Genomic DNA, 71,789 nt, shown 5'->3' with positions numbered 1-71,789 from the left:
TACTGGACATGTATTAATCGCTCTATGTAACAGGCTTGATGCTGGGTGCTTAGGATACAAAGACAGAAGCAGAAACAGTCTTTGTTCACAAGGAGCTTGCAGTCTATGAATTTTGGTGAATGTTCTGTACCTTGCCGTGTCAGGGTATAAGTTTATCTGTTATGATTCATTTGAAGACTTCATAAACATTAGGGCAAAAGCACCTTCTTTGAGAACTTTTTTTAATGAGACTTTTTCTTTTCTTTCTTTTTTAATATAAGAAAGTTGGCCCTAAAATGTTAGACCATGAAGGGAAAGAGGTTCCAGGAAATCGAGGTTACAAATACTTTGGAGCAGCTAAAGACCTACCAGGTGTCAGAGAGCTTTTTGAAAAAGAGCGTAAGTAACTTCATACATACTTTGTACAATTTTATTGCAAACTCAGGTTTCAGTATTCGGGGCTCTTTAGTTCCAGTATAGGACTTACAGTCTGCGTTTCTTTTCACTTCTGAGCATTATGTATGTAACTTCTGTAGTTTGTACTTCAGTTTTCACAGTTATGTGAGTTTAAAGGAAAAAGTAAGGAAAAAAGCATAATTACATCTTATTGCTAGTTGTTTGCAAGTTGTGAATTGAAATAAGAAGGCAGCCTGCTGTACTGGGAAGAGCTTGAGAAGCAGACTTGGAGTCAGGCTTAGGACCTAAAAGCCCTAAGGTCTGGATCTTCCATCTCTCTCGGCAAAAGTTTCCCTCATCTGAAAAATAATGGAGTCCAGACTCAACGATTAAAGCCCTTCTGGCTTTAAAATGCTGTAATTTTATAATTCATGTGGTTACTCATTTCCTAAATTCTCTCTTATAGATTTGAAATTTTTTTTCTATAGGGCATGGTGTGGGGGGGGAGGGGAGACAGAGAGAGAGAAACAGTGAGAGGATAATTATGATTTGGTATAATTCATATTCCATTAGATTGTAAGCAGCTCCTTTTCTTGTCTCCTCAGTGCTTACCTAGTACCTGGCACATAGTAGGTGATATATAAATACTTATTGATTGACAATGCCTCAAATAGTTTATGGGTCTGGGTATGCCCATAAAATGTTCCATAATTTAATAGATGACTTCACAAGTTGTAACTAATAAAATTTATCCCCCTTTTGCTTGATCTAGTGCTGAGATTTTCCAAGTTAAGCTTCTCTCTGATTTTTTTATATGTATGTATATGTACATACACACATATCTGTATCTCTGTCTATCTGTATACATGTGTGTGTGTACACACATATGTATATATAGTCTGTCCCTAGCTCTGCATTTGCCTTTCCAGCTTTGGTAAAATTATCTGAATATAAGCTTCATTGGCCTAGCTTTTAAGAACCCAATTATTCTTCCCCCCTGTGCTGTGGTATTGGAGGAAGCCTTGAGGGCTGGAATATTATTAAGCTGTTGTAGAAACCAGGCATGTCAGAGGAAAGGCAAGGTCCTGACTCTTAGTTTGATGGTAAATATTTGAGTTCTATATTGTAATATAGGATTAAAAGTTGGAAAGGACCTTAAATCTTATCCAGCTCAAGTTCTCATGTATCAAATGAGGAGACTTCATCCCAGAAAGATTAAAGGACTTGTCAGATTTTGGGATTTCCACTACAGTGTCTGCTTTGATTGAAGAGAAGTACAAAATTAATCAGTAGACATTGATTAAGTGCCTACTATGGGTAGCATCCATCTATATCTCTCTGAAGTTACCTAAGGATTAGTTAGAAAGGCAGAGACTGTAAGACCAAGTTTATATTACATTACATTCTAGAAATTTAGTGTGAACAAAATGTTGATATTTCTTAGCAGTTAAAGGTTTTGTTTGTATATAACTAGGTGACTTTGTTGCTCTTGGTTCTTTTAGCCCTTCCTCCTCCAAGGAAAACTCGAGCTGAACTCATGAAGGCTATTGATGCTGAATACTATGGTTACCGAGATGAAGATGATGGCATTTTGGAACCTTTAGAGCAGGAGCATGAAAAGAAAGGTATACGGGCAGATGACCATTTGAACAGCATCTTTCTATTCTTTTTCTAACACTTATTTTACTTAGTATTTTTAAAAATGTTAGTTCCAAATTTTCTCCCCCAATCATTGAGAAGGCAAGCATTGTAATATCAGCTCTGCATGTGAAGTCATGCAGAATACATTTCCAGGGGGATGTGAAGGATTTTAGGATCTTGCAAGTCAGATGAGGAGGTTGAGAACAGATAGAACATTTATCTATAAAGTCATAATCAGATACCTCCTGAATTGTTTTAAGGATAAAAGTAAAGGAAAGTGAAAAACAATGAAAACTGCACAGGTATATAGGACAGTAAACAGTTATCATTATTTTAGTTGTGCATCTTCCCGGCTTCTTGCCTGGCCAGTGCCAGGCATCCTGTGACCTTAGGTTATTCTTTCAAGTGAGTGTCAAAGAGCCTCAAAGAGAGAGGTTCTTATAACTTTTCCCCTTGGAGTTCCACATCTGAATGTTAACTCATATTCAGTCAGGGATGGAGAGAGAACTTTTTAATGTACAAAGATCCTAATGAGTAGAAAGACCTCAATCCTCAGTGATTAATATCGCTGTGTATAAATGCTTATGCATATTTATCAGTTCTTGAGCAAATTATATAAATTCATTTGCATTCCCAGAAGGGAATTATCCAGTTCTAAAATTCCAAAAAGCTAACATAGACTGATATACTTTATAAGAAAGATCATAAAGGGGCAGCCAGGTGGCTCAGTGAGTAAGAGCACTGGCTCCAGTGTCGGGATGACCTGGGGATTGAATCCGGGCTCTTAGCACCACACCCAGAAATAACTGACCGTGTAACCTTGAGCAAGTTACTTAACCCTGATTGCTCAAAAAAAAAAAAAAAAAGATCAAACCCAAAAAGTAGCCATGTGACCTTGGGTAAGTCACTTAAACCCCATTGCCCTACCTTCTCTCCTCCAAAAAAAGCAAAAAAAAAAAAACCACAAAAAAAGAAAGATCATAGAAACTACAAACCAGACACTGGAATCAGTCTTGCCACTCCTAGTTAAACAGATGCTATGACAACATGGTGCTTCTGTTAATGCCTCCTATGATCGTATTTGGGTTTTTTAATCTCTTGATCTTTAGAATAAGCCTGTAAATTAGCTAGCATGATCCCCATTTTACAGATAAGGAAGTGAATAGGCTAAATCAGGACTGGGGAATCTGGAGTCTGGAGGCCTCATGGGGCTCTCTAGGGCCTCAAGTGCAGCCCTTTGACTGACAACCCAAACTTTGTGAAGTCAGAGGGCTGCACTTGAGGCCCTAGAGGGCTGCAGGTTCCCCGCCCCTGGGCTAAGCCGTTATCCTGCATTGTCAGTACTCTGTGCTTCTTAAAGTTCTTTCACATCCATTATCTTGTGTTCCCATTTGATCCTCATAGGAATAATGTTTCCCATTGCATTGATAAAGAAATTGAGGTGCAGAGGTGTTTGTTTAAAATAAGGGAAGGGAAACAAGCATTTATTAGGTGCCTCATCTTTGGCAGGCTTGGCGCTCAGCTCTTTACAAATATCATCTCAATTCTTTGAGGCCTTTTGCTTTACATCATAGCCATTTCCAAAAATAGCTCTCCACCCAGGAGTTATAAGTGATTTGCCTGATTCATTAAGTTAGGATTAGAATTCTAATAATGATTGATTGTAACATTAATAACTGATACTTATATAGTATCTTAAAATTTGTAAAACACTTCAGAGGAAGAAAATAAGCATTTTTTCTCAATTATATGCAGACATGTAAGCAAACGTTTACAGTTACACGTAAAGAAACATTTTTTACATTCTTTTAAACAAATTTCAAGTTCATATTCTTTCTCTTCCTTTCTCCCCTTCCCCCCCTTGAGAATTTGATATAGATTATACATGTGTAGTCATGCAAAAAGGTTCCCTATTAGCCATGTTGCAAAAGAAAATGCAGACCAAAAAATACAAGAATAATAAAGCTGAAAAAGTATGTTTCAATCTGCATTCAGACTTCATGAGTTCTTTTGGAACAAGCATTTATTAAGCACTAACTGTGTGCCAGGCACTCTGCTGAGTGCTTCACAATTATTTTGTTTGACCTTACTTTAATACAAGTCCCGTGAGCTCTCATCCTTGTCCTTTAAATGACAGAAAAGACATTTCACAGAGAAGTTAGATGTCTTGTTCAGAATCACACGGCTGCCATCAGAGGCAGGAGTAGACTGACCCCCATCCCCCCCAGCTCTGGGTGAAACCTTTTCATTGGACAGCTCGGTCACTTACAGCCCTGTTTGTAGGCACCAGAAGGTGAGAGTGAAGGGAATTTGAGTCCATTATCCTTTAGAGAGTTTTTCCCCAGATGGTCGTGTGGAACTCTGGGGGTTTGTATACATTCAGCAACACAGATCCTTCAGCTTCTGCATTAACGGTCTCCATTGAATGGTCGCTGCTTATCTGAACTGCTACCTTTGGTCAGGACTCCACCTCCAACCCACCCTGCCAAGCCTGCCCGTGCACAGTCTATTTGTGGTGTTTGAAGAGCCCCCCTTCTCCCTCATGGCAGAGCCAGTCCTCCCCTCACAGCTGTACTCTACACTCATGTCTCTGATGGTGGCTTCTTCCTTAGACCATTCACTCCAACTGAGCTTTCTTAGGCTTGGAAGACTGATTTCCTCATGTAACAAGTTACTCATAAGTGCGTGTGAAAAATCAGCCTTGTTTCTGAGTTTCTTTCTGTCTAATTCTGTGGAGATCTGCTTTTTCCTATGCTCACGTCTTTTCTTGAAATTTATGCATTTATTCTTGTCTTTCTCTCACTTTTTTAGCACCCCCTTCCCCATTTTATGTATGATGTAAATACCTTGATGTCATGGCTGTACCGCTTGGTCCTTTTCCCTAGCTCGTTGCACTTTCCGCATCACCCACTTAGCACTTACTACAAGACTTCAAACATAAATTAAATACAGTTGTTAACTCTTTGAGAATAACCTTTGTTCATTCTCTTCTTAAGCAGACCTTAGATCACAGACTCATGCTGTGCTAGAACTGGGAGGGACCTTCAAGAGCATCTCACCTCCCACCTCCTTTGGCAGGGGGGGAGGCCAAGGCCAGAGAAGGGGGACTAACTTCCCATGGCCGCATGGTATGTGAGTGTCAGGGCGAGGGCAAGAACAGTCTCTCACAGGCTGGACTCCAGAATGCTTGTCCCCTTCTCTATCTGGTCCCTCACCTCTGTATCAGGAGGTGGGGAGCACAGCTCATTATTGGTCTCTGGAGTTAGTCTTGGCTATCGAAGTCATTGAAGTGCTTCAGTCCCTCAAAGCTGTTTGTCTTTACCATGTTGTTACTTCTACTTCTCCTTTCAAATACCTCTTCACTTCTGCTACCCAGATCACTCTTTCTGCCCCATGCATAGGTGGGGTGACCCACTAGTACTTAGCTCTCCTTTTTTGCCCCCATCAGAAATTTACCCTATGCAGAACATTTACTAATTTTGCCAAATTCACTTGGAAGTCTTGGATTTGAAGTCAAAGGGATCTGGGTTTGCATCCCAGATCCAACCTTGAACAAGTCACCAAATATTTCTAGGCTTCATTTTGTCCATCTATAAAACATAAAATGAAAAAACTTGGACTAGATGACCTCCCTTTATAGCTCTAAAAAATCTGATCCTATAATTAGATAAAGGAAAAAGAAATTGAACTCTGTGGTGACTGTACCTTTTTTCATTCTACATTTAATTATTTTGAGAGTACAAAAAGATAATCAGTTGCTTAACTTCCAGATCTGTTTATATGTCAAATTGTTAATATAAAAGGGCGAATCAAGAAAAAGGTAAACTTAAGCATATCTTAAAAATTTTTATCTCAGAAACATAAGCATTTGAAGTGTTACAAAAACTGAGAGCTCTGTTTACATTCAGCAGACATTCAGGATCTATAGTAATGCATACATCATGGGTAAGTAATGGGCATGGAAGAAAAATGCCAGTTCACTTCGTGATTTGTGCCCCCTTATATACTTTTTCATGACTGTTTTCCCACAAGCAAGGTTACAGATACTGAATCATTGAACTGGGAAGAAATAGCACATCCTGAGTAGAGAATTGTTTGGGGATGTTTTTGTGGTCAGGAAGTTCGGAACAAAGGTGGGCATCAGCCTGGGTGGTTATTCATTCACTCTTTCCCTTTCCTCCCAGTAGCACAACTGGAGAAGGTCATTCTTTTGATTTTGAATAAATGTAGACTAGAATGGGGAGTGAATAACACTTGTTCTTGTTGTGTTCAATCAGTCATAGCAGAAGCAGTAGAGAAGTGGAAAGCTGAGAGAGAGGCCCGGCTTGCACGAGGTGACAAAGAAGAGGAGGAGGAAGAAATAAATATCTATGCTGTGAATGATGATGAGGTATCCTGGCGAGGGGATGAACCAGATCACCTTCACTTTCTCTTTGGTCCCTTTGAGTCCACTATCCTTGGTTGTAGAAGAACTGTATTTTTTTATTCTTTGCATGGAAACATTTGGGACCTGCACAACATGAAGCCTTTTCATTAAATCAGGCTCAGCCCATCACCAGAGATGTTGATATGATTCAAAATTTCAAACTGGAAGAAACCTTGGAAATTATTTAGTCCATCTTTCTCATTTCATAGATGGGAAACTCAGGCCCAGCCCAGAGGAGTAAAAAGATTTCTCCAAATAAGGGGGATGAGATCATATAAAGTTGTTTAGGAATACTATATGTGTGTTATTCAGGATGGATAGAAACTGAAAGCAGAGACCCAGATTCAGTGATGGTAGGAATCAGCAGACAGTAACAGAATATAACAAGCAAACCAACTTCTGCTCTGACTCGAGCTTGGTTTATGGAAGGAAGCTTGTTCTTGTTCCCATTGGCTGACTTGATGCAGGGGAAGTAGAAAGCATCAGAAGGCCCAGGAAAACTGAAATTTAGTCCTCCTGCTAGAGAAGGAATCGAATCAGAAATGCAGATCCTGATGGTGAGCAAAGCTCAGGCTTCTGGAGCTCTAGGCATGGCATTTGAAAAAAACAGGGACATCATTTTTCTGGCACATTTAGTACTTGTAAGGTGAGACAGTAATTGGGGTTAATCCATACTGTGTGCTCACCTACCAGGGAGTTGTGTTGGGTGGTTTGTGAATTTTGCTTTCCATTTTCTAGTCTGATGAGGAGAGTGCCAAAGAGAAAGAAGGAGAAGAAGGGCAGCAGAAATTTATTGCTCACGTCCCAGTGCCCTCTCAGCAAGAGGTAAGGAGCAGACCTGTGCAGCTGTGGCCTCAGAGGGAAGAGTTTCCTTTAAAAATATTGTCACCAAATCCCTTGAGCCATGTTTGTCACCCAGAGTACACACAGATCACTCTTTGTTTTCCTTTCCCTCATGCTCCAAGAACCTGATTTTTCCCCCTTTTTCACCAGCTACTTTCTAAAAATAATGATAGCATCTGTTTTTACTTTCCTTCCAATGGCCTTCTCCAAAAGGAGGTTGGCTAAGTCGTGGCTTAGGCAGAGGGGTTTCTTTCTTGCTTTGGTGATTACTTACTTACTAAATATGTTTCAGAATATGTTTTATTTCAAATGATAGTGCTGACAAATGATTGTGTTATGTAGTGGGAGGAGATTTTGGTGTAGGTCCCAGTTCTGACGCTCACTAGCTTTGTGACTCATGGGCAAGTCACTGCCCTCCTCTGAGCCTCAGTTTCCTCAGCTGTAAAATCATAATATTTCTGCTGTCTTCCTTATAGGGTGAAGCAGCGGCAGCAGCAACAGCAGCACTAGCAGCAGCAGTAGTGGTGGCAGTAGTAGTGACAGTGGTGGTAGTAGTGGCATCAGCAGCAGCAGTAGTAACATCAGCATCAGTAGCAGCAACAACAGCAGCAGTCGTAGCAGCAGCAGGAACAGTAGTAGTAGCAGTAGCGTCAGCAGCAGTAGCAGCAGCAGGAACAGTAGTAGTAGCAGTAGCGTCAGCAGTAGCAGGAACAGTAGTAGCAGCAGTAGCGTCAACAGCAGTAGCAGCAGCAGGAACAGTAGTAGTAGCAGTAGCGTTAGCAGCAGCAGCAGTAGTGGTGGTGGTAGTCCTAGCAGCAACGGCAGTGGCAGTAGTAGTCCTAGCAGCAGCGGCAGTGGCGGTAGTAGTCCTAGCAGCAGCAGCAGTGGCGGTAGTAGTCCTAGCAGCAGCAGCAGTTGTAATAGTAGTAGCAGTAGCAGCAGCAGCAGCAATAGCAACAGTAGCAGCAGCAACAGCAGCAGTAGTAGCAGCAGCACAAGTAGTAGCAGCAGAAGCAGTAGGAACAGCAACAGCAGCAGTAGCAGTAGTTGTAGTAGTAATAGCAGCAGCAGTAGCAGTGGTAGTGGTGGTAGTAGCAGCAGTAGCAGTGATAGTGGTGGTAGTAGTAGCAGCAGCAGTAGCAGTGATAGTGGTGGTAGTAGTAGCAGTAGCAGTAGTAGTAGCAGTAGTAGCAGCAGCAGTAGCAGTGATAGTGGTGGTAGTAGTAGCAGTAGCAGTAGTAGTAGCAGTAGTAGCAGCAGCAGTAGCAGTGATAGTGGTGGTAGTAGTAGCAGTAGCAGTAGTAGTAGCAGCAGCAGCAGCAGTAGTAGTAGTAGTGCTAGTAACAGTCACAGCACCAGCTGGCATTTATATAGTGCTTACCATGTGCTAGACACTGTTCCTCAAAACAACCCTAGGAAGTAGGTGCTGTTATCACTCCCAAGTTACAGGTGAGGAAATGGAGGCAGCTTCACCCCTGTGTCAAATGACTTGTCCAGGGCTACACAGCTGATTAGTGTCTGAGGCTAGATTTGAACTTGGGTGTTCCTGACTCCAAGCCCCGCTGCCATCAGAACAAGGAAGATGTTTCTTGCTTTTCACCATCGTTTTTGCCAACCTTCCTATGAAGACAGTTTGCCTTGGTTCTGGTGTAAGTGTTTGTATTCTCAGTAAGGGTTGCTTAAGTGACTCCTAAGTGTTTTGATTAGGTTGAATATGTGAGGGCCCATGCTTCCCCACAGCCCTCTCCTGACCTTTCTTAGGGTACCTTTCTGTACAGAAGTGTCCAGGTTTTCCTTTTTCATTCTGCTCATCTAGTCTTCATTTTCTTCCTGTAGTGCAGGGTGTTTGTTTTCTTGACAGAATTGCATTTTATCTTGTGAAATATTAGGAAGTAACCAAGAAATTATTCTGAAAGAAAAAAACAATCTTTTTTTTCATTCTGATGAGCATAATCTAACATACTCTAGTTCCACTCAAGTAAGTAAAACTTTATTAAAGGCTTTCTTTGTGCTAGCACCAGCACTGGACTACAAAGCCAGAGAAGAAGCCTGACCCTTCCTCCAAGGACCTTGTTCCTCATGGGGCTGGAGAGTGCAGGAGGCTGACTGAATGCAAGAGGCAAAGGATATTCTTACAAAGTTTTTCCTTTGTCCTGAAGCAGTGAGGAGTTACACGACCCTACCTGTGCCTCATGAAGGCTATTGTGGTTGCCCTGTGCAGGATGAAACCAAGAGGGTATAGACTACCAGAGGTGGGGAACCTGTGGCCTCGAGGCCACATGTGGCCTTCTAGGCCCTCAAGTGTGCCCTTTGACTGAACCTAGTCTTCACAGAAAAAATCCCCTTAAAGGATTTGTTCTAAAATTTAGACTCAATCAGAAGATCAAACTCAAGGTCCTAGAGGGCTACATATGGTCTTGAGGCTGCAGATTCCCCACCTCTGGACTAGACCATTTAGGAGGCTGTTACTTTGTCCAGATGAGGAAGAAGGGCTTAAAATACTTTGAGGACTGTGTGACTGAAGAGGAAGGGAGAGGAGCAGGAGAGATGGCAAAGATAAGATCACAAGATTTGGTGACCAGTTGTGAAAGTAGGGTATGAGAGAGAGGAAAAGTCCCTTTTTGCCTCCTGACCCCGATCTGTGCCAACACCTCTAGATGAGCCCAAACCCAAAGGCAGGTGTCTGAGATAGCTGGAGTCATGGGGAAGGAACCAGTTTCTGGTAGAAATGGCAGTGAAGTAGAATTGGACACTAAAAGAGGGTTCTTTTTCCATGGGAAAGAAGAGCACTGAGAGAGGAGGTCATTATTTCTGAGTAAGAATCGATGAGAATACAAGGACTTAGGTAGAACATCTCAGATGAAAGTATCTCCCTCTGAGGCAAGTACTGACCTGGGCAAGGACCCACTCCCAGTCCTTGGGGTTCCATGGGACATGGTTGACATTTTAGTTCTTTTTCAGACTAAAGAAGTGTGTCTCGGTCATTCTAGGCATTTGGCGGGGTTGTGGGTTGGGCAGGGAAATTGGCTTCTATCAGACCCTAAAATTATGAATGAAGATTGGCATTTACTAGTTCACATATTTTTCAGGCAGCTAGGCAGTGCAGTGGATAGACCACTGGCCTTGTCAGGAAGGTCTGAGTTACCTACTAGTGAGTGATGCTGGGCGAGTCGCTTGACCTTTGTCTGCCTCAGTTTCCTCTAAAATGGTGATGATAATAACATCTGCCTCCCAGGGTGGTCATGAAGATCAAGTGAGATGATATTTGTAAAGTACTTTGCAAACCTTAAAATGCTGCATAAGTGCTAGCTCTTATTCTTATTAAGTAGAGATAATGGTTCCAAGAATTTCAGAGCTGGAAGGGACCTTAGAGATTTTCCAGGACCTCATTTTACAGATGAGGAAATTGAGCCAGAAAGGTGACGTAAGTGGGCCGTTTTGACCATTGATGACATTTCTACTTTTCACTTGGATGTTCACTAGATAGTGTTTTTAGCACTGGGCTCTTACGCAGAAGAGACTTGAGATGTTCGTTGGACACAGAGTGAGACTCTTCATTATTTGTATGTTTAGATCGAGGAAGCTCTTGTACGAAGAAAGAAGATGGAGCTCCTGCAGAAGTACGCCAGTGAGACCCTCTTGGCCCAGAGCGAGGAGGCAAAAAGGCTTCTTGGCTTTTAGGGTTTTGGTGTCGCCTGGACTGGAGCTCGTCAGTGGGCCTACACGCACTCGCCGTCCACCCAGTGTTATTCATTAACAGATACTAACTGTCACAACAGGTGAAAGGTGGTCCTTCTCCAATAACTTTCCTGTTAGCTTTGGAGATTGCTTGATAGTAATATTTTTCCTTTAGTTCCATCCTTAAGTCATAAAAATCCATTTTTTTTAGTCCAAAAGACGGTCTACCACTTTTGGTATGCTGTCCCTAATTGTCCCTGGTTGGGTTGTTCACATGCTGAACATTTCAGCAATTTATTTTGTATAAAAATGTTATTACTGTATAAATAATTTTGCTTTTGAAGTTTGTAATATCTAATCATTGTTGAGATATTTTTATTAAATACTTTTTTAGGAAAGAAAATTTGCCATGTTTTCATTGGTCTGATTTTATTGAAGTTCTGTATCTTGACATTGGTATCTCTTGATTCGCATCCTATCTATTCCCTTTCAGTCTCCTCTGCCGGACCCTTTTCTTTTCTCTCCACACTCTCATTTGGTGACCTTCCTCAAGGCCCGTGGGCTCTGTCGTCATCTCTATGTAGTTGACTCTCATATCTGCGTATCCATCTCCAGACCCCAAGTCCTGTATCACCAGCTGCTTATTGGACATCCCACACTGGTCATCATGGAAGCATCTACAACTCAGCACTCCAAGTCAGAACTCATTCTCCTTCCCTCCAAACGGACCCCTCCTCTTACTTTCCCCATTACTGTTGAGGGCATCACCATCCTTCTAGTCACTCAGCTCTTTTTTCACTCATCCCACACATCCACTCAGTCCCCACTCCCATCCATCTTCTGCAAAGCTTCCAGTGATTTCTTCCCTAAAGTATAGATCTAACCATGTCGTTTTCTATTCAGTAAACTGAAGTGGTTTCTTATTTCCTCCAGCAGAAACCGTTGGCATCTAAAGCTCTTTTTAGTCTGACCCATTCCTACCTTTCTAGTCTTCTTACTACTCCCACCCATACCCTCTGTGGGTCCAGCCATGCCAGCTTATCTGCTTTTCTTCACACAGGATGTTCCATCTCTAATTTCCTTACCTTTGCACCTGCTTCCCCCATGCCTTTCTCTTCACATCTGCTTTCTTAGAATCTCTAGTTTCCTTTAAAATTCTACCCAGCTGCAACCTTCAATGTGAAGTGTTTCCCAATGCCCCCCATCTGCTGGTGCCCTTCCTCTTAAAGCTGCCTTGTTTTCATTTTCCTATATTGTATATACTTAACATATGTACATCCTCTCTCCACCATTAGAATTTAAGTTCCTTGAGGACAAGGGCTGGTTCACGTTTGTCTTCCTAGAGCTAAGCATAGTATCTGTTAGGTGGCAAGCATTTTATAAATTCTTACCAGTTTTAATTAAGATAAAAACCAGGAATATTAACTCATTAATCTGACTAAGTATAAATTTTCCAATTTTAAATCCAAATTCACTTAAATATAGAAACATTCTTTAAAATTGAAACATAATGAAACACTGTTATGACACAATAGATACTGCCTGACAAATCCCCTTATAAAATACATTCCTGGAAAACCAATAGCTTGCTTATTTTTTATATATTTATATATTTGTTAATATATTTAAATATTTCCCAATTATTCATAAAATAATTTTAACAATCATTTTAAAGTTCCTTAAGTTTTTGAGTTCCAAATTCTGTCCCTCCTTCCTGTCCTTGAGAAGGCAAGCAATTCGATATCTATTGTACATGTGCAGTCATGCAAAATGTTTCCAAACTTAGCTTGTTTATTATTAACAGAAAGGTATAATGTGCCCTTTAATTTTGGCAGCATGGTCATCAACTCTTGAATTTGACCAGAGTTTTGTTCCCTCCTTGTAGTGAGTTTATTTAAAATGTGGGCACATTTAAGAACAAACCCTGAGAAAATCAACAAAGGAGCTTGTTAGACCGACTGGTTGACATATTAATGTGGATCTCTGAGTCAATTTGGGGATTATATGATTGAAAGTGATGACTATTTGTATTGTTAAGATTGTGTCACAAGCAATCAGTTGAGAGCATGGGAGAATTGTATATTTGCCTTTTGTGGAATTACATAAACAAGTTTAGCCATTTTATCTACCTCATTAGCCCTTCCTGCCCCTATCCTGTAAGGTCTCCTGTAAGGAGTGGGGTGCATGCTCCCCAGGAAAGCCTGTCTGCCAGCAGGTACATAAGCTTCCTCCTGGAGCAGAGTACATTGTCAGTTTTGATAGTTTTTCATACTCTAGGTGGTGAGCATGTCCCCAGAGACAGATAACTTCCCTCCTCACCAGGAACCCTATCCTGTAGCCTTGGTTTGGGTGGTTTTTCCCAGTGTAGCATGTGCTCTGTGTGCTCCTGTCTTCCAGATTCCAGGCCTGGTAATATATGTGCTGTACCGCCTACCTGCCCCATGATATTATGAGTAAATGAAATGTACGAATAATAATCATAGTAAACATTTATCTGGTACCTACTACTGCCAGGCACTGTGCTAAATGCTTTACAGTTATTATCTCATTTGATCTACACAATAACTTTGGAAGGTAGCAGCTATTATCCTCATTTTGAAGATGAGGAAACTGAGGAAAATGGGTTAACTCAGCCTAGCTGCCCTTATAACCCTATGATTAAATGGGATTGCATGTGAAACATTTGAAACCTCAGAGTGCTCTTCCTATATCAGCTGTTTTTGTGAGTCTGTTGATGTCTAATCATCTTCTGAATTTCACTGACTCATCCCAGCTTAGCCAGATGACAGATGACTGAAGGGAATTTTGTGAGTTGGATTTCCCCTCCTCTAAGATTGCATGTTGCTTCTCACTTACCACTGGGGTGAGGGTCACTCTTCCCCAAGGAGAGTACACCAGCAACCTTCCTGCTGGTGGAGGGGTACTCTCATGGGGGTCATGATCCTAGAGGATCATGAACAGTTTTCCTAAGTTCAAGACAAGCCCACATCCTTAAAACTCATTTTGTGACCCAAGGGATAGAGATGGACAAATAGATTTCCATCTTACTGACTGCCAACTCATTTGGGGGCTGTTAACTGAACAGAGAACTGTTCTGACCTCTTCTTCCTCTTAACTCTCTTCCCAGAACCTAGAGTGGGTCTGGAGGCCTGCTTTGTTTAGAATAGTTTTGTGTCCCTCTCTGATTCTTTCCCTCGTGTATTAATGCTGAAACTATATAATCTGAGAAGCAATTCTGTTTTTAAACGTATGAAATATAATATTGTGGGCACTCATTTATTGAGGAGGAAGAACTGGTCAGATCGCTCTCTTGGATTTTTTTCTAAAGAAACTTTTGTATTGAGTTTTTGAGATTAAAAGCATATCTGCCCTCAGTACAAAGCATGATAAACCAGATCAAATTTGTTAATAGTGAAAAAGAGACCAGCTTACCAGCTGACTCATCAAAGCATCTACTCTTTTGACAATTTTGAGCAAAAGTTATAAAAAAGAAAACTTATAAAACATCCCAACAAGTTATAAATTTGATTGTTATATATTTCAAAGTGGGAATGCCATTGTCTCTGATGAATCCAAGTTGAGGGTCACCCAAAGGGCAGTGAAGAAATGCAGGATGGGCATGAGTGGGCTGGACCACAAAGCCGCCCAAGGACTTGTGTAAGAGATCCAAGGGACATCTAAGCAGAAATGAAGGTAGGCTGGGCAATTGTAAGAAAAGATCCCTCGGCGGATGTGTGTTCCATACAGTGTCCAAGAAACAAGCAGCCTGCCCTCAGCATGGTCAAAGGGCCCAGTGTAGAAGATTCATAGGAGGACACGGGCAAGAGTCATATAGGGTGAGAGGGCACAAATGGGCTGCTATGTGCATCTTTGAAGGGTGTACTCACAGCAATGGGATTACAGGTCCAATGAAGTGTATTTCAAACTCTTGCTGTATTTCCCCTTGAGCCACTTGTATCACTCCTTACACAAATGCTTTATCCCCCCCAGACTTGCTAAGAGCAGCCACTGTGTCTAAGGGACAGTGTTGTTCAGTCTTGACTCTTAGTGATCCCTTTTGGGGTTTTCTTGGCAAAGATACTGGAATGGTTTGCCATTTCCTTCTCCAGCGCATTTTACAGAAGAGGAACTGAAGCAAACAGGGATAATAAGTAACTTGCCCAGGGTCACACAGCTAATAAGTGTCTGAGGCCAGATTTGAACTCAGCGAGCGCTCTCTGTGCACTATGATGCCACCTAGCCATCCTAAGGGACAGTACTTTACCTGAATAATATCTTCATTACAAAATAGGAAGGGTAGTATAGCTGGCTTTGGAGTCAGGAGACCTGGGTTCAAGTCCCACATCTGACACATCCTGGTTTAATTTCTCCTTGCACAAGACAACTCTCTAGGACGATAAGTCGTATATCAGGGATTACCACTCTGTATTGGCAGAGGGAGTTTCTTTCCCTATACCAAGGAAATCACAGGTATGGATGATCCAAAAGAAAAGGTGGTGTTGATGCTGCCTTTTTTTTTTTTTTTGGGTCAGTCTTGCACAGGTGGGTTGTACAAGATCTTGTTTTCCCATAGTCCCTTTTATATAGATGACTTCTCAGCACCATAAAAGCTCCTTTGTTGGCTTCTGTCACCCCCTTTGTGGTACTAACAGCGCTAACAGCTTCTCAGTACTGCTGGAACATGGAGGCACTAAAAATCAAGGTGCCTCACCTAAGGTCACACAGTTAATAGTCAGAAGCAAGACTTGAACCCAGGTTTGCCTGACTCTGCCATGCCACTTTTCTGACATCTATACAGTATTATAAAGTTTACAAGGCACCTTGTATAAAGTATCTGATTGGAGCCCCACAACAAGTCTGTGAGGAGCATAATATAGATATTGTTATCCCCATTTTACAGAGGAGAAAAGTGAGACTGGGAGAAGCCATGATACAGAGTCAAAGGTAGTATTTGAACCCAGGATTTGAACTATTTCAAACTCCACAGTGTTCCATGACCAAATTTGTTTGGGGAAATCTGGTCTAGGATCAGAAGAACTCCATGTTGGAATTTAGAGGTTTTCTAGAAACAAGAGTGTGCTCATAAAACGAACCATGTCCCGGTTGCAAAAACTGACGTGCTAAGATTAGTGTAGAGAAAAATGGCCCTATCAAATTACTTCATAAACTGAACTACAGTTTAGCTTCTTGAGTAAACTACACTCTTCTTTTTATAGAGCACACTACATCTCACATAGATGAAGGCATAGCAATTTTCCCCAGTCATGTTAATTTCCCAGTTAAAATAAGCATAAGGGATGGCTAGGTGGCTCAGTGAATAGAGCACAGGCCCTGGAATCAGGAGGACCTGAGTTCAAATGCGGCCTCAGACACTTAACACAAAATCTAGCCGTTTGACCTTGGGCAAGTCACTTAACCCCAATTGCCCTCCAAAAAAAAAAAAAAGAAAGCCTATATGATAGATAGTGAGATATTGTTATCAATGATTGAAGAAATATTAATGGTCAATGGAAATTTATATTGGGGGAGACATCAGAACAGGGGCTTGAGCCAATAGAAGAAATTAGAAGAAATGTGATCCCTTGGGATTACCCCTGTAAAGCCTCAGGGGACGAGGTAACTACACTCAGGAGAACCAATTTGTCCCCTTGTATGGGTTAAAACAAAGACCACACTCCCCATGCCTCAGTCTATATTTATTTAATAGGTAAAGAATATTGTAAACCTTCAAAGGCTCTATAAAAGTAAGTTATTATCGATATCTTCATTCTTCATTTCTGAAAGGCTGTTTAAATCCATGTCATTTCTTTGCTCCAGACCTCTGATTTCAGCAGCATAGATAACTTCCAGTGTGGAAACTCCTTCTCCCTCTGTAATTTATGGTCTGAAGGAGTTGCCTTTGTCACTGAGGTGTCAAGTTATTTGTAGAGGGTCCAGCAGCCAGCAGAGGACAAGGACAGACCTAGAACCCATATCTCCCTGACTCTGAGGTCATGAGATTCTCCTGTGTGTTTGTTATAGTAGAAATTTATTTTGGACAAAAAGAGCCAGCTCCCTTGCAAATATTAGGCCCTGCTTTTGCCACAATTTGAGAAGCAGCCCTGGACATAGACTTCATTTGTCAATATTTGCAACATTCCAAATGAAAGAGGTTCCAGTCACCTGGTGGCAGCTACATGCACAGTGGACAGAGAACTGGGCCTGAAGTCAGGAAGATCTGAGTTCAAATCCAACCTCAGACACTTAGTAGCTATATGACCCTGGTCAAATAATTTAATCATCCTGTACCTCAATTTCTTCATCTGTAAAATGGGGATAATAGTAACACTTCCTAGGATTGTTTGTGAAGATCAAATGAGTACAAATACAATGCACCTTGCAAACCTTAGAGCTTCTTGTAAAATTATTATCATTGCTATTGTTGTTATGACAGCTAGGTGGCACCGTGGAGAGAGCACCCGGATTCAGGAAGACATGAATTCAAATTTAACCTCAGATACTTACTGGCTATGTGACCTGGGCAAGTCACTTTACCCTGTTTGCCTCCATTTCCTCATCTGTAAAATAAGCTGGAGAAGGAAATGGCAAACCACACCGGTATCTTTGCTAAGAAAACCCTAAATGGGGCCATGAAAACTTGGACACGACTGAACAATTCCTGCTGCTGTTGTTGTTATTATTTTTACTGTTACTATTTGGCCTATGCTCATAACCATTGGTAAATACTAATATCATAGTCATTCAGAACTGAACTGAGCAGATTTAAGGGACTTGAATTAAAGAATCTCTAAAAGCAATTTTATATATCGAAAGATGGAACGTTCTCATGGCTGCATGTCCTATGAAACTTGTAGATTTGGATAACTATTTGGAATATTCAAAATGGCTGGATGAAGCCAGAGACCAGTAAAGACGCTCTTCATCCATGTTAGGATTTGAGTATCAGTGACTAACATATGGACATTCCCATTACACTACAGAAGAAAAAAGAAGTCTTTGGAAGGTAGATAGAAAAGCATCTTGTATCATGCATGGAAGTGGCTCGAGAGAGGGCAGTGTATCTAAGCAGGCAAAGATCTCTGAAAGACATACCAACTGTCAAATCTAGCTAGCCCTGTAATTCTCTCCCAGCCGCATGTGGCTAAAACCTAAGCTCTTCTGTTTGCCCAAGGTTATCCCACTCAAACAGTTTTAATGAACCACAGCAACAAATAAAAAAAGCAAGGCAGACCTTGATGTGTCATTGGATGTATTTCCTCTCCTCCAGGCTATGCCCCGGGACTCCATGCTTCTCCCTGTTCTACCCTGCCCACATGAATATCGGTTGCTGGTAATGGCTCCTGTAAACATCAGTTACCATTTTTAAGAGGGAGGCAATGGAATTACTAACGTTTGCTCTCATACCACTAGGGGGCATCTAAGGAAAGATAAAACCAATAATGGAAAGGTGAAAAAAAAACAGAAAAGAAAAAAAAACATTTTTTAGATGCACAGGAGAAAACAAAAAGACTGTAGATGGGGACATACACAACTAAAGACATTTTGTGACTTTGTAAAAGAGTGTGATATATACTTTAAAAAAACACACATGGAAATTCATCATTTCTTATATAATGTTTCTTGTTCTCTCTATATTAAAATGTTAAATTCGTGATAAAAAGGAACAGCCAATGTATTATTTACTCTACAAAAAAGTCAGAGTTGGAAAGGATATTAGAAATTATCTAGTACAACCATCTCATTTTACAATGGAGGAAACTGAGGCCCCAAGTCACTTGCTCAAGGTCTTAGAAGTCAGAGGCAAGATTTGAACCCAGAGTCAATGCTTTTTGTCATAGAGTATGTAACATATCAATTTTTTTTGGTCTGATTGCTATACTGTACAGTTCATAGTGTAACAATAGTAAATACTGCTGGGCCCAGGAGAGCTGAAGTAATACACCTGCTTCTTTCTGCTCTGTTCTGAACCCAGGTTCTAAGGGATCCTGACCTCTAATGAGATGATTTATATACTCCCACCCTGGTCCCTGGAACCTGGGGGGGGGGGGAATTAAAGTTTAGTTTGGTTCATATGTAGGATATCCCTGAAGTGGGGAATAAAAGGATAATCAATGTACAATATCAATCGATATGGGACAGGTTTTTATTTACCACACACAAGAAATCTTTTTTTTTTTTTAAGCAATTGGGGTTAAGTAACTTGCTCAAGGTTAGACGGCCAGGTGTTTCTGGGTGTGGTACTAAGTGTCTGAGCCCAGGATTCGATCTCCAGGTCATCTTGACACTGGAGCGGGTGCTCTTACTCTCTGTGCTACCTGGCCACCCCTATACACACAAGAAATCTTAACACAAAAGGCTTTCACAGTTTGCATATAACAAGCATAATTTAATAATATAGGGGCTTACTTACCTATCAACTGAGAGATGGCAGAACAAGGTATGATATATGAATGTGATAGAATACTAAGAAATGATGAAGAGAATGATTTCAGAGAAACCTGGGAAGACTTGTATGAACTGATATAGACTGAAGTGAACAGAACCAGGAAGATGAGATCAATTTATACACAGTCCTGTTAAATTTTCAGTATAAGCATTTCTACCTCCCATAAAGGCAAATGCTAAAAATCAGGATTTATCTTGTTGTTTTGTTGATTGTATAAACTTTAGAAAGTAATGGCTAAAATGTTAATAATGCAAGTTAAACTTAAAAGTGTCCAGAATTAAAATTTATTTTTTGAAAACTGGTCCTTAAACATTTGCCAACACACCTTTGCCCAAATGTCCCATTTGACAGATGAGGCAACTGATATCCTCAAAGGTTAGCCTCAAATCTGGAACTTTGACCCTGGTCCATATAGATTTCAAACCTGGGAGGAGACCATAGAGGTCATCAAGTTCAATCCTCTCACTTTTTTAGGGAGAAAACTTGAAACACCAAATCCAGGGTTCTTCCTACTAAGCTACCCTACCTCACAGACACTCTCAACACTTAGCACAATGCCTGGCACACAGTAAGTATGATTAATACACATTGATTAATTGATGTATGCCAGATGTGGGACAGGAAGGTAGTCATTTATCTAACAAAATATGGGGCAGATATTTACCAATTGCCTAGCAGTGCAAAAAAGAACATTGGACCAAGAGTCAGGAGACCTCGGTTTGAGTCCCAATCCTTTTCTGGGCTTGCTTCACTTCTCTAGCCTTATCTGTAAAATTCAGATGTTGGACTAAGAGACTGCAGAAACCTTCCAACTCTTCACAAAAGCCTGTACTCTGTAGTGAGACAGGAGTCAGAGATGGAGAAGACAGCCCCTGTCTTCGAGGAGCTTACAATCCAGGTGGCAGTTAAGTCCTGAGTCAAAATGAGGGTTGTAAGAAACCAGTTAAACCCCAGTGGAAGTAGAGTTTAATGGAAAGGAGACAGGACTGGGGTCTTCAGGGAGGACACACCTGAATCTTTAGTATCTTTAGTATATCTCCCATTTGTTTTAGAAAGAACTGAGGTTTCAGTTTCCAGGATTTCTAAAACGTCATTTGCAAGGAGACCTTGGGGGAATTACCCCATTTCAGGGCTGAGTCACTGCAGAAGACTGCTGCCCAATACTGTATGTTTTTACAAAGTAATCTCAATATATTTTCTCTGGGAGATGGAGGTGGGGTGGAGTATCCCCAAGGGACAGTCCTATTTTTAACATGCTCTAAGAAGAGCTAACCTACAGGAGAGAACAAAAGTTCAGCAAAGTGGAAAGCCCAATGGACACTGAATCAGGAAGATTGGGGTTTGAATCCTGCCTGAAGATTACCAGCTGTGTGACTCTGGACAAACTCTATTGCCCTCAGTTTCATCATCTTTAAAATGGGTCTGTAAAACTGGATTTTTAACAGACCCTAAGGTTCCTTTCAACTTTAGATCGATGAACCTATGAACAAACAGGACAATTATGTGGCTACTTTACAAAATTTTCACTACTTTGTTAAATGTAATATACATTAAAAAAAAAAAGCCCCAAACTATACATAACTGAAGTTCAGGCTCATATGCCACCCTCTTCTTTTTTTCTTTGTATCTTGGACTATTTGTGTTTGCTAGTGATCATTACATTCATGAAATTTTTTAAAAGAGCTAAACTTCTAGGAATTTTGAAAGACTGTGTATCTTTCAGCTTAAGTAGTCCAGAGTTCTGTCTCTTTAGTGGTGAAAGACTGACATTTTATGTTAAACACTCTTAATCTCCACTGGAAGGCTATTTACTAGGTTATGGTGGCGAATCATAAGTCATCTAGATCCAAAGGAAAGTATTCTGGATTTGGACCTGGTTCCAAATAATAATTACTAGCATCTCTATGCCACTTTAAGATATCCAAAGAGTTTTACATTTTGTTATCTCATTTGAGCCTCAGGGCAACCCTGTGAGCTAAGCTGAATAGCTTAAGTGTATTAGTGTTTAACTTAGCTCTTGAACTCAGGTCTTCCTGAAAAGTACAGGGCTCTTCTCTCAGCTTGAATTTTCTTCAAACTGTAAAATGAAGGGATTGGCCTAGATGTTCTGAAAGGTCTCTCTTAGCTCTAAATCTGTGATCTTAAGAATGGGAATAAATAACCTATTCATTCATTCAACAAACATTTACTGAATATTGATGATCTGTTAGGCTCTGACCTAAGCATTCAGGAGGATACTGACCAACAGTATTTGTTGCTGTTTGCCCTTCATCCTTGACTTGCTTGTGAATTGGATTTAAGTGAGACAGAGCTGTGTGTAAAGTTGTCAGCCTCACTTTCCTCCAGAGTAATTGGAATCCAGTGGTAAGAGAAAAGTCAAAATTGTTGAGGTTTGGGGTTTAGGGTACTTACGACCCCAAAATACCAACATGCTGGATCCTGCCAAATGAATTTGACTCAAGTCTTCTCTCAGTCAAAGAAAATCAAAGCTTATTAAATGTTTGCCATAATGGGTAGACTCTTAAGGAGCCTAGGTCTCTGTGACACTTGTGTTGGACAAGCAGATCAGAATAATCTGACACAGAGTGAGTCAGCACTAAATCATTCTCTGGCTTTCTTTTCTCTTGGAGGCAAGATGGGGTCTTATATACAGAAAGGTTGTGGGAGGAATCTAGGGGTGGTCTAGAGGAGTTTGGGGGAGGGTCTTCAGGAGGAGTCAAAATGAGGTCAGACTCCTGTAATGAGATTGAGGGTGGGAAGTAGTTGGAGGCTACATGGAGATAAGAGACAATGGAACAGATTTGGGTATAGATATTTTGAGAGGATCAAGGGTGGGGGCTAGCTGGACATTGGAGGGCTAGGCTAGTAACAGAGATTTGGGTCTAGTGATAATGAAAGGCTTATGGCCTCAGGCAAATGCCTCATCAAATGGGAAGATTGAATCAGAGTTCAAGGGGGTTCCCAGAGCCTGTACCTCATCAGAGGCAACACCCATTCAATGAATGACTAAGGGCTAGGTAAGAACTGAAACAAAAGATGGCCTAGTTTACCATCACAAAAGTTTCAATCTGGGAGGCAAAGACCCTCAGAGTTTCTGGCTAGAATAGAAAACAATTGCTATTAACACTAATTTTATGCCAACAAAAGCTTAGCAATGATCAATAGAGGCTTGGACTGGGGGGCTGTTAGCCATTCAATGAAAGCCAGAGTGATTTGGGTTTGAAGACTAGTCAAGTAGTTCTATTTGAATAGTTTTTTTAAAGCCTATTTTTTCAGAGCTGTATTTCAAGAAATCAATGGTGGTTGGGTCAAAAAGAATGAAACAGCATTCCTGTTCTCCTGGAGCTTTAGCATCCAGAAGGCAAGCTAGGATGTACGCCAATGATTTTTTTTTAAAGTTAGAATTTAGGGGCAGCTAGGTGTGGCATTGCCCCCAGAATCAGGAGGACTTGAGTTCAAATCTACCTGTGTGACCCTGGGCAAGTCACTTAACCATGATTGCCTCTTTAAAAAAATGAAAAAGAAAAGCTAGAATGTAAAGAATGAAGCAGAACGGATACCGGAAGATCAGAGAAGGGGCAGGAATCAAAGGAAGGAATTGTGTCCTGAAGGCTTTGTAGAAGGGGTAGAATTTCTTCATATGAAGATAATAATAATGAGATACTGGCTCCAGGAACCCCCTTGAACTCTGATTGAATCTTCCCATTTGATGACGAATTTGCCTGAGGCCATAAGCCTTCCATTATCACTAGACCCAAATCTCTGTTACTAGCCTAGCCCTCCATTGTCCATCTAGCCCCCACCCTTGATCCTCCCAAAATATCTATGCTCAACTCTGTTACCCTTAAACTAGCCTAGCCCTCCATTGTCTCTCATCTCCTGGTAGCCTCCAGCTACTTCCCAACCTTAATCTCTCATTACTGGAGTCTGACCTCATTAACTCCTCCTGAAGACCCTCCCCAAACTCCTCCCCTACAACACCCATCCGCCTACAACTTTTCTGTATATAAGACCCCATCTTGCCTCCACGATGTAGCTGGGAATGATCTAGTGCAGACTCAGCCTGTGTCAGATTGTTCTGGCCTGCTTGTCCAATACTAGTGTCACAGATACCTAGGCTCCTTAAGAGTCTACCCATTATGGCAAACTTTAATAAACTTTACTTTGGCTGAGAGAAGACTTGAACCAAATTTATTTGGCAGGACTGGGCGTGTTGGCATTTGGGGTCTTATATACAGAAAATATATGCATATATACATATATGCATCCCTAAACCTCAACTATAATACCTTAAATTTGTGTTATTTTCAAAGTATTTTCTCTTTTTTTTCTTCTTTTTGGAGGGGGAAGGTAGAGCAATTGGGGTTAAGTGACTTACCTGAGGTCACACAGCTAGTTTTTGTGTTAAGTGTCTGAGGTCAGATTTGAACTCAGGTCCTCCTGACTCCAGGGCTGGTGCTCTATTTACTGTGACACCTAGCCACCCCAAAAACATTTTCTCTTGATGCTAAAATAAAAGCCAGAAATAATTTAGGGGGTAGGAATGGGAGACTTCTAGGAACCCTGTAACTTATCCCAAGTTTGTTATTTTTATCCTGTTCTCTTGCTTCTAACAGTTTTGTTGTTTAGTCAAAACCTCCAGAGGGCTGTGTCTGCCTTAGGGAAGGAAAGGAGGGACAAAACTGGGAAATCTCCTTTGGTTCCTCAGTTGAGCCAGGTGGGAGATAAAGTTTAGCCGAAACCAGCAGAGAAAGGAGGAAGCCAGGCCAATCCCTGGGGCCCCCCACCAAGGAATAGAAAGGAGCTGGTCCTGACCTGGTCTGGGACCCTGGAGGCAGGAAGAAGAGGAAGAAGGGAGGCAAGGGAAAGGACCTGTGTCCTGGAGTGGCTCTCACCATCTCACCACCCCTAGCCATTAGGGATGCTCAGAACAGTCTCTTTCTGGACTGTGCCCCATCGATGGGGGTGGGGGGGGAAGAGGGGGGAACTGTGTCTTCTTGGAAACCATAAAGAGTCTGGCTTGCCAGGTGTCACTCCTTTCCTGCCTGCAAGGGGCATTGGTTGTTTGGAAGGGAAACCCTCAGGGATTGTAAACTGCCTCAAAAAACGAAAAGCCAAGCAACTACTGCCACAGCAGAGTCTGAGCCCCTGAGGCAAGTTCCCCTTTTGGGTTTCGGTCTGCCACCTTCAAATGTCAAGACCCCCAGGCCACAGTTAGGTCCTCTTCAAGAGAAGTTTCGACTTGGGGCTGTTCCTTTCTCATTAACACCACTTTAATAAAAATCACAGGACATTGAAATTGGTAGGGAGCTTAGGAATCAACTGCTTTAACCCCTTCATTTTAGAGAAGGAAACAGGACTAAAAGTCAGCTCAAACACCACCTCCTACAGGAAATCTCCCCACCTCTCTTACTACTGCCTAAGGCTTCCCCAACCCCTATTAATACTGGAGTGGTTCATCATTTCCTTCTCCAGTAGATTGAGGCAAAAGGATCACACAGCTAGTAAGTAAGGCTAGATTTGAGCTCAACCTCTTTCTGACTTCAGGGCCTGTGCTATGCCATTGCACCACTTAACTGCCTCAAAATACAATATATAAAATATGTGCTTGTTGATTGACTGACTCCCAAGAGGGAAAGATTCTGGCTAATGTCCCACAATTAGTTCTTGACAGAAGCAGAATTGGACTCAGGGATATGTCTGGACCCCCAAGCTGACAATCCCATTTCCACTTTACATGTATCTATTTTGTTTTTGTTTTTCCCACATAAACAGTATACAGTGTTTTCTTTTTTTAATCTAGTGTGCCTTGATTAGGAAAGTGCCACCTCTGTTAACAAACAGTAGTAATAGTAACAACATTTACATAGGGCTTTGATTCTAAAAGCAATCCAGTAAGGTAGGTGCAACATTTTGCAAACGAGGACACTTCTGCACCATCTAATTGCCCCCCAAATACAAAACCAAAAATCTACTGCTTCCCACAGCCCTTCTGAGATTCTTTCCTTTGGACTTTTAAACTCTGCTCTGCTTTAAAAAATACCAATATTTCTGAGAAGGGGAACATTGACATATATCTTAACAGGGGTGACTTTCCTGGAGACCTGGACCCCAACAGAGCTTTGGGTGGCTGGAGAGAGGGGGAGGGCTCCCATCTCTAGAGCTTTTTTTATTTTTAAAAAACAAACATTTAAAGTGTACATTTTCCTTACAATTCTTGGGCAGGTTCCAATCATCTCCATTTATAGGTGAGGACCCTACAGGTCAGAGGGGTGAAGGGATTTGCTTGGGGTCACACAGCTATTTTCCTACTATTCTGAGTTGATGGAGAGAAGGGGAAAAAAGCAGGGGGGTGGGGTCCATGCCCATGATAAACTTGACCATTTTGTCTCTAGCTGGGCCCCTGATCCAGACCCTCTGAGGAACAGGGTAGTTCCCCTTCCTTAAAAGCCCTGGAAAAAAGAGGTCCTGGAGACTGAGCTAGGACACCCCCAGGGACTTTCCCCAGCTCACATTGGGTTTTGTTTTTACCTTTGAAGTTTGTTCTCCTTTCTCTATCATAGGACCTAGTCATGAGCAAACCAAGGGACAAGGCCATCAGCACTACAACTCAACCATTGTTTAGTTGTTTCAGTCATGTCTGACTTTTCATGACACCATTTGGGGTTTTCTTGGCAGAGATGCTGGGGTGGTTTGCCATTTCCTTCTCCAGCTCATTTTCCAGATGAGGAAACTGAGACAAACAAGGTTAAGTGACTTGGCCAGGGTCACCCAGCTAGGAAGTCTGAGGCTAGACTTGAACTCAAGGAGATGAGTCTTTCTGATTCAGGCTCAGCACTCTATCCACTTCCACATCTAGATGTAACTCAACTAGGTTCAGTCAAACTGAGCTGATTTAGAGTTAGGGTTTCTTTCTAGCTGACTTTAGCTAAGTGAGCTGTAGGGTCCCAGACAGTCCTAGGGCCCTTGGGAAGCACTTTAAAATAGAAACAAGTGTCCAGAGGTATTAATTCTGAAAACCTAGAGGAATCAAGAGCCCAAGGGGCGCTGTATCAGGGAGGAGCTGTAGAGACTTCGAATAATGGTTCAGTGGTCCCATTTTCCTTCCCTTCAGTCTCTGCTGTGTAGGAGCAGGATAGTGGCCTGGGGAGATCAGAGGAGAGGACAAGAAGAAAGGAAGAAACTGTGTCCAGTTTGAGCTGGAAATCAGTGTTCTGACCAGGGTTTTAACTCCTGGCTGGCTCTGCCAGTACCCACTGGCTGCCCCCATATGTAAGTAACTTACATTGTCTAGGTCCTACCCTTCATTTCATGGTACAGTGGACTGAGAGCTGAATTCACAGGATTGAATTTGGAAGCAGGCACAGTGGTCAAGTTTGAATTCTGGCTCTCACTCACTACTGAGGTGTGGCCACTAGGCAACAGCCATTGTTTCCATAGCCCAGCAGTCTGAGGAATACACCATGCCCTGGAGGTTTTAACTCTTTTCTCTCTGTAAAACCTTCTACTCAGTCCTTGGGCCGCTAAGTGGCACAGTGGAGAGAGCTTGGGCTTGGAGTCAGGAAGGCTCATCTTCCTAGGTTCTAATCTGGTCTCAGAAATATCCTAGCTGTGTGATCCTGGGCAAGTCACTTCACCCTGTTTGCCTCAGTTTCCTCACTTCTAAAATGAGGGGGTTGGACTCAATGACCTCTAAAGTTTCTTCTGGATCTAGATGCCCTCATAGCTTGTACAAGATGGATCGCTCAATGTTCCCACAGTAGAGGAACCAGGAGTCTCAGAGAAGTAATGTACAGAGGAAATGATGGCCCAGCCATCCTATCTTCAGTCTCCTGCCATGTGCTCAAAAAATCCAAAGGCATTATTCTTTACTAACTACTATTCCTACTAATGGATCTGGGCATCCTATAAATCTTGAGGCCAATGCTCCCGAGTGCTATGGCTATACAAGTACAATTGTAATAAGTCCTTGCATTTCATCCATTTTCTCATCTGATCCTTACCCTGTCCTAAGGCAGGGATTCTTATTCTCACTTTACAGATGAGGAAACTGAGGCTTCAGTGAGCATGTGATTCACATCTAAGGTTAGAAAATGTCTAATCCTTTATCCTTGTTGGCACAAGTGCAGAACTTGGGGTGGCCAATCCTTCAGATCACTGAATATTTAAGCCAGAAAGGTCCACGACTCCAACTTCTGTTGTAAACATAGAAAAACTGAAACCAGGGGAAGTGAAGTGTTAGGGAGTCATTGGCAGAGCTGGGATGAGAAATCAGCCCGGACGAAGTTAGTTATGGGAAGGTGCACTGGACCAAAGAGCAGGAAGCTCGGGTTCTAGTCTCATTTCTACCCTCTAAAGTCTGCCTAACTTTAAACAAGCCAACATTTCTGGGCTTTGGGTCCCTTTTTTAAAAAAATGGAGGTATTCAATCTCTCAAGTCTCTTTCTATCTGGAAATTCTGTTCTGACTCCAAAACCCAGGATCCATGCTTCCCCCCCTCCCAATTTATGTGCTTCTTTAGCCTATAGTTTTTTCCTGTTTCTTGCCTGAAGGGAGTGCCACAAAGCCACTACCTCCCTCTGCCCATAAGACAGACCCAGAGACAAACACACACACCCTGTATGCCAGGAAATGAAGATCTGGCTGGGTATGTGGTTACTTTAGCTTGAACCTAATGCAAGTGGGAAAGGTTGATGGAGAAACAACAAAGCTCTCTTTGCATGTCTGCTTTTTTTTTTTAATGAAATCTGTTTAATGGTGTACAGGGGTGTAGCAACTCTGGGTGGGCTAAAATTTCCCAAAAGGCAAGTTTCATATTTTAAAAATAAACATTTTTATTAATAAAGTTTATAAATCCATAAATAGATGAAAGGTAAAATATCAAAACATGACTAAAGTATACAAAGTTCACTCTCAAGGCCTCACATTCCAAATTGCCTTGGCCTTATCTGGGTAGGTCAAGTCAAAAAAAAAAAAGAGAATGATTCCCCATGTTCTCCTGAGGAGAAAAGTGACTGAGGAGCTACAGGAGACAGAGAAAGTGACAGAAGAGAGAGAAAAGGGGACCCCAAAGGTGGCCACCCAACACTGTCATCTCTGAAGTAATTTTGGAAATGAAATAATTGAATTCAATATGAATTAAGAGCTTTCTTCCCTCCTACTTGCATTGGCAATCCAGAATCCATGCTGGATCTCAACTTTCTGCCCTTGAGGGACCAACAGACAGACTGCTATGGGACTGGGGGCATCTATGCTCCCCCCTAGATTCAGGGCATATCTTTTTGGGGGATGGCAGTTTTACAAAAATAAAAAACAAAAAACAAAACCCCTATACAGTCTTGGAATGATTCCCCATCTCTACCTTTTCAGAGTAGAGAATGCCCAAATTTGTTTCCAGTTTCTATTTTAAATATATTATAACATGCAAACTCTGGTCATTCAACAAGCCATCTCAGCAGATGGCTGAGATTAGACAGTTCAGACACCTGGGAGATAGGGGGGCAAACCCACCAAATCTTAACCATGTTTCTCAGGCCTCCATATGATGCTAGGACAAGGCTATGGCCATCCCAGGCTTCCCTGGGTTATGTTAACTACAACTTGAAACCCAAACTGGCCTGGCCTGTCGGAGCTGGTTGGAGATGAAATTCCATCAGAAGCCAGTATCCATTTGGGCTGTTTGCTTCCAGAAGGGCAAACCTCCCCACTGGCCTGGCTGGCTGCCCTTGTTCCTAGCAACCCCTCCCCCTTGCTCTTTGGTAATTTATAAACAAGGAAGAGATTAGAACAGGTTCTCCTCACTCTAGGGGGTGGGGGAGGTGCCACTGGGAAGGACGTTTAAGAAGGTTGGGGTTCACCTAAGCCAAATTAAGCAGTTACCCAATAGTCTCTAATGGGTAAACACCAGGCTGATGGAGGGAAAAAGGTCACTCTTCTCAAGGTCCAAATGGAATGACATTTTCCCAATTCCTTTTAAATCTGTATATCAAAGTCATTTAATACAGACTTTGAATCTGCCAATGTGTGGCACCGTGGTAGACCCTAGGGCAAAGTTAAATAAGATGGGCTCCTTGCATAAGGGATAGCTATCCATGCAAGACCTGATAAGTGTGAATATACAATGCCACTAAGTAAAGGGAGGGCGAGGAGGACTTGTTACCTGGGGAAAGAGGTAGCCTTTAATCAGGACCTTCCAGGATTTTGATGAATGGAGATAGTGGGTGGTACATGTCAGGAGGAGTCAGGGGGACTTCCAGTCAGGGACGAATAATGTCAGTAAAGAACAGTGCTGGGAAAAGATCCAAGTCTAGTAGGAAAAGCCTGGAAAAATAATGGAAGGCCTTGAATGGCAGTCTGAATTTGGGATTTATTCAGCAGGTAATGGTGAGTGGGGGGGGTAGTTATCACAAGGGCAATGATATCAGAGACGGACTGGAGCAAGATAAGTCTGGTGACATGTAGGATGTGTCCCAGGGGGAAGAGAAGGGTAGCAGAGGCCTAGTTAAGAAGTGATTATTGTGATCTAGGCTTGAGGTGATCAAAAAGTCTATAGTAGGACAGGAGTGCCAGGAGCCAAAAGGAATGGAGGAGATTCTGAAAGAAGCTGAAAGATGCACATTTGACTGGATTTGGGAAGAAAGAAAGTGGTCAGACATAAGGGTAACTCAGTTTCTAAACCTGAGGTGCCAATGAAATAGGAGAAACTGTTTTTTTTGGGAGGAGGGAGAGTTAAAAACTGGCCTTAACTTCTATTCAAGACATGATGTCAAGGGAAAGAGAGGAAGGCACCTACGCAAAACTAAGGGAACCACAGCAGCAAGAAGCTGAAATCCTCCTCCACAAAAACCATGGCATATCAGGAGTTCCCCTTCTTTTACATGAGAACCATGAACCTCATTCTCCACTGGCCCAGGTGACCAAGAATACCCCTTCCCCTCCCCCCACCCCAGTCTTATAGCCAAGGCATACACTTTTTACCCAAGCCCTTTCTTCAGCCCAAATGCAACTAACTACACAGTAAACTCCAGCTTGGCAGCGGTATAGGGGCTGAAAAGCAAAAGTTGTGGGGGCTAGAAACCAAGAGAAGAAGCAAGCTGTGGTTCTGCCCCTGTGGCTGCGGGCTGACAAAAATTCAAAGTGTCCTCTCATAGAAAAGGGGAATTCTACAGTGCCATCCCCAGCTTAGGGAAACAGCAATCTGCAGGTGCTGAGATGGAGAGGAGAAACCATTGGTCCATTTTAGTCCTAGGAAATGATTCTGTTCACCACATGACAGCGTCTTATTGAACGCAAAGCCCTTTCCTCACAATAACCCTGAGAGGGGAGAGAGAGCTGGTTTCCAGATACCCATTTTGGGTGGTTTCCTTTCCCAACACCCACGCAGTTTTACAACTTCAAATGGGTGGTAGCAACAGCCAGGGATATGGGTGATCACATGGCCCTTTTTCAGAAAGAAGCCCCTTCTTCCCCTCTTTACACTATTAAGAGAGATCTGGGAGTAGAGCAGCTCTCTTCCAAACAGATGCAACTTTAGGGACTACGGGGTCTAGCTACTTGATTCTGTACTAGGGACAAGACAGAGGTGACTTCTGTGCAATAGAGACCAGGCACTTTTTGTTGGACACATGCAGAAGTCTTCCTGATCCAGACCAAGAAAGAAAAAAGGGACTAGATCCTGGTCCCCTCTACCCCACATCATGAAGAGGCAAACAGTCTAGTTAATCAACAACCATCCTCAGAATTGTTGAGATTCGATGATTTAGCAGAATCCAAGATTTTGGCAGTATAGATTCTGGGAAAGTTGAGATATCTTAGGGCCCTGCACCTCCTGTTGGCAGCTTTGTGAGAGAGAAGCCTGGAACTTGGGAGAGAAAGAGGGGAAAATCTGGGAGGAGGGGAGAACCCCTGTCCCTTACCCTAGATAAGTTCAATTAACTACCAGAACTCATCTGGGATCATCACTACCCTTTTCTCTGTGTAGCTGCTTTCTATGAGGCCAGAATGGGGACAGACCTTAGCATGGCAGAATTCCCTTTCTGAAGGCTTGAAGCTGTTCATTCTTCTAACCTGCTATCCCTGCTCAGCAATGCCTGCAGTCAGCCTGGCTTGGTTCCACCCATCCCAAGGGTGTAGTCTGGAAGGGAGGCTAGGAGTATGTCATGGACCTTTCTTCTAGTGATGAATTGATGGGGAGAATTCTAATCCTGAAATCCAAAGAAAAGGGTCTGAGGACACATAGCCTCTAGTATTAAGAGTAGGAAGACAGATAGTGGTAAGTTGAGGATGGATTATTTTTTTGCCCCTCAAAATTCTACAGAGGTAACAAAAATAGGGCACTCTGACTCTAGAAGGCCCCTGAGAATGTGCCCAGATCATTAGGTCCCCAAGAGATAAGGCCTGGAGATACAGCAGATACAGCCTTCTCTTATTTTCCATTAACCTCACAGACTATGAGTTAAAAACTGTCCCTTTAAGTAGGGTCCTGAAGGAATCAGAGGCAGGGAGGCTAGGTTTCAAAGTCAGAGGAGACTCGGTACCTAGCAGCAATGAGGGCAACATCGGTTACCTGGGAAGAGGGAGGCAGTGATGGGCAGGCCAAGGTTGGTATCCTAGAGAGGGAAAAACATGAGGGCAGAGGACTGGGGTATAAAACCTGGCTGATAAAGGCCAAGCAAAAAAACTCTGTGCATATGAAAACTCCTGATGTGTTGACCATTTCTGTTCAGCTTCCAATGATACCAGGAGGCCCCAAAACAGCTTTGATGCTGCTCCTCAGGGGTTCACAAATTACTTCTAAGAGACCTACAGTGCCCAGAAGAATGAGGCTAAATTTTGCCAGGAGGGTGTTTTTTTTTTTTTTTAGCCATTTTTCACTTGGAGAAAGGATGAGCTTACTTTTTTCATTTTAGCAGATTTGAATCTGGAGGAAATAAAAAGCTAACCTTTCAGTAGGGCCTCCCATTTCCTGAAGAGTGACAGTAAAGGAGAAGAGGGGAATTTATGGCCCTACCTTGTTAGAAACGAAAGAGGCCCAAGGCCCACTGTTCTAACAGGGAGCTGGCATGGGTTGGTGCCATGACTGACCCTCTCCTTCCCGTGTGCTACCAACTCAGTGATGAGCTCTGTAGGGAACTGCTCCAGATGTAAATTTCAAAGTGTTTGCTAGTCTGAATCTCTAGACCTCAAGATCATGTCTTTCCCTCCCCTAACCATGAGCCTCTGCGCACACTACAGCTTCCTGGAGCCACAGGTGGGCATCAAAGCTGGATGAGCAGCCCTGAAAAAGGCTTGGCATGCCTCCATACCAGAGCTGCCAGTCCTCCCTGAACACCCACACACAGCACATTGGAAGGGCCTTACAGCCCCCTGTGCTTCTGGGGAAGTTTCACTTTCTGTTTAATTAACAGGTTTACATTTCTAAAAATATAAACCACCTCAGAAACCAGTTTCCACTAAGAGAGAACACATGCTCATAGCTGATCTGGGGGAATTGAAAATGAGCCCCTCCCTCCTCATCCCTGTCTGGGCCTTGCCTCCCTATGCTCCATCTCTGCCCCTCAGAACATTTTAGTTGTTGAACCACCTGTAAAGGAAAGCTACCACTCCTGCCTGGAGTCAGTTGGAAGGAAAAACCCCAGGGTAGGAAGGAAAGGGGTTTTTAGAACTAGGAAAAAGAGCAAAGCTTTTTAAGTTATAACAAGTCTGAGTCTGGCCTCTTCCCACCCTCTTGCTTTGGGTCCTCAGGGGAGAGGGGAGGCTGGGCTGAGCTGATGGATACCAAGAATCGATCACCACACCCTGCTCATCCGATTCTGTTTGCAGAAGGAGTGGTCCTGGAAAGGGCAGATCAAACCTTGGGCCAAGAAAAGAAAACTGAAGTGACCAGAGTCACTTTGAAATGACCAAGTAATCAAAACAGTATGAAAACCAAATAGGAAAAAATAAAAAGGTCCTAAACCCTATTGCAACTCCACTTCACCCAGGTGGGCCACTGGGTAGCTGACCTAAAAAAAAAAAAAAGCTCTTGGCCTCATCCTCACCAACTAACTTTGGGAGCTTGGATGGCTCCTGAAATGTGAAGGCTTTAAAGGGAAACAGGCAAAGGATGCTGGGTAGAAGCTACTTTTACCTCAAATGAATTTGGGGGAGAATGCTCTGACCTCCCTCCTTTATGCATCTAGACCAAAGTCAACTAATAAGTAAGCCTACAGGTCATCCTTACAGAAAAGGAGCCAGAAGGGACCTCAGAGGTTAAGCTAAACCCTATCCCCTAATCCTTCCTTCAGGGAAACTTTCCCCTTATGCATTATGGCCATACCAGTAGACCCGATTGCCTTAACTATGTCCCTTTTAAAAAGAAAAAATAATCAGCAAAGCACAATCATAACTGCTCTGGCCGCTACAGAATTGTTGGTCCCCCATTTTGGGGCAGGAGTTATTGCAATAACACTACTTAGCATTAGGTCAAAGAAAACTACAGTATTAGCACTGTCTATCATTCCACTTTCATCGGTGCCACCTCTTGGCCTGCCCACTGCCATCAGCACCCACAACCCCAGCCTTCTGCCACGTCCTTGCTGTCAAGTTTGATGTTGTCTGTGTTCTTCTCACTGAACACGGGCCCTCCGTGCCTCATCATGAGCTCGGTGGCAACCTTCACAAAGGCTTCCTCTACATTGCTGGAGTCCTTGGCAGACGTCTCGATGGCACAGAGGATCTCATAGCGTTCGGCCAAGAGCTGGGCTTCAGTCAGCTGAACCTCTCGAAGGTCACTTAGGTCTGACTTGTTTCCTGGAGGGAGAAGCCAGTTTGTGTCAGTCAGTTAGACAAATGGAATCTTCTCTGTACTTTTCCCCCAGGGCTGGGGTGGGTCAGGTCAGGTCAGGTCAGAGAAGAGGTGGATGGAGTGGGAAGGAGGCAGACAGGATGATTGGGACAAGACTTCTGCATACAAGTCAATAAGCACTGATTAAGGACCTGAAGGTGCTCATCATCTTCCCCTAACCCCACAATTAAACTAGTTGCCCCCTAAAACTTCCTTCTTCTCTAAGTCTCTCAATGACACCACTATCCCTCTAGTTGTCTCAACTCCTCAAAGCCACCTCTGAATCTTTCATCTTTCTCTATCTCCCAAACCCAATTAATTACCTAGCAAAAGGCCAGGTTTAATAAATGAATGCTTATACATTAACTCACTCACTCACTCATTCGATAGCCTATCTCTACAATATTGGACACATCCACCCCTCTCATTGGATTTTACTATCCCTTTAATCTGATTATAATTATTGGCTCCCAATTAATCACTTCACTAGGTGCTAGGGAAAATACAAAGATATTATCATGTGGTGTCTGAGGTCATGGAGCTTATTTACAATTCAGCATGGGGAGATGCAAAATATACCTGAAATGGGAAAACTATAATGCAGAAGAGGTAATACATGTGAGACAAGATACGAAATGACATGAGTCAAGAGGGGGAAGAGCTTGAAACTGGGGGTGCACAGGTTTTGAGGGGCAGAAGGCATCTGAGATGAATCTGGAAGCATAGATGAACAGTTTTCTCTTCTGCCCATTCAGATGGGAGATGCCTTCATGTGCTGGGGATAGACATCCCCCTAACTCACCAATGGGTTTGAGACTTGCTGGTTACGCTCACCTGGTTAGCCTATTTTCTGAGCAGTTAACCAGAGTGTGGCCTCTGTGCATGCTACAGCTTCTTGGAGCCACAGGTGGGCACCAAAGGTGGATGAGCAGCCTTGAAAAAGGCTTGGCATGCCTCCATACCAGAGCTGTCAGTCCTCCCTGAACACCCTCGAACACCCCCATATAATCAAGAACAATGAGTGGACATTTCAAGAAGGCAGATTTCAGGTTAACATAAGGAAAAACTACCTACCAATTCCATCTGTTTCAAAATGGCTCTGGAATGGCCAGTGTAGGGATTGGTGTTGTTTGACTATGCCTTATCTGCTCCAAGGGTTTTGCTTTTCCACTGGGGAGGGGGAAGGCAAAAGGAAGCAAGGGACAGTGATCCAAAAAGAACACTGAGAAAGGCCAGAAGAAAACAGACAAGTAGGAAGCTTTGAAAGGTGAATTTACTATATCATAGTATAAAACATACATATACACTATATCATAGTGTAAAAATGGCAGTGAATCTGGAGTCAAAGGCCCTAAGCCCAATTCTGGTTCTACCACTTAATACCTTAGTGACCTTGGATAAATAAATCATTTAACCTCCCTGGGTCTCAGTTTCCTGAAGTGACTAAACTGGATGGCTAAAGGTCCCTTTCAGTTCTAGATCTAAGATCTTATGAGGGTACACAGGGGACACAAATCCTGCCAGTATTTGTGCTTTGGGAGCAGTTTCTATAGGGGTTGAGTGAGTGAGTAGTATGAGTATTGAGTAGTGAGTCATGGTAGTATCTGATGGGGGAAGGAAAGAGAGAACAGATGGCAGTTTGATGGGATAGAAGGGTCAAGGGATTTTTTTTTAGGATTTCGAGAGCTAAGCATGTTTGTAAACAGATGGATAGGGACCAAGAGAAAAGGAGAGATTAAAGATATATCATGTGGGTAACTGATGGGACAAAGTTCTGGAGGAGGGGCAGGAGAATCTCAGGATTCTCCAAGTATAATTGAGAGCACAGGTAGAGGCATGAATTTTAGTAAAAAGGAGGATTTCCTTTGAAAGGAAGGGAAGGAGGAAAAGGTGTTTAAAGAGTTTTGAGGACATGCTGAAAATTGAGAGAACAACAAAAAGGGCTTTTTCTCAAAAAAGTAGGCAACATGATAGTGACTATGGAAGGAGAGGGGCTAAGACACTTGAAATAGTCATGAGGAATGACACGAGGAATCAATAAATTAAAGTGCTTAATAAATTATTGAATGAATGAATTTTAAGCATGAAAGTAGAGTGAGGTCCAATAGGAAATGCCTTCTGAGTAAGTAGTTTTTCTCCCTGGACTGGCTGAGAACCAGTATCTCAAAATAGGAGTTTATGGTTAAATCCTTGGTATGCTAGAGTAGAAAGAATGATGGATTTGGAATCAGAAGGCTTGGGTTCAAATCCTGATTCTTCCCCCGGGGGACTCTGGGCATTTCATTTCTCAGATCATCTGTCTTACGTGGAAAATAAGAGGATTATGCTTGGTGACCTCTAATGTCCTTTCCAGCTTTGATTCCTGGATTCAAGGTTGTATTTCAGGACCTAGTCCAGGACAAAAGCTAATTAATTAAAAGCACTGTAACTTACCTTTGCAATAATGACCACATTGACATCCTTCTACCCGTGACCCCCATCCCATTAACTGGCCCACAGTTATAGTCTCAAATCACTTTGAGAAACCCTTGATGTTTGTGTGTGTGTGTGTGTGTGTGTGTGTGTGTGTGTGTGTGTGTGTGTGTGTGTGAGAGAGAGAGAGAGAGAGAGTGTAGACTCTTGTCTTTGCCCTAAGAGTTCTGTGTAGGACTAGGAGTGAAGGCATTTCAGTTGAAATTCTGGCTCTGCCACTATGTATATATTTGGGCCTTAGTTTCCTCACCTGTAAAATGAGGGAGGGGGCAGAGTCAAGATGGCAGAGTAGAAGCAGGACCTCCCTACCGCTCAGGCTTCCACCTTTCCCAATCCATGTATAAGGGTACTCTAAACAAACTTTGGAGCTTCAGAACTCACAAAATGACACAGAGAAGCTAACCTCCTGCAGTGCTCTGATAGCTGAGCCCAGCCCCACACCAAGGCTTTAGCCCCAGGGCAGGCCTGACCAGCTGAAGCCGGAGGGATTCCAGATCAGCAGCAGCCGTGGCTGTTTCCAGAATTATCAACACACAGATTCGAAGGACAAAGTGAGAGGTCAGTGCAGTCTGGACTTTGGGACCCAGTAAGTGGGAGTGCATGGCTTTTGCCCCTGGGGCAAGAAGCCTCTGAGACCCCAGCACAGCCAGCCAGCGCCACATGGCAGCTTCAGCTCCTGGCCTGCAGAGTGTAGGGGGACCAAGCACAAGTCTGAGGGGTAATCGCTCTTGCTTTAACCTGCTTGGATCTGGATTGCAGTCTAGGGTAGAGGTCCTGGGGTATGTGTCCAGCTTTCCAAAGCATGTGGAGACCTCAGAGAGGGCACCCATCTAATACCTCTGGCAGCTAAGAAAACCCCAGCATTCGGGACGAAAGCTCCCCTGTCGGGTGGCAGAGTCCTACCTTGGCAAAAAGCCCAGGGGTCAAGTGACTGAGGGGTGACATGGCCAGCCAAAGGAAACAAAGCAGACAGAAGATTCCAACATTACACTCCTATTTTGGGGACAAAAGGAAGCAAAGCATGGAACAGGAGGAAGACAGTGAAGTCAGAACTCTTGCACCAAAAGCTTCAAAGGAAAATACGAGCTGGTTACAGGCCATAGAAGACCTTAAGAAGCAGATAAGAGAAGTGGAGGAAAAATTGGGAAGAGAAATGAGAACAATGCAAGAAAATTATGAAATGAGAGTCAACAGCCTGACTGAGGAAAATCACAGCTTAAAAAACAGACTAACTCAAATGGCAAAAGAGGCTCAAAAAGGCAATGAGGAGAAGAATGCCTTAAAAAGCCGAATTTGCCAGATGGAAAAAGAATCTCAAAAGTTCAATGAGAAGAATCATTGCTTCAGCATTAGACTGGAACAAATGGAAGCTAATGACTTTATGAGAAATTAAGATGCTGTTAAACAGATCCAAACAAATGAAAGAATAGAAGGCAATGTGAAATATCTCATGGGAAAAACCACTGACCTGGAAAATAGATCCAGGAGAGATAATTTAAAAATTATTGGACTACCTGAAAGCCATGATCAAAGTAAGAAACTAGAAATCATCCTCCACGAAGTTCTCAAAAGAAAACTGCCCTGATGTTTTAGAACCAGAGGGCAAAATAGAAGTTGAAAGAATCCACTGATTACCTTCTGAAAAAGATCCCAAAAAGAAAACTCCTAGGAATATTATAGCCAAGTTCCGGAATTCCCAGATTAAGAAGAAAATATTACAAGCAGCCAGGAAGAAACAATTTGAATATTGTGGAAACACAATCAGGATAACGAAGGATCTGGCAGCTTCTACACTGAGGGATCGAAGGGCTTGGAATATGATGTTCTGGAGGTCAAAGGAGCTGGGATTAAAACCAAGAATTACCTGCCCAGCAAAACTGAGTATCATGTTTCAGGGGAAAATATGGTCATTCAGTGGAATAGAGGACTTTCAAGCATTCTTGCTGAAAAAACCAGAGTTGAATAGAAAATTTGACATTCAGATACAAGAAGCAAGAGAAGCATGAGAAGGCACACAGGAAAAGAAATCATAAGCAACAAAGTTGAACTATTAACATTCCTACATGGAAAAACAATAATTGTAACTGATGAAACTTTTCTCAGTAGTTGAAGGGAATAGAAATATATATATATATATATATACATGGGCATATGAATACATAAAAAAATGAGGGAATTAGGCTGTGGCATAGCCTATTTTTGATTTTTAAAAATTTTTTTAATTTTAATTTTTTGCTTTTTCAAGGCAATTGGAGTTAAGTGACTTGCCCAAGGTCACATAGCTAGTTTCTATGTTAAGTGTTTGAGGCCAGATTTGAACTCAGGACTTCCTGACTCCAGGGCTGGTGCTGTATTCACTGTGCCACCTAGCCGCCCCCATAGCCTACTTTTGAGATACTGGTTTTCGGCAGTCCAGGGAGAAAAAAAACCCTATTTGGGGTTAGGTGGCCAAAACACTTGTAGACTGTAGATGTTTGTCAAATGCTTCTTGAATTGAATTGATTTGACTTCCAGGAAGTCCCAGGAAAAGAAAGCCCTATAACTCACCAATCAGCAGCTGAACTATGTTGGCGCCTGCATACTTTCTGACATCCTCAATCCAGTGAGGCACAGAGAGGAATGAACTCTTTTTGGTGATGTCATAGGCAAGGATGGCTCCATTGGCGCTTCGGTAATAGCTCTGGGTGATGGTACGGAAACGCTCCTGGCCAGCAGTGTCCCAGATCTGCAGCTATACGAATACAGGGGAGAGACCTAATGAGGGGCAGGTAATTATGAGCAAACAAAACCAAGGGAGATAATGAGATGTAAAGGGCTTTACTCACTATTGATTTGGCAGGGAGAAAATGAACAGGAAGAACCTAGCTGTTTGCAGCCTCGATCAAGCTATACCAATAGGAAGGAAGAACTGATCTGACTATGGATGGCATCCTTGTTGGAGTTCTGCTCCTTAACCCTGACCAGCCCAGCCAGCCTCTTAAAGGATCTTAAGACTTGAAGTGAGAGGACCTTAGGGAACTGGGCAGCAGGTTCATGACATAGCCCGTGGCCCTCAGGGCAGCAGGCAATGAAGGGAGTAGGCACCTGGGTTAATGTTTACCTCTGCCTGCTCAGGGAGTTGTCCCTGAGCCAAGGTCCTAGGAGTTACTTCTGAGCTTTTCTATTTCTGATAATCATGGAATTCAGTGCAATAAGAAAAGCCCCACCCCCCAGTCTCATTTTGGAGTGTCCTAGGCTACTGTTCCCATATCATTGAAAATGAATGGTCTCATTATCTAACACCATATACCAAAATCAAGTCTAAATGGGTTCATGATCTAGGTATAAAGGTTGATACTGTAAGCAGTCTGCTAAAACAAGGAATAGTTTACCTATCAGACTTGTGGAGAGGGAATGACTTTATGACGAAACAGGAATTAGAGAACATTATAAAATGTAAAATGGATAATTCTGACTACATGAAATTGAAAAGTTTCTGTACAAATAAAGCCAATGTAACCAAGATTAAGAGGGAGATGGGAAATTGGGAAAGAATCTTTACAACCTATGTCTCTGACAAAGGACTCATCTCTCAAATATACAGAGAATTGAGTCAAATGTATAAGAATACAAGTCATTCCCCAATTGATAAGTGGTCAAAGGATATGAACAGGCAGTTTTCGGAGAAAGAAATTAAAGCTATCTATAAGCACATGAAGAAATGCTCTAATTCACTATTGATTAGAGAAATGCAAATCAAAACAACTCTGAGGTACCACATCTCACCAGTCAGATTGGCTAAGATGACAAAACAGGAAAATGACAAATGCTGGAGAGGATGTGGGCAAACTGGAACACTAATGCATTGTTGGTGGAGTTGTGAACTGATCCAGCCTTTCTGGAGAGCAATCTGGAATTATGCCCAAAGGGCTATAAATACTTTCATACCCTTTGATCCAGCAATACCACTCCTAGGGTTATACCCCAAAGAGATCATAGAAATGGGAGAAAGACCCATATGTACAAAAATGTTTATAGCAGTTCTTTTTGTTGTGGCAAAGAATTGGAAATTAAGGGGGTGCCCATCAATTGGGGAATGGCCGAACAAGTTGTGGTATATGCATGTTATGGAATACTATTGCGCCATAAGAAACGGGGAGCAGGCGGTCTTCATATTTACCTGGAGAGGCTTAAAAGAACTGATGCTGAGTGAGAAGAGTAGAACCAGGAGGAATTTGTACACAATTACAGACACAACGTATGTGTGATGACCAACTTTGATAGACTGGACTCTTCTCAACAATACAGGGATATAAGTCAATCCCAAAAGACGCATGATGGAGAGAAAAACGTGCATCCAGAGAAAGAACTAGAAAGAACTAAATTTATATCCAGGTGGAAGCAAAATACCTGATCTTTTTCGTTCTCTTATTTGATTTTATGTCCTCTTTACCATTTTTCATTCCAGCTGGTACAATCCATCCTTATAACCTGACCATTGTATAATGTGAAAGTATTTACAGATCCTATACTTGATAATAAGCCGCCATGGGGGGGAGGGGAGGGAGGGGGACAAAATGTGAAATTCAAGGAATTGTGGAATTGAATCCTGTAAACTAAAAGGAAACAAACAAATTAATAAATTAAAGTTTAAAAAAAAAGAAAAAAAAAGAAAATGAATGGTCTCCTTGAGACTCATTTCTAAACAGAACGAATAATCCATTTACTGTCACTGATGAGCAGATTGATCCAGAAGAGCCTCTCTAAGCCCCCCTTACTCACAAGACAATGGTAGCAACACTAAAGCCCACCTCTCAAAATCCCAAGCAGAGGTATCCAGAACTCAAGATCTCTGGGGGAAGAGTCTACCACCTTGCTTTGTGGAAATATCTTGTTTGCCACATTGTTATCTCCCCAACATAGACATAAACATTCACAAGGGAAGTATCAGACCTTAGTGGGATACTGGGTAACCTGGTGCTGACCAAATTTCATACCACCCCCAATTCTGTTTGCAATGTTGCTATGGGTAGCCCCAGGAAAAGATGTGGCATTCCAAATAACATGAGGGTTTTATAATCCCTGCTTCCTCATGCCTTTCCTTAGCCAGATAGGGACATTACCTAAGATGAGCCTATAAATTCATCAGTGAAAAGGTATTTCCTGGGGGTGTGGGTGAGGAGTGGGATACAATAAAATACAGAGACCATAATAAAATATAGAAACTCTCTTGAGGGAAGGGCTGAACAAATTCTGGCATATGGCTACAATGGGATACTATTGTGTTATAAGAAATTATGAAGGTGTGGCTAGGTGGTACAGTGAATAGAGCACCAGCACTGGAGTCAGGAGGACCTGAGTTCAAATTCAGCCTCAGACACTTAACACTTACTAGCTGTGTGATCTTGGGCAAGTCACTTAACCCCAATAGCCCTGCCTTCCCTCCTGCAAAAAACAAAAAACAAAAGGAAAAGAAATTATGAAGAAGTTTAGTCCTGCTTCAATTCTTCCTCTAGACAGTTTAGGGTAATAAATTGGAGGGGACAGCTGAGTTGTTGGCTCCTCTAGGAAAAAAAGATACCGTGTTTCCCCGATAATAAGACACTGTCTTATTAATTTTTTGGACAGAAAAACACCAGAGGGCTTATTTTCAGGGGAGGGCTTATTTTAATGAATATTGACAGCAATTTTAATAAACAGGTAAATGTGAACAAAAAAATGTACCTTTATTCAATAAGCAAATCACTGGGGAAGAACAGGATGACGCGCTCACTGCTGCAGCTCTGATTGGATGCAGCTCGGAGTGCAGCGTGCGTTTCACAGCTGGGGGGGGGTGCATACAGAGGGTACCGTAATATAGCATGTAGCGCAGGGGATCACCTTCACTACAGTAGCAATCTCAATAGGGCTTATTTTCGGGGGAGGGCTTATTTTAGAGGAATCTTACACAGTAAGGGGAGGGCTTATTTTCGGGATAGGTCTTATTATCGGGGAAACACGGTAAGACTGCTGCCCAGGGAGCTGATTGTAGGAGGTAAAGGCAGACTTTCTCTGAGAAAAATATCTGTAAATACTTTTATGAACTGATGCAGAAAGAACCAAAACAATTTACAACATTGTAACTTTGAAAGACTTAGTTCTTAATCTTCAATGCAACAAGTGGTACATGATGAAACATGTTACTTATCATAAACTCATGAGTGCAGATTGAGACATTTTTCATTTTGGACGTGGTTAATGCAGGAATGTTTACTTGACTATGCCTACTTTTTAAATTGGAGGCAATGAGGGTTAAGTGACTTGCCCCGGCTCACACAGCTAGTAGGTGTCTTAAGACAGGATTTGAACTCTCATCCTCCTGACTCCAGGGCCAGTTGTTTTATGACTATGCTTATTTCTTACAAGGACCTTTTGTTTTAGTTTTTCTCCTCTCATTGAAGATGGAAGGATATATACATGGGTTCACTGTTAAGAGACATAAGTAGGGTCTAAAACTATTGGGGTTCAATGAACAATTTCCACAAAGATTTTTTTTTAATATACGATCACTATTAAAAGATAGAGCATTCGATTTGCAGTTAAATGGCTTGGAAAAGAATCCCAGGTCTGCCACTTACTAATTATGTGACCTTGAGCCAGTTATTTAGCCTCTGTGGGGCTCTATTTCCTCATGGGGATTGGACTAAATAAGCTTTCATTTTCATTTTAATCTCATATATTTTATTTGATGCAAGAAAAAACATTATTCAGGAGTTCTTAATCTTGTTCAAACTCTTTACCTGTGAAAATTTCTCTACTGCCAACCCAAACAAGTTCACCTTGACTGGCTTGCAAGCTCGCCCCTGCCCCCAAGGCCAGATGGGCTCAGGTGCCTCCATCTTCAGGAGGAAAAGCCAGTGTCAAAAACATTAAAGCTTGTCTTGCACCAGAATTCCACAGTTTCTCTGCTCTTAAGTCTCTTGCCCTGTCCTTCCTACTCCCTTCATTCTACAATTAAGGTCACTTTTCTTTGGTTTCAAAATGAAGTCTTTTTCCCCTTACCCTTCATCCTCTTGCCCTGAAAATTCTCACTCCCTTGGTGCTAGGTATTAAAGAAAGCAAACTAATTAATACACAAGATACACTTAAGTATTTATAGAGGAATGATTCAGTTTTAAGGTGTAAGAATTCTCTCTTCAAGCATCCTGATAGAAAATCTCTAGCCCAGTCTAATTTTCTACAGATAAAGAAACTTGAGGCCCAAGAGGGTAAGTGACTTGCCCAAAGTCACATATTTGAAGCACAATTTGAACCCAGCTCTCTCTTACTTCACCAGTGTTCCCTTATGATAAAGAAACACAATTAAGGAAAACAGTGACCACACCGACATTGTATACAATAGTCTTTTCGTTCCTTTTTTTCTGTGCTAGGATAGAGATGTTTCATTGTCTATATCCTAGATCTTGTAAAAATTATTCTGTATTAAGTTACCTGTTAACTACAAACTTCTAGCTCTCTTTTATCTTCATGTTATGTGTTTTGTCTTTTTCTCTTTGGAAGATTTTATCTTCAGAAGTGGCAGATAGCAGCAGCAGTAGCAATAGCTTATTTATATGGTGCTTTAAAGCTTACAATGGCCCTACAAATTAATCTAGCCATTTTATGGATGAAGAAACTGAAACTCAGTTAACTGAGGTTAAAGGGCCTAACTAATACAAGTGAGTGCCCCCTGACTCTAAATCTCTTTCCACTATTCCAGGCTCTCTTACTTTCCCCTTTCTTTATGTCTCATGACCATCTAGCACAATTACACGTTTAAAAAGATTAGATCAGTCCCTGGTTGTATGTAGCCCTAGAGTAAATGATGCAATCTCAATTCCACATGCCATCATTTTCACAGTATTTCCCTCCTCAGGGCATCTCTAAGCTCATTTTCCCCCAAGTAAGTTGTGGGAGGAATTATGGAGAAGCAGTCTGCTGTAGTGGGCAGTGCTTGACTTGGAATAACAGGTTTCAAATCCTACTTCACTCACTTACTAGCTGTGTGATCTAAGGCAGGCCATTTCCCCTTTTCTGGCCTCAGTTTCCTCATCTGTAAAATGAGAGGGTTGGATCAGATGGTCTTTAAGGTCCCTCCAACTTTAGGTCTCTGATCCCAAGGTGACTAAAGGAAAGAAAAAGAGCCTCCATCTCAATGCTAAAAAGTTTGAGAATGGAAAACATTTCATAAACAAATATATACATTATGCTGTTCCTGTAATAGTTACATGGAAAAATCACATGTGAATAACAAATAGTAGCTAGCATGTATGTAATGTTTTATATACAGTTTCTCCTCAAACCCTGGTAGGTAGGTGCTATTATTATCTCCACTTCACAGATGAGGAAATTGAGAAGTTAACTGCCTAGGGTTAGATAGTATCTGAGGCAGAATTTGAACCAAGGTCTTTCTTCCTGACTTCAAGCCCAGTTCTTTTCTCTATTAGCTATGCTACCTTATTTTCCTGGAAAATGCCAGCTACTTGCACAGGAACAATTTCAGGCTAGATGACAAGGTTAAGAATCCTATGTACCACAGACTTTCAAGCTCTGTTCCTTGTCTGTTATAACATCCCTTGATTATTGGAATCCATACAATTTTGCTGAAGGATCTTAGATCAAAGAAAGAAAAAGAACTCATTGGTACAAAAATATTTACAGCAGTTCTTTTTGTGGTGGCAAAGTACTGGAAATTGAGGGGATTGTCCATCAACTGGGGAATGGATGAACGATTTGTGGCAGATGATTGTGATGGAATACTATTATTGTGCTGTAAGAGATGACAAAGAGGGGGCGGCTAGGTGTCGAAGTGAGTAGAGCACTGGCCCTGGAGTCAGGAGGACCTGAGTTCAGATCCGGCCTCAGCCACTTAATACTTATTAGCCGTGTGACCTTGGGCAAGTTACTTAACCCCAATTGCCCTCCAAAAGGCAAAAAAAAAAAAAAAGACAAAGGAAGGTGGTTTCAGAAAATATATGGCAAGACCTATATGAACTGATACAAAGTGAAATGAGCAGAATCAGGAGAAGATTATATACAGTAACAGCAACACTGTATGAGGATCAACTGGGGATGATTTAGCTATTCTCAGCAATACAATGATCCAAGACAATTCCAAAGGACTCATGATCAAAAAATACTATGCACCTCCTGAGAGAGAACTGATGGAAATGAGTGCAAATTGAAGTATAATTTTCTCACTTTCTCCCCCCATGATATAGTTAATATGGAAATGTTTTGCATGATTTCACAAGTATAATCATGATATAATTTTGTTTGCCTTCTCACTGAGTGGGAGAGGAGTGAAAGGAAAAAATTTGGAACTCGAAATTTTAAAAGAATGCTAAAAAATTAAAGACAATAAAAAAGAATGAGATCACTACTGCATAAAAACAAATTTTAGCTTATGTTAAATAGTAAATATATCTGTAATCCAAGTATGATATCTCTTGAGGCTTCCTGTCTTTTTTTTTTTCCTAATCAAACCCACAATTTATCCATATGAGGATATTGCCTTAACCTCTAGAGAGGTGAGTCTTTTTTTTTGTGGGGGGAAGGCAAGGCAATTGGGATTAAGTGACTTGCCCAAAGTCACACAGCTAGTTAAGTGTCAAAGTGTCTGAGGCTGGATTTGAACCTAGGTCCTCCTGATTCCAGGGCTGGTGCTCTATTCACTGAGCCACCTAGCTGCCCCTCTCTGGAGGCGTTAAAGAGACTTGCCAATGGTCACACAGCCACACTATGTCGCCCTGACTCCAAAACTTCTACCCACTACCCTCTGTCTTTTACCAGCACTGACAGGCTACCTTCTAACTGAGCCAAATATTCTCTGAGGGGCAGGTGATCACTTAATGTTCTTTAGTATCCCCCAGCTACCTAGCCCAGATACTTATTTCCAGGAGAGATACTCAAGGCTTCCAAGGCTCACTGAAGTTAAAACACACAAAGTTAGGCTGAATAAAACAAATTACAAGAAAGGAATAAATGTGGTATCCTGGGAGGTTGTCAATACTGAAAACAGAAATAATCCCAAAGAAAATATGAACAAGAAACAGATTTAAATGCTTAAAGAAAGTTGGGCTCTTTTTAAAAGGTACAGAAGCATAAAATATTGGCAAAGACCATAGTTATTTTAAAAGAGGAAATGGGCACAAAGGGGCAGTAATTGACCCATGTTCACACCCAGCAAGGACCCAGAAGACCCAGAACAAAATCTTAATTCTCTCCACCTCTGAGGCTGACATCAAGATGGAGAGTCATGATTTTCAATCTGACCTGTGGTGTCCTCAGAGACCAAACAAAGGCTGGGTTAAATGGCTTTGGAGGTTGGCCCAGTATGGCTATTTTTGTGTTCTCACCTAAGTATAAACTTCTCAGGGATGGGCATATAGCCCTAAAAACCCAAGAGAGGGTGGACACTGCCATCCAAGCAGTGGGGGATGATGTAAAGGCTATTTTAGTGGGAGTCTGCAGACTTGGGTTCAAGTTTTAACTCTGTCATTAACTTATGGCTTTCAGCAAATCATTTCATGTATTTAGACCGAGTTTCTTCCTCTGTAAAATAAGGGATAAAAGGCAGAATGATATGGTGGGAAAACACTAGAGTTGGAGGTAGAAGATCTGGGTTTGAATCCCAATCTGCTACTGATCACCTGTGCACATAGCCTAAGGCAAATCATTTCCCATCTTTGGGACTTGCTTTCATCACCTGCAAAATGAAGGTACCAAACCAGATGAACTCTAATGAGTTCTAAGGCCCTTCTGGACTCTAGAATTACTCTTGGTAAATCCTTACTGAATGTTACAGACAGTGTAGAAAATTTCAGCCCACCACCACTGATTGCTCTAAGAGTAGATCTGAGCTAACATCCAGTTTCTGGGTGCCCCTGTCCTATTCATATTCAGGGCAGGAGGAAAACATCTGGCTGGATAACAGGACTCAGATCTGTAAATCTTTTTTGCCAGGACTTTAGAATAATGGAAGAAATAAAGAATGTCAGTGAGAGTCAAAATGGCAGAAATGCCACTTACCAAGCTTTCCAAGAACTGAACTTGGAAACTAAGTTACAATCATTTCACTATGACACTGTCCTACCATATACCCCCAAGAAGATGAAAAAAATAAGGGGAAGGAAGGGAGGGAAGTTAATTATTTGGCCACTCCCCTCACAGCCCAGAACCACGTGACCACCAACACCTAAGCCACTAGCCAATTACCTACTTAATTAGATCCTTACTTCTATTAGAGCTCTAACTCAATATGAAATCCCAGCCCTCCGATTAAGTAGCAAGACCTGATACTTCAGTCTCCAAAGAAGCCCAAGGGAAAGAGAGATGTAGAGTTTAATGAGACTGATTAGATAGTATTCACTTTAGGGAGCAGCAGAGTGAGGACCAAAACACACTGATAATTCTCAGGCCAGAATTATCCTGGGCTGTAGAAAAGGCGGAAGTCAGAGCCTTGCCATCCTTTACTTCATCATTATGTCATCCTTCCCAGAAATCTAAGGTGGTTAAGGTGGTTTCCCCTGATTCTCTTTTCTCTAGCTGCCCACTTCCACTCTTGCCCTTGATCCCACTGGGTGAATTTTCTGCCCCCCACCCCAACCCCTAAGATCTCTACCAATCTATTTCAATGTCTACGATCACTAACAATTTCAAACTTAGCACTGCTTTCTCCCTCCACCACTAGTTTCATAATAAGATCTGAGGTATTCTTTCCTCCCTTCTTTTTCTAGCTGAATTTTCCTTTTCTCCTTGGGGTGGGTGAGTGGACATTTCTCTCCTATGCCTTAAACTGTTTAAATAAATTCCTTAAGCACTACCAAGTGCTCTTGGAAACTCAAGGTTGATTAATTCATACACAGTTGATGCCTCAGGCTTCTGACTTTCTGAAACTGTCTCTCACTACCCATCCCCATCTCCAAACAAACTGTGAGATCACATGATAGACTTCAAACTACTTAAAACAGAGCCAAGTCTAAACAGCCACATGTACTCCCCCTTCACACAGTCCATTTCAACAGTTCTCTGCTTACGTTATCTAAACAAACCAAGCGAATCAACACGGACTTTGGATTATACAATTTATCCACCATCCCCCCCCCCCCCCCCCAGGCTCGTTGAATAAAATCTTAACTTCCAGCTAGCAAACCAGTCTGACTCTTCCTCTGTACTCCTTTTTCATGACAAAGCCTCATCCTCAGGATAAATCCCTGGCACCACTGACATCTGGGAAAAAGGGACTAGGTTCAGCAAAGATGTAAAACCTATCATAGGGGTGGCTCAGTGGTGCAGTGAGTAGGGCACTGGGCCTGGAGTCAGGAGAACCTGAGTTCAAATCTGGCCTCAGACACTTAACACAAAAAACGAGCCGTGTGACCTTGGACAAGTCACTTAACCCCAACTGCCCTCCAAAAAGCAAAAATTAAATTAAATTAAAAAAAAAAAAACCTTTCATAAATTAGGAAGGATCCCAGGGCCTCAAAGGAGGCAACCTTGGAAACTGTCCAGATCACCCTGAGAAGGAGGAAGTTTAATAATATTTGAAGAAGTGAACCAATTGCATTTTCCTCTCTACCTTTTCTTCAGCAGGTATTAGCCAAAGAAAGCACAGGAAGGACTTTCCTGGGCTCATGACACCATTAGGTCTTCAGGAAAATTTAGTGTCAGAGTGTGAACCTCAGGACAATAGTTTCAAGGCAATGAGCCTAGAGAAGTAAATATTAAAAGGGTGTAGGAGAGCTATTCTCAAATATCTGGAAGGCTGTTATATGGAAGAGGGATGACAGCTTTGTGTTGCTCCAGAAGGAGGAATTAGGGACCAATAAATGATAATTTGGCAGCTATGTGGTACAATGAGTGAAGGGAGAGCCAGACCTGGAGTCAGGACACTTGCTAGCTACATGACCCTGGGCAAGTCATTTAACCCTGTTTGTCTCAGCTTCCTCAACTGTAAAATGAGCTGGAAAAGGAAATGGCAAACCATTCCAGTATCTTTGCCAAGAAAACCCCAAAATGGGGTCATGAAGAGTCAGACACCATGGAACAACAAATACGGTAATGTAGGGAGGTAGATTTCTTCTCAGTTAAGAAAGGACATCCTAATCATTACAGCTGCCTAACAATGGAGTATGCTTCTTCAGAAGATAATGAGTGGCCCTTACTGGAAGTATTCCAAGTAGAGGCTTGAGCACCAGGGTATTGTATCAGATCCCTCAGAGTTCATCACCTAGGCCAACCTTTCCAACCCAAAATGAGGACCCTCCTCGTCATCTTCCTCTTGAAATGCAGTACTCAGCATATTAGACAGGTCTGGCCAACAAGTCAGCTGAGCAGCCAGATGGTGAACTGGACAGAGTAATGAGCCTGAAGTTAAGAATTCTCGAGTTCAAATCCAACTTCAGACACTTAGTAGCTGTGTGATCTTGGGCAAACCAGTTAAACAGTCTGCCTCAGTTTCCTCAACTATAAAACTAGGTGACTATTGTGAGGGTCAAGTGAGTTAGGACAAGTATTTAGCAGTGGCTGGCATGTGGTTTATTGTTGTTGTATAGTCATGTCTGACTCTTTGTGACTCATTTGGGATTTTCTTGGCAAACATACTGGAGTGGTTTGCTATTTCCTTTTCCAGCTCATTTTACAGATGAGGAAACTGAAGCTGATAGGGTTAAGTGACTTGCCTAGGATCATACCGCTAGTCAGGGCTTCTTGATGCCAGGCTGTATTCACTGTCCCAAGATGCCCTGGAACAAAGCTGGCACTTTATAAATGCTGGTTTCCTTCCTTCTAGGGAAAGGCTGGGATGATTAGAGGCATAGGAAGAACACCATGACAGGACTATAGCTTGGAGCTTCCGGAATGTTAACAAGTTAATTTAATCAGGTTTCCAGAATTGGAATGGAGCTGTACACAAAGCATCCAAAGCTATCATCCTGGCTATGGAGATTAGCACCCCATCTCCTAATAAATACTTATCTCTTTCTTCCTGACCTTGGAGTTAAGACCTGAGTTCAAATCCTACCTCAGACACTTACCAGCTATGTGTTGGATCTCTGGGCCTCAATATGAATTACATAATGGGGAATATAACTGCATTTGCCTCATAAAGCCTCATCTTCTTATGATGACACATCTAGCTAGAAGCGATTTTGCCAAAGGTCACAGAGGTGGGCAGGGACATCAGTGGAACTTGAACCATGATGATTCTGCTGGGTCTAAGTCTGGGCAAATCCATTACACGTGTCACAATCTCCCACTTATAAAGACAGCAGGTGACTTTTCTCATATGTGGTTGTCACATGGAGACTGTCAACAGCCAAGAATGACTAGAAGGTGTTAACTGGTGTTTTGGCATCTTTCTGGCACTGCTGAGAGGATATTCCCATAAAAAATAAACCCAAAAACAGGGATAAAAGGGCAGCCAGGCCAAGGAAGTGCTTTCTAGGGATTTCATAATGTCCCCAGTGTGTAAAATTCTTATTTATTTCTGTATAAAATTATCCTTGCTTATTAGGTTAACAGGACATTACCAGTTCAATTATAGCACTTTGGCTAAGCACCATCCCCCCTCCATCTAAACAAGGAGGCTTGGGTTGAACCATTTTTCTCTCCAGTAAAAAGGACAGTGGAAATTTCCTTGCTTCTCCAAACTCGGAGAGAAACTCAGCAAACTCTGTTCCCAGGACAACCCTTGTGAAAACTGGTCACATTGACCCAAATAGAAATTGCTATTTTTCATCACCTCCTAGGATAAGATGAATCAGAATTGGGAGTGTCATTTGTGACCTGAGTGTACCCACAACCCTTTTGTGGAAGTCTGACTGTCCAATTTCACTTCTCCAGGGATGGACTTCCAACTACCACAGAGCAAAGAATTAGGTGCATTGTATGGGCATTATTTGTTCAGGTTCTGACTTAATTGAAGGACAAAGGCTACTGGCATCTGAGGAAACTGAGGCAACTGGCCAAAGGTTCTAAAGCTTACCATGCCCATGTCTGTTTGGTCAGGCCATTCTATCATTAGGGAAAGAGTCAGCAATGCTGTTTAAAGTTCTGCCTCCCATTAAAACAAAGATCCCTCATAAACAACCATTCTTATCAGTAACTTAGACCTTAGTGTGAATAAATTTCTCAAGCTTTCTTCTGCATGGATGTTATGAAGGCAGAAAAGAAGAAAGGAAAATTAGAAAAAAAAATTAGATCCTCAGGGAGATGAGGCAGTTATGTGGTCATTGGAGGAACACTGGGCCTGTTTCCCTAGGCAGCGGATCTCTTTTTAATCTATTTTTTCCTCTTATTTCTCTATACATTCGTTCTTAGGGAACTCTTTGTTGGGCAGCATGAGTAAAGGCCCAAAGACCATTCTTTAGGGCAACATGGTGGAACGGAGAGACTGGATTTATAGTTAGAAGCTCAGGGTTAGAGTCCCATTTGGAGTTGGTCCTGGTTGAATCCTTAGCCACTGATTGGCCTTCTTCCCATATGACTTACAAGCCACTTTATTAATTGCCTTTCCTTGGGGCTCATTTCCCCTAGCAGTCAAATAAGGTGGTGGAATAGAAAAAGTCTCAGGAAAGTAAGGATTAGTCATAGGCACCTAAATGCTTATTGCCTGACTGATTTCAACCGGAAAACCTGATTCTCCTAAAATTCTACTTTATTCCATTTTACCCACCAAGGAATTTCAGGGCTGCCATCTTAGGGTTAAATTATGTATACTCCTCTCAATAACACGCAAGGATCCTAAAGAATCAAAGTTACTATGGTAGCATGACAAGTAATTCAACAATTATATTGGGTTTCCAAAACACATACTTGGCTCGTTTCTTCATCTGTAAAATGGGGATAATATTAGTACCTATTTTCCAGGTTGTTATGAGGACCCAAATAAGATATTTTTAAAGTGCCTTGCAAACCTTAAATGCTGCATAAATATTAGCTATTATTACTACTCCCCCAAAAGGAGACAATTTAATGTAAGGGATAGGTTATGCCTCTGAAGTCAGAGGCCCTGAGTTCCAAACATGCCCCTCATACTTAGTACCTCTGCAAATCTGTGTAAATTATTTACCCAAGCCTTATGTAAGAGGACAGGTTGAATTGGGTGACCTCTCAATCTTGTGACCAAGTTCCTGGAGGCCAAACAAAATCTTATTTACTTTTATGTCTTCCTTAATAGCATCATAGTATTAGACCAATTGCATTTTGACAACCATTAGTTTTTATTAAGCACCTTTGACGTTAGGCAGTGGCATCAGAAGACATAATGGAATAGTTCCCTGCCCTCATGGAGTTTATATTTTACTGGGAGTGGGGGGAAAGATACCATAACAAGTATAATATGCAAGGAAAGGAGAGATCAGAGAAAGCTTTTAGGGAGGGAGTTTTGAAAGAGATGGTGGGGTGCATTCCCGGCTTCATGAATGCCTTGTACAAAAGCAGGGAGGTGGGAGAGGGGAATACCGAGTTTTTGGAAGAGTTAGTAATCTAGTTTTTTAAAATGCGGGAGTTTGGGAGTGGGGAGCAGTGTGAAATAAGATTGGAAAGGTAGGTGAGAGCTGGAGTCCCTTAAATGCCAGGAATCTGTATTTTAGCCTTATAGGCAACAGGCAGCCAGTGAAAACTGTTAAGAGAGGGAGACATGGTCAGACCAGTAATGCCTTAGTACCTTGTAGGTAAGTGAAAGAATGATTGGAGACAGACTGAACTCTTTGAGATCAACCAGCTATTATAACAGTCAAGACAAGAAGTGATTCAAGCAATTCAACAAGATAGATATTTGCTAAATGCTGTATAGATGCTAATCAGCCATTTAGGATCACATGATTTCTAGTTCAACTCTCATTTTACATGTAGGAAGGACCAGGATCTGAGCAGTAAATTCTGGGTGAGACCTTGGCAAGGATTTGAATCAAGGACTTCCAGAATTTACTAAATGAATAAATAATTCTTTGAATTGTGTATTTATTTTCAAAGAGAAATTTGCAAAACAAAACAGAAAACAGCAAAAAAAAATTAAATTAAAATAGAAAATGATGAAAAAAAGCCAAAACCCACAGAAATACACAGTGATACCAAGTAGTTGGGCAGAGTTTAGTTCCTTCTGCCCATGGAAATTAAAGCAAAAAGAAAGTCTTCAATTGTCTGGGGAACCAAACATTTTCCTCTGGCACTGAATGAATGAATGTCTCCTGATGCTGTCAAAGATCCAATATTATCTAACATAAGATGATTCTGACAACTATAATATTATTCTTAATGCCACGCTTATTTGTGTTGCCATATACAAGTTAAAGGGCAGGTAGCTGGTGCTGTGGATTGAGAGCTGAGCCTGAAGTCAAGAAGACTACTCTTTCTGAGTTCAACTCCAGCCTCAAGGCACTTACTACAGTGTGACCCTAGGCAAGTCACTTAACTGTTTGCCTCAGTTTCCGCATCTGTAAAATGACTTGGAGAAAATAAACTAGTCCAGTATCTTTGCCAAGAAAGCTCCACATGGGGGTCACAAAGAATTGGACACAACTGAACAAATACACTTTAAAGCCTTTAGGAATTCTGGGTTGTAGGGAGAGAGCTCATGTCAGTTCACCTTATATGCAGGGTCTAAAAGACTATTATTTTTCTTTTTGGAGGGGGAAAGCAGGGAAATTGGGGTTAAGTGACTTGCTCAAGGTCATACAGCTATTATGTGTTAAGTGTCTGAGGTTGGAGTGGAACTCAGGTCCTCCTGACTTCAGGACTCTATTCACTGCGCCACCTAGATGCCCCCTAAAAGACTATTTTAAACAAAAAATGGCCAATATTTGTCCTCAAACTGAACATGTTAAGTTAATTTAGCCTGTTCATATATAAAGAATTTTTAAAAGTAGAATCCTAGACTGTTAGCACCAGATGAGGCCTCAGAGATCATTTAGTGAATTCCAATTCCACCATCTTACAGGAGTAAATGCAGAGATGAAGTGAGTTGCCCAAGGTCACACAACAAAATCCAAATGTATAGTTTTCATTCCAACCTTACCTCTAACAGAAAACACTTATGAAGCCCTAGTCACTCTACTAACTTTACTAACTTCCTCCTCTGATGTAGATTGGGGCAGGGGATTCTCTAGGATTATTTCAGCAGAACAGGTCCTATTATGGCTGCCCAGGGACAGACACCCCCCTATGCCAGCCAGCCTCGGACCAGTCCAGTTAGGCTGAGAGGATTACTAAGAGAACTCTAAGTTGATGAATTTTTTGGTCCACAACCCTCAAAGACCATCTGTTAAGATGTAAGACTTATAGGATCACAGATTTACAAGTCTACCCCATCTTCCCCAAAGACCTCCCATTTTATAGATGAGGAAAACAGACTCAGAGATTAGGAGGCTGGGATCACAGGCAGGCTTGTGACCTGTGTTGGAAGATGGTGTACACATATGAACAAAAATTATATCCTTTTTGTTAAGACCTGCTTAATAGAATACAATTCATACATACAAACTGATGGTGGTCTGTACCTTGGGAGCTACTTATTCAATGTTGTCCAAAGGCTGCTCAAAATCTATCTCCTCTCTAGGCATTCAAGCTAGAGTCCAGGTGATGGAGACACATGGATTGCACATGATTTTCAACTACAAATATAATCACCAAATTTGATTTCAATAAGAGAAAAACTGCACCAACCCTCTTGATTCTCAATGCCTTCTGGCTTAAAAAAAATACACCCTCACTAGAAAGATTTGGCTGACCTGAGTTTGCCATAAATGAGATTTTAAAAATTCTTAATGTAGTAGAGTCCTTACCCTCTCCTGCCAATCCCTGGCAGGTAGATTTGCTTACTTAAGAGGGATTATGTGGACCTCTCCACAAGTCACTTCCTCTCAATGCTGGGGATCCCCCATTTAGCAGCCCCTCTTTAATAGGCCCCTTTAGGTGACAACATGGGATCTCTACCAAGGGGCAGAATCACCTGGGCTCGGTATTTGCTTTGCTGCTGACTATGTGAACTTGGGCTTTCCCCTTGAGCATCAATTTTTAAAATCTGTAAAATGGGGTTATTCATTGCCCTATGAACTTCATAAATTCCTCGCTAACAAAATGTTTTTGTCTTGAACTGGGAAATTTCATCAGTGAAACTTTTGAAGTGGAAACTTCTACCCTGATAACTTGCTCTTTGAAGGTCTGTGAGAGTTGTTTGGGGCACTAAAAAATTAGTTAACTTGCCCACAGTCACATATCTCTTATTTCAGAAGCAGGACTGGAACCCAGCTATTCCTGATGCCAATGCCTAGGCCAGAGGTGGTGTACTTGTAGCCTAGAGGCCACATGTGGCCCACTAGGTCCTCAAGTTCGACCCTTTGGCCAAATCCAAAGTTCAAAGAACAAATCCCCTTAATAAGAAATATTTGTTCTATAAAACTTTATACTCACCTCCTCCCACTGTATAAAATGTAAAATAGTTTCATTTGTTTAAAAAAAAATTAGTCTCATCTCTTGAAAAATCTCATCTCATAAATGAGATTGCACTAAGTCCAAATGTCATATAAATAAAATGTATTTAAAACTCACCTGTTTCATTGTTTTCCATTTGTGCCAATTTTCTTTTGCCTTTTTTTTGGGGGGAAGGTAGGGCAATTGGGGTTAAGTGACTTGCCCAAAGGTCACACAGATAGTGTTAAAGTCTGAGGTCAGATTTGAACTCAGGTCCTCCTGACTCTAGGGTTGGTGCTCTATTTATTGTACCAATTTTCTTGATCTGGAATTGTCAACCTGGGTAGAGGGGTTTTTTTGAGGAGGTAAGTGATGCATAATTTAAAAATCACAGGATTTGTAAAATTTTAAGAGGCAGATGATAGTGTTAGAATTAAAAAAAAAAAGATCTGGGGTTCAAATCCCACCTCAGATAATTACAACTTGTGTTGTAATTGTTGTGAGGTTCAAATGAGATGATCTGTATAAAGCATTTTGAAAACCTTAAAATCTATGAAAAGATAAGTTAACAATTGGCACAAGGGTTGTCTTATTCAATGACTCTGGGAGGGCAGTGGATATAATGTTGGGCCTGGAGTTAAGACTTTGTGAGTTCAAATCCAGACATTTACTAGCTGTGTGACCCTGGGTAAGTCACTTAACCTAGTTTGCTTCAGTTTCCTCATCTGTACAATGAACTGGAGGAGGAAATGGCAAAACAAAACAAAACCTCCAGGTATCTTTGCCAAGAAAACTCCAAATGGGGTCACAAAAGGTTGAACATGACTTAAAAAAACAATTCTGGGAAGTAGGTGTTATTATTACCCTATTTTTTTTTTTTGAGGGGAGAAAGCAGGGCAGTTGGGGTTAAGTGACTTGCCCAAGGTCACACAGCTAAGTAAGTATTAAGTGTCTGAGGCCTGATTTGAACTCAGGTCCTGACTCCAGGGCTGGTGCTGTATTCACTGTGTCTCTTAGCCACCCCATTATCCTATTTTATAGCTGAGGCAATGGAAGCTCATGGGTTAAGCTACTTATCCAGGTTCACACATTGATATGTCCAGGTTTTCCTGATTCCAGGTCCAACGCTCTAGCCACCAGGCTATCTTGCCTAGGACAGGTAGTTGTCTGAGGTACATGTAGCTGACTTATTCAGGGTCACCCAGCTGGCAATTATTCAGCCTTCTCAGATAAACAAACTGTTGAAGCATTCTGGCATATTATATTTGCATACAGCACTATTAACAAGAACCATTTCTTTCTTATCTGTTTGTTCCAAAGGTCCTAACTGTGCTGGTGGCAGCTCTTGGCTCCGGTTGTCCTAATACTTGAAAGTAATAACAAGGCATGAATTTACTTGTGCTTGTTCATTTCTCCAGGGGATCCTGGGCACCACTGGAGGTGTTCATGGAACCATTGGGAGATCTGGGGTCAAGAGCCAGGATTCTTTTGGGACCTGAATTTCCTCATTTGTTCAATGAGTTGATGGAGCACATTTTTCAAAGTCCCCCTCAGATAATTTCATTTTCTGTGATCCTGGTCTCAGACAGGCTTTGAAGGGCTTAAAAAATTCCTGCTGTGAGGATACTGATAATACAATATACCATTAATCTGGCATAATAATGGTCATAAACTCTAAGGTGCTGACATAATGGTTTTGTTGTCCAGAACTCTGAATTTCATCTATCTAGCTGTGTGACCCTGGGGAAGTCACTTGACCCTGTTTGCCTCAGTTTCTTCATCTGTACAATGAGCTGGAGATGGAAATGACAAACTATTCCAGTATCCTTCCCAGGAAAAACTATAAATGGGATCACAGAATTGGAGGCAATTGAAACTCATGACTCAACAACAGGAACTGTGTTCATGACAGCTGTCTGGGGCTCTAAAAAATTAGTGACTGGTAGCAGCGGGTGGCACAGTGGACAGATGCTTGAACCTGGAATCCTGAGATCAAATATGTCTTCATAAACTTACTAGCTGAGTGACCTAGGCAAGTCATTTAATTTGCTTGCCTCAGTTTCCTCAACTGTAAAATAGGGACAATGATAGCACCCATCTTGCAGGGTTTTTGAGGATCAAATGAGATATTAAAAAAAAAAATTCTTATCATAGTACCTAGCATAGAACACAGTGGGCTCTTATTTATAGTCTATTTTATATATTAATTCGCTTCCATACCATCCCTCTATCCCCCAATAGCCTCAAAGTCAAATACCTGGATTCAAATTCCACCCTCCTGACACATATTCAAACCAAGCCAAGACCCAACCAGCATTTCACGTGGTTTCAAGTCAAGTCACTCAACTTCTTATCAGCCCCATAAAAGTCTCTAAAAGACTAAATTGCATATAAAAGGTCCTCATTAGCACTGGTAGAGGGAATTTTCCCACCGGATACACATGAAAAAAGGTCAGGTCAGGATTAAAGGTCAGGGTTAGGGGCTTTCAAGTATAGGCATTGTGCTGGACTTGAGAGAAAACTGTCAATGCAACTGGTACCTGCTCTCAGCAACATGAGCCTTTCAATCATCCATTCCTTGGACCCATCTGAGAAAGTTTATGGACCCTTTCTAGGAAGGATGTTTTTAAATGCATAAAACAAAATACTTACATTACAAAGGAAATCAATTACTTGGGAAATACAGCTTTCAAATTATTTTACAAACAAGGTCAGCCTTGTTTTAAGGTTTTAAGGAAAATGGCATTCGGTCACTGAGAAATAAAATGATTTGCCTAGGTTCATATATGTAGAACAGGACTCAAATCTAGGTTATTCAGTACACCACATTGCTTCCTAATTTTTATATACTGTAGATACTTAATTAATAGAACTGAAACAAAGCCAAAAACTGGAGTAACATGCCACATATACATATATACACACATATGCTTGTGTATATATACTCACACACTATATATATACACACATACACAAACATACACTATATACACACACATCTCTATTTATCTTGTATAATCAACAGATTATAAGGTAGCATTCCTGAAGTCTCATTTATAACCCATTATAAAAAAATCATTCTCTCCTAGTGATTCATTTATGGAGTGACTTAAGAGTTCACAAAGCAATTCCCCAGAACAGCTGTGAGTACCAGTGAATTCAATACCATCCCCATTCACGGATAAAGAAACTAAGGCCACTGGAGTGAGAGAGGTGCAGACCTCTTATAAGTGGCTAAAATATTAATCTAAGTCTTGGGCCTTGCAATCCATAGCCCTTCCCACTTTCACCAGCTTGATGTAGTCTCTCCTAGGCTTTGTTTTTTTTTTAACCACACAATGGAATCAATAATGATTAGGAACTGTGAGATGCACAAAGAGGCATATGAAATAGGGGTTGTGTAAGAAATTATGTGTGTGCAAGTCTAACAATTTAAATTTATTAATATTAAATATTATTTTTACAATTTAAACGAAGGGGCCCCTCCTATAAAGTTGGAATATCAAGTTTTTTGCTACCTAGACACATGATTTGGAGGTCCAAATTCAGGTCCAGATTTGGCCACTTATTAGCCATTCTACCCTTGGGCAAGTTATTTAAAATCCAGGTCTCAGTTTTCTTACCTGCAAAATGGGGATCATACATGAATTATCAATCTCACTAAGTTGTGGAAAAAAAGGCACTTTGTGTTGCTTCCAGTGAGGTTTTCAAAGTTTATCAAAGGCTTTCTAATACGGTACTCGCCTTACGGACATTTTAAGCAGCTTAAATTTACTGCATTAACTATTCCCAAAATGGAATAATAACTATGCCTGAGAATCATTCCTTGAGAGTCCTGGCTTTTCATTTTTGTCACTGTATGCCCAGCAGCACTGTGAATGGCACATAGTGGCAAAAAAGAAGACATTGAAATGAATATGCTGACTCTACAGCTTTCTTGCCTTCTCAACTGGTTGAGGAGGGAAGGAGGAAGAGAACTGGGGTCTGAAAACAAAATTGAATTATTGGGGGAAAAAACTGAATATTCATTAAGAGACTGCTTTGAATTTAAGCCCATTCAAGGTTAAAGACCTGACTCTCATATATTTCTTTTACTTTTTTAAAAGTCATTTCCTATATTCCCAATGCTGTTATCCAGCAGGTAAGACAGTATTTAACATTCTCACTTTAAAGGGAAGCAGAGCTAAAGGCCATGGGTAGCTAATCGCCCATCACTTCTCCTGCATGGCCCAGCATGTATATCCAGTGTTTCACTTTCTCTTTGACATGGGCCTCAAAGCAATGGTTTATTTTGCAGATGAGGCAGACAAAATTAAATGGTTTTTGTTAGCCCACAATGACCTAGAATTTTGCTTTTACCTAACAGAATATATATTTTCTAACCTCTTTTATTCAAACCAAGCCAAGACCCAACCAGAATTTCATAATAAATGGAAACATGTCACAACAAAACAGGCAGGACTGTTGTAGGAAGGCCAGACTACAAATTTTAAAAACCTATGATCTCTGACCTCACCCCCTCCCTGTTCTTAAAGAGTCTGTTAACAGATGATAACAAAACCTGGTGAACATTTCAGCATAGGGAGAGCTCTAGAGCAGGCACCCCCTTAAAACTACAGGCCTCCTCAGAAGGAGATATCTGACAAAATTTTCCCAAAATGTAAAGCTAATTCTGTAACTTGAGGTAGGAGGGGTATGGATCTGTGAGGCTCTTCCCTCAACGTATTAAATGTCTGTCCTGTGCATTCAGAAAATGTTTTCTGCAATAGACCTCTGTGCTCTCAGAGATAACAGGTCAAGTAGAAGCCTAAGGGATTTAGATACAGTTTAGATTTGAGGGGGATAGCCTGATTCTCCCACAATGCACTAGGCAGGAAGGTTATAGTAACCTCACAATTCACGCTAGCCTTGAGGCCTTAGGAAAGTATTTTCTGCTAAATCAACATTAAACAGTCTTTGGCTTCCTTTTCTAGCACCAGTCTGTAGGGCCAAAACCAGCTGATTCTACCTATAGTAGGATGGAGGCTGACCTACAATAATTTAGACTGTATACTGAATCCAGCCTTTTATTCACTGTACCATACAATCCCCAGGATTAACCAGAACTCCCCTCTTTTCCTTCAAACTTAGTTGAAAGACTTTCTAAATTATTTAAATTTGCTTTCCTGACTTTTTAAATGGAGTGCAGTAAAAATAACTAGAAATAGAAAACCTGGAAGCTGGATGGATAGGACTCCAGAGGCAACCCAGTCCAACCCCCATTTCACATATTTGGTCAATGAGGTCCAAATAAGTCAGGTGATTTGCCCAAGGCTATAAGCTATTTAGTTGCCAAACTAGAACTTTAAGCCACCTTTCCAGACTTCTAGTCTAGGTTTAAAATTTTTTTTTGGTTCATGATCCTGGAACTTGCTGTGTGTCTCAGGGTCATTGACTACCAACAGAAGGGAGTATTATACAGAGTCAAGGAAGCATGGAACATCGTGCTGAACGTGTGCTGGCCCAAAGACATCCCAGAAGTGGTTTCTTTTTCTAAATTTACATTAAATTCCGACTTTGTTTATCTTGTGAGTTGGTTCCTTCTCCTAAAAGTCAAGAGAAGAAAACAATAAAAAAATTTGGTTCACTGAAGATTGTAGTTAGGATTACAGAATACTAGCTAGCCCAGTTCCTTCATTGTTTAGATAAAAAGTGGGATCCTGAGAAATTACAGTTTATGCATATTTTCATAATGAGAAATAGCTGAATTGGGAAGATCCAAGCCTCTTCCTACTTGACCCTCCTTTCCAGTCATCCAGGTAGCCTTGGGCAGGTAAGTCATCTTACATCTCTGGGGCCTCAATTTCTTCATATATAAAACATGGACATGGTTTTGAGCTAAAGTCACTTCCATTCTTACTCTGCTTCCCCTTTTTTGAGGAGTGACAAGATCTTATGATTTCATTGACATGGGGAACCTTCCGCTGAGGAAGCTCCCTTTGCCAAAGCAAGTCAGCACCTGTTTTGAAATGATCTTAAGAATGTTGCTTGGGCTACTAAGAGTTAAGTGACATGGCCTGGGTCATACTTCCAATGCATCTAAGACTTTCACTTAATTGAAGTTAATTTCAATGTTAACAGTTAAATAAGCAAGTTTCTCTGTACTGATGTTCAATGTGAAGTTTCTAATGAGACATTTAAAAATATATTTATTAGAAATTTCACAATGAACATGCAAGACCTCTGCTGGTCCCCAATGATCCAGGCTTTCTCAGGCTGTCAACAGGTACCTTTAAAAGGACCATTTCAAGATCACCATGAGAAACAAATAACTAACCACCTACCTCGAATTAACTTGTGCCCTAGGTCAGAGTACACACCAAGAGCCTTCCTCCTAAGTACAGACTGTTATCACTGACAGGTAAACAGGCAGATCCTGCCCAGATCCCAACCAATTACACATGTGGTATATAGTCTCAAGAGGTCACTACAGATGCTTGCTGAGCAGGCAAGACAGTCTGGGAGATGGAAACCACCCCCACTCTTTATACCTGTATTTTTGACACTCTTCCCCTTCACTCCTCCCCCCTCCACCAGCTGGCATCATGCACAAAAATATCCACCTACCTAGAGCACCGCCTCTCCCCCACCCCCACCCCCACCCAAACCACCTGGATGAGCCACCTGTTCCAAAGGGGAAAGTCATGGATCACTTCTTAAAGTTACTCAGCAATTTTCTATAGCTGTCCTCCTCCCTAACTAAACACCACGAAGATGGGAATTCCTTGAAACAAGAATATCTTCTACTTCCTTTGTGACTCCTACCAGTGTTCCTAACACTAGGGTCACAAAAACACTACTGACATACATGTTTTATCAAAGTTTTTATAAGGAAGAGGGAAGCCAGATATTATCTTCACTTTTTCCCAGAAACAAAAACAGAACTCAGTACTCTGACCAAGGTCAACAATGAGCTAAGACATTAACCAAGCTAGCTGGGTTCAGGCTTTAGATGGGTCACAGATAAAGGTTGTTTAATCAATTAATCAATAAACATTTTGTGAAGCGTGTATTCTGTGCCTGGGCTAAGTGCTGGGGATATAAAAGGACCTCTCAGAGCCTCAGTTTCTGAATCCATTAAATGGGGAGAGTAATGGGTCCACTGCCCTCACAAAGTCAAATGTGAGCATAGATGGAAAAATGCTTTGTTAACTAGAAAGCCCCAAGTTAAATGTTATTAGGAGGCAGTTATGTGGATAATCCAGGCCCAAGTTGCTTGCGCTTCTTCCTTGAGTTATCTGGATATTCTGATTTTAAGTTGTTTGAGAGCACTTGGCCATCTGCTTCTTCAGGCCTAGGACCCAAGGGGCAGGACACAATAAACAATCTACAGAGATTTCTAGTAATTGGTCACATAGTGTTCATGTGAAGCCTTTTTTTTTCTCACAGTAGGAAGGTAGTCCATATCTAGTATCAACTCCATTTTACACGTGAGCAAACTGCTAATTGGGGTTGTGCAGGATCCAAGCTCACACAACTAAAAAGCATCAAAGTTGGGATGAATTCTAAGTACAGCTCTTTTCACTGCTCCACACTGCCCTGTCCCTTGGGCTATATTGCCAAAATTCACTCCCATCTTCCAGTAATTTCCAGAATTTTCCATCTATGTAAAATTCCTGAGCAGCTGCTCTAGGGTCAGTGTTTACCCAGACCTGCCCACCCATCTCTCTCTAGGGCTCCAGGGGGCCCTCAAAGGGTGGGGAGGGTGTGGACTTCCTTAAACCACTTCCACCACCTATAGCCTAAAGAAGTTTCTGTCTAGGTCCCAGACTGGGCGGACAGTTTGGCAGGAAAGTTTCTATCCCTAGGCAGCTTTTCGTGACCGAGTTTATTTCCAGCTCACCCCTCATCCTGTGAAAAGCACCCCCCCCTTCCTTTTTGGAAGGAGTGAAAAGGGTGGGAGGGGGAAAAGGCTGGGGATTTTATTCTGGGTAAGTTTCCCTTAGTTTCTGAGATCCAGCCAGCTAACAGTGATCCAGGGAACACCAAGGAAGAAACAGACAGGTCAGCAACGAATGGAGACCAAACTCCAAATTGACCCCAAGGCGCAAGCTTGCTGTGACAAGAGGGCGGAGGAGGGGGTGGCCCAGTGGAGCCAAACAGGATTTGAAAGTTAACATTCTAGGAGAGTCTTGGCTGCAACAAAAGAACACCGGAAAATCTCTCACAGTGACCACCTCGAAAAGAAACCTAAACTCCATCCTAACTTTTTTCAGTTCTTCCCCCTTCTGGAGAGAAAAAGAGAAGAGTCAGGGCAAGAGGACTAGGCAGCCGCGGGATCGCTGGTCAAGGCCTAGGGCAGGTTCAGGTCAAGAGGTAGGAAGAGAACCGAGAGGTCCCTCGAGGGAGCGAAGGTACAGTCCTACCCCCTCTTTCCATCCCCGATCCCCAGAGTACCAGGACTATAACACACACACCTCCTCCCCCCTTCCCAAAGGCCAGACTCGCTCTAGGGGATTGGGGGAAGGGGAGAAAGCTGCAACGCTATCGGAAACTCGCTCCTCCCTGCCCAGAGGCCAGGATCCAGGGGCTCTCCCGGAGTCCAGGGCACACTCTCCCTGCCAGGGGCAGCAAACTGGCGTCCCAGTCTCCCTTCCCGACCTAGGCTGGCCGGCCCCACCTTGACCCGCTTTCCCTGAATCTCCAGCGTCTTCATGGTGAAATCCACACCGATGGTGCTGCCCTGGCGCTCCGAGAAACTGCCCGTCTTGAAGCGCTGCACCACGCACGTCTTGCCCACGCTCGCATCCCCCACCAGCACCAGCTTGAACAGGAAATCATACTGTTCGTCCGGCTCCCCCGGGCCCGGCCCCGACATGGCCCCGGCCCCGCGGGGACAGGAGGGCAGCAGAGGCGGGCGATGGAGATCAGCGGAGGAAGGCCACGGTCTCCGCGCAAAGAGAGCGCACGGCCGGTCCTTTCCGCTGCTTTCTCTCTTTCTGCTCCTCCTCCGAACGACGTGGAGCCGTCGCTGCTCAGGCTGCCGCTGTTGCACCTGCGGAACAGACACCACGGAACTGCCGCCCCGCTGCCAGGCTCGGCCCCAAGTCCAGCCCGGCCCCGAGCGCACCGCCTCCTGCCCGCCCCGTCTCCAGTCTCGGCCCCTCAACACCACCCCCTCCGCAGCCCAGCCCACAGCATCGCCGGCTCTGCAGTCCGGGTCTGGAGCATCATCGTGCCCCCTCCCCCACCTCTACTGAACACCGCCCCCCTTCCCCTCGGGATCCATCCCCAGTCCAGTCCTCAGCCCCGCCCCCCCAGCCCAGTCCGGCCCCCTCTAGCTCCGCCTCCACAGTTCTACTTTCCATCGCTAATCTGGTCCCTCCTAACAGCCCCGCGCTCTCACCTCTCCCCAGTCGGGGTCCTCTAACTCAGTTTGCCCCGCCTCCCACCCTCCAACCCTGCTGGACCCTCCCTCCCCTGGCTGGGCAGTACCCCATCCCAGTTGAGTCCCGGCCCACTCAGCCCCACTCTCCTAACCCTCCAGTTTCCTCCCTAATCCGATCCCTCTCGCACCGCCCCCTTCCCGGCCCTGCCCCTTGGCCCCGCCTTCATCATTCGCTTCCCAGCGTCTGGCCGCGTAGTGCCGTCCGTGGCCCGCCCCAGCCCAGTCCTGCCCAGACTCCCCCAACCCCGGAGCTCTGCTTCTAGGGTTCCCTTTCCTATTCCCCCCCGACCCCGCACCCACTTTCAGCCTTTCGCCGCTAGTCCTCTGCCCTAGACGGACCCTTTGCATCACCCCCACACCCCAGAGTCCCCGCCCTTCCTCACTCGGGCCCCTCCGCTCCGCCCACTGTTCTCGGCCCCTTAGGTCGGGTCTTTGCTGACGTGCGCCCCTCCCCCTTTCTCTTTTCCTGCCTCTGGGGGACTTCAACTGGACGTGAAGAGTCCTGGGACACTCTGCTAGCTGCGGAGAACTTTAGCTTGACCGGGGTCATGTAGGATCAAGTCTAGGTTTCTGGGCCCAGCAAGGGTCATCTGAACTGCAGTAATCATATGCATGAAGGGACATCATCCGGTCCAGCCCCCTCGTTTCACCGAGAAGAAAACCGAGGCCCAAAAAGGAGGTGATTTGTCCAAGGCCATATAGCTGACCAAGATTAGTGCTCAAATATTTGGACCTCCGGAGTCTGGTCTTTCCGCTGAGACCCATACTGCCTCTCTAAATCCCAAGTCTGATAAAAAAATCTAGTGCCCTAGCGAAGCCTGTGACCAAAGGGGCAAAGCATTACCTCTTAGTCACTAACCTCCAGGCACGAATAAAGGTGAGGTATAATTATTGCAAGTCAAGTCAACAAGCTTGTGTCAAGTGCTTCCTATGTGTCCGACACTCCTGATTGCGCAGGTGTGGCGATACTAAGTAAAAACTGCCCCGGCCTTCAGGTAGCTTGCCTTATATTGCAGATACTGATCATGGAAACCACTATGTATGCACACTTTTTCGGCAGTCACAAAATAACAAAAGCGATCAATATTAAATCGAACTTAAGGTCAGCCTTAGTGTTTGTCACAGTGTCTCTTGCACATAATAAGAGTTTAACAAATTTGTGTTTAATGAATGGGTACTTTCTGGGGCTTTAGTACACTGGAGTTTTTCAGAACACTGCCTGTTTGGTGATGATCCCAAGCCCCAGCTAGAAATTGTTCCCTACCTCAATTATTTATCTTTATGTGTTCTGTAACTGTTCCTAGGGCCCCATTAGTGCAAAATTCCTGTCTATGACTTTGTAGATTATAAAGTCAACAAAAAATTAAAATGCATGTTACTTACAGCCCTGAGTCTGTGTGTGGTCCTTTCCCTAGGAATTTTTGATCTTACAAAATATTATTCAAAAGGTTAAGAAATATGACAATGGCCTTGAAATCATTGAACTTGCTGAGTTTTCCACGTTATGTACTAAGTAAATTGGTCTGTGGATGTGCATATTATGGAGGTAATTTATTTCAAAAGACAGACAAAAAACCACTGGTAATTCTTTAGACTTATTGACTCAGATCTGAGGATATTTTAGAATGTTGAGTAATGAAAGATCTAATTACTCAGGAATGGTCGGAAGACTTTTCTCCCCTCTTCCTCCTTAGTGAAAAAGAAAATAATGATCTATTTGTAAATTATTGTGTACCCAGAAGAAAACCTCACTGGAGGCAACACAATTTTGAAAGCAGTGAAGGATCAATTTTCCAGGCAGGTAGGAGAAAGCAAGACACAACTATGAGAGGGGAAATTCTTGGTTAAAAAAAGGCATTTAAAAGGACACTGGCAACTACTAACTCATATGCCTTCCTATGTATCATCAAGGAATTGCTTGATCAGAAAAAGATGTGGGCTGATCACCATCTTCAAACAGAAATGTTATAGGTGTCTGACAGTAGACCAGAAGACAGAAGAGAGACCGAAGAAGCCCACAGGGCATGGGCTAGATTCTTTAGGAAGTACAGGGGTTGTGGCTTTGAGTAGCCAGGTCAATTTTTGCAAGGTCAAAGGATCAGATTTTGACTGGCACTCTCTAAGAGAAGGTAGAGTTTACTTGCCCTAGGGGTATTCTTGGTCCTTGGGCAACCTCCAACAGTGACTCCATTTCATTTTAAATGCTTTTCAGTCACTTTGTTCGTTGAGAAAAGTAGATTGAGGCACTGTGAGGTGTGCCTTCTGCGCACTTCTGGACTTAGCCTTTAAAAGAAAGGATGGCTTTCCTTTTGGTACACAAGCACACCCCATCTAGGAGGGCATACCTGTCACAATCTAAAGCTGGGAGTAATCAAGAAAACATTTATTAAGCTTCTGCTATGTGCCTGGGATTACAAATCTAGGCCAAAGCCGGTCCTTCTCTGAAGGAGCTCACAGTCTAATGGGGAGAAAACAAGCAAATGACTATAGTCCATCCAAATGAGATACTGGAGACTCCTAAAGGTACTAAACCTCATCGGGAAGCAGAACGTGGGATTTTAGTTGAAACTGAAAGAAGCTGGGATAGGGACTTGATAAGGAAAGCCTTCCAGGCATGAGGGACTGCCAGTGCATGCAGAGAGTGGGGAGATGGAAAACATTGTTCAAGGAAAAGTACAAGGAAGTCTTTTAGAGGCCCTTAAAGTCCTTCATTTTACCAAGATGAAAAGAGAAGGGAGTTGCTTTGTCCCGGATCATGCAGGGGATGAGAAGCAGATCTGGACAGATAAGGTCCTCTAAAGCCAAATCCTGCTCTGTTTCCTTGATACCTTTCTAGCTAATAATTTGTCTCTGATGTGGGTAGTGGGTAGGGAGTAAGTCTTCCAAAGGAAGCTACCTCCAAAGCCAGAACAAAGGACTCACCCTTAGACTTTGACCAGGATGTTCCTGGTCACCCCTGCTAAAGGAAGATGTAGGGGAGGACAGGCACAAGACAAAGGAAAATGGGGAAATATCGAAATTTACACCATTATCTCCCCCTCCCATTTCCAATCTCCTTATTACTCTCCAGGGCACTACCATACTCCCAGTCACCCAGGTCTACCATGTGCCTAGGTGTCACAATGGACACTGAGCCTGGAGTCAGGAAGACCTGAGTTCAAATCTACCTCAAACACTATTTATATGATCTGGGCAAGTCACTTAACCTCTATCCTTAAGAGCAGGTCCCTCCTTGGTCCTCATGAATCTTGTTCCTTTTGGCAACATGAAATAGTACAATCAAAGTAGCCACAATGAGGATCTTTAATGGAGTCGAGGGGCCAGGAGCAACACCAAAGGGCTGGTGTGCCCAGGAGGGCATTAGGGGGCAGGGTGAAACACAAATACAGGGTGAAACTACCTGAATTGAGTCTCTAGGGAAGCACATTCTCAAGAAGAAGGGATTATAAATTGTTTTACAAAACAACTGAAAGTCTTGGAGAAAGCTGGGAGAGGCTCTGAGTGGCAGCAGCCCCGAGGGGCAAGTGAAGTTTGTATTACAAATAGAAGGGGGGCTCCTTTCTTTCTTCTTCTATTGGCTTTGTTAGCCCTCCTTTTAACTGGTTTAGATGGTTCTCAGACAATCCCATGTTCTGGAGTCAGGTGAGTTCAACACCATCTTCTTAACATCTCTTTAAATATCCATCATACATAGCTACCACCCTAGTTCAAGCCACCATCACCTCTTACCATAGATTTCTAACTGTCTGGAGCCTCTCTCTACTCTAGTCCATCCTCCATTCAGCTGCCAAGGAGGGTCTGACCATGACACCCTCTGCTTCACTGACTCCCCTTTCCTTTCAGGATCAAATAAAGTCCTCATTTAAACCTCTATAATTTGGCTCTTTCTACCTTTCCAGTCTGGTTAAATTGTACTCTCCTATGGTCCAGCCACACTAGTCTACTTACCATTCCTTAAACAGGACACACCAGTTGCCTCCATGCCTGGAACTCCATCCCTTCTCACCTTCACCTAGTTGACTTCCTTCAGGCCTCCACTCAAAGCTCACTTTTGATGAGGGATAGCTTCCAATATGTTCAGCAGGAAATCTGATCTTATCTAAGACCAGAAAACCTGCAATAGCGTCTGGAAAGAAATCAAGGTCTCAGGCTTAATTGGAGTGAGAATTGTAGAAGTTTATTGTTACGCTTCTATAAGAAGCAGGCAAGAGTCCTTTAGGGGACCTGCAAGTGAGAGGGGTACAGGCTTTTACTTTTAAAGGGTAGGGCTGCCATTGTCAGGGCTGACCCGATGGAGGGAAGGGACCTCAGTGCATAGATAAAGGTTAGAGCTGGCTGAGAGGAACTTGTGACTTTAGTGCACAGTTTAGATGAGATTTGGGCCAGACAGGAGGAGACATGAAGAGATTAAGTAAGAACAAAGGAGTCACAAGTTGTTGCCTAGGCAGAGTTCGGATAGGGGGAAGGGGCAGAGTTTGACAATACAAATTGCAGTTACAATTGTACAAACTGGTTTTACAAATTGGTTTTACAAATTGATTTAGACCCCAGGTACCCCGTCACTTTCAGCGGGATGACTTTCCTAGTTTCCCCAGCTTCTAGTCAGAGGTCAGTCAGCATTTATTAAGTGATTACTTTGTGGCAAGTCCTGTGCTAAGCTCTGGGTGAAGAGGTCACTTACGAAGAGGGTTAGGGTTGCTCTAGAGAACCCAAAATACCAACATGCCGGGTCCTGCGGAATGAATTCTACTCCAGTCTTCTCAGCCAAAGAAAAGTAAAATTTATTAAAAGTTCGCTTGTATTGGACACAAGAGTACGTCTGTCCTAGGTCATTCTATGGTGCTCTCACTCTTCTATGGTGTGAGATGGGGTCTCATATACAGAAGGTTGTGGGAGAAATCCAGGGGTGGTCTAGAGGAAGAGTTTGGGGAGGGTCTTCAGGAGGAATAAATGAGGTCAATGAGTGATTAAAGGTGGGAAGCCACCAGGAGACCACAAACAATGGTGGGCTAGGCCAGTTCAAGGGTGGGAAGTCTAGTAACAGACTTGCCTCATCAAATGGGATGATTTAACCAAGAGTCCAAGGGAGGTTCCTGGAGCCTGTACCTCAAGGACTCAAGGATAGCTAGAGGGGGCTCCCAGAGCCCATACCTCATCATGGGGATATGGTGGAAGCCAAAAGTAGTCCTTGTCCTCAAGGAAATGACATTCTAATGGAGGAGACAGTAAATGACCCGGTACATATGAGATGTGTGCAGAATGAATATAAGGGGACCAGAAAGGGGAAGGCACCAGTAGAGGAATTGACAGGTCAAGGCCTCCTTACACAGGGAGAGACTGAACCCTTGTCTTCATGAAGTCTAGAGCTCAGCAGTAAGAGGGCAGGGTGCAGGGCATAGTGGGCACTGGGGGATAGTCCATACAAACATGGGCACGGGAGATGGAATGTTGTTTTCAAGGAACAGCAAGCAGGCGAGCATGTATAGCTGGATCCTAGAGTGCAGAGGAGACGGAAGTGAAAGAGGACTGGAAGGGTAGGAAGGGGCAAGGTTATCCAGAATTTTAAATGCCAAACATTTGATCCTTAATCCTGAAGGTATTAAGTAGTCATTAAAGCTCAAAGAGCAATGGGTAGTCAGTAGACATTGATCAAACACTAAGAGCCAGGCACTGTGCTAAACAGGGGGGATACAATTACTAAAAAAAAAAAAAAAAGACAATCCCTGTCCTCAAGGAGCTTCTAGTCTGGGGGGAAAGAAAAGCCGAAAAAGGAGAGGGGTGGGGGGGGGGGGGACATGGGGAAAAAGTCAGAGAAGTCCCTAAATAGTGCAGCCAGGTGAGGAATGAGGAGGGACCTAAGGAGAGTCACACTTTAGTTTATTTCTGGACGCAATTGGGGTTAAGTGACTTGCCCAAGGTCACACTGTTAGTAAATTATCTTGGGCTGGATTTGAACTCTGGGCATCTTGACTCCAAGTTCAGTATTATTTACTGATCTACCTCCATGTCTGAGTGGTAAATGACTTATAGGAAGGAGTGTTAGGGAATTCTTCACCCTGGAGGTCCTAAAATCCTTCCACAGAGTAGTTCCTCAAACCTTGATGTGGTTGACTATAGGTCAATAAATCTAGACACAAGACTCCAGTTATCTTATCCAAGAAGATAAAAGGATAGGTAGTTGCCAGGTGAGGTGTGAAAGGCAAAAGGAGTCTATCAGGCAAAGCTGCTTGGAGTTTTTAGGTTGAAT

The 71,789-nt window shown here is 42.5% G+C and overlaps 2 protein-coding genes across 3 annotated transcripts in view; one reads left to right on the top strand and one right to left on the bottom strand.

Moving 5' to 3' along the window:
- ISY1 (ISY1 splicing factor homolog) overlaps nt 1-11,366 on the top strand; it is a 224,957-nt gene extending 213,591 nt beyond the window's left edge. Inside the window, exons 8-12 of the mRNA XM_069083796.1 lie at nt 261-378; nt 1,878-2,000; nt 6,294-6,406; nt 7,181-7,267; nt 10,859-11,366. Of these exons, the coding sequence (XP_068939897.1) occupies nt 261-378; nt 1,878-2,000; nt 6,294-6,406; nt 7,181-7,267; nt 10,859-10,966 (549 nt within the window). The 3' untranslated portion in view covers nt 10,967-11,366. The remainder of the gene's footprint in view (nt 1-260; nt 379-1,877; nt 2,001-6,293; nt 6,407-7,180; nt 7,268-10,858) is intronic.
- A 16,852-nt stretch (nt 11,367-28,218) lies between these two features.
- RAB43 (RAB43, member RAS oncogene family) lies at nt 28,219-65,623 on the bottom strand. 2 transcript variants are annotated; one of them, XM_069083783.1, is made up of 4 exons: nt 65,501-65,623; nt 64,775-65,149; nt 39,253-39,436; nt 28,219-34,199 (listed from the first exon to the last, which is right to left on the bottom strand). In XM_069083783.1, the coding sequence occupies exons 2-4, from the start codon at nt 64,970-64,972 to the stop codon at nt 33,949-33,951; spliced, it is 633 nt and encodes a 210-aa protein (XP_068939884.1). In that variant the 5' UTR covers nt 64,973-65,149; nt 65,501-65,623; the 3' UTR covers nt 28,219-33,948. The 2 variants fall into 2 exon arrangements, with proteins under 2 accessions (XP_068939884.1, XP_068939883.1); XM_069083782.1 differs by lacking the exon at nt 65,501-65,623 and having other exon boundaries at nt 64,775-65,248.
- Between the last annotated feature and the right edge of the window lie 6,166 nt (nt 65,624-71,789).

This window comes from Petaurus breviceps, unplaced genomic scaffold, assembly GCF_028583685.1.
Source record: "Petaurus breviceps papuanus isolate PSGF00001 unplaced genomic scaffold, PetGlider_PUasm1.0 174, whole genome shotgun sequence".
Lineage (NCBI taxonomy): Eukaryota > Metazoa > Chordata > Mammalia > Diprotodontia > Petauridae > Petaurus > Petaurus breviceps.
Note: the sequence above shows the minus strand (reverse complement) of the source record. Positions and strands in the feature narration are given on the sequence as shown.

Coding starts and splice junctions, on each gene's coding strand:
- RAB43 (XM_069083783.1), bottom strand. CDS start 64,972: ATGTCGGGGCCGGGCCCGGGGGAGCCGGACGAACAGTATGATTTCCTG. Junction 39,437..64,774: donor TTCAGGGAAAGCGGGTCAAG/GTGGGGCCGGCC, acceptor GTATTCGTATAG/CTGCAGATCTGGGACACTGC. Junction 34,200..39,252: donor CATAGTTCAGCTGCTGATTG/GTGAGTTATAGG, acceptor TTCTCCCTCCAG/GAAACAAGTCAGACCTAAGT.